Below are 62,346 nucleotides of genomic sequence, written 5' to 3' on the forward strand. Positions count from 1 at the left end.
TTGCAAATGTACATGGAAGACTACAAAGAATTATACTGTTTTATTTGTGACTGGTGAAATAAGTTTGAGATAAATTTGTTTCTATTGTATGATGTTGCCTGTATGTGAACATTACTTACAGTTTTGGAGATGGTTTATATGTGTATACCTGTCTATCTAAATAATCAATATTTGTTCATAAAGGTAGTTTTTTTAGTGGTTCTCTATTTGAAGAGGGTTTTTTAAAATAGTTTTTTGAATTTTTTTTTTTTTTGAGAGCAAGGGTAGCTCATATGTATCCTATGGCACTTTTCACTTAAGACAGTGTATTTTAAATAATCCATAATGAATTATTCATATTGGAAGATACTTATGATAGCACTATATTAGACCATATTTAAATTTTCATTATACCTATGTTTTGTATTGAGATCATAACTTTTAAAAGAGAAACTACAAATTTTTTTATAAGAGAATTTTTTTTTTTTTTTTTTTGTGGTACGCGGGCCTGTCACTGTTGTGGCCTCTCCCGTTGTGGAGCACAGGCTCCGGACGCGCAGGCTCAGCGGCCATGGCTCACGGGCCCAGCCGCTCCGCGGCATGTGGGATCCTCCCGGACCGGGGCACGAACCCGTGTCCCCTGCATCGGCAGGCAGACTCTCAACCACTGCGCCACCAGGGAAGCCCGAAAAGAGAACTTTTAATATAACTTTTAAAAGAGAAACTTAATGACAACTTTGGGGTTTTTGGTGAAATAAGAATAACAAAAGTAGTATATATTCAACCATACATTGTAGAACTGTTTGTTTGTGTGTGTTTAAAATATTTTTCAGATGATCTAGAGTTCTACTCTAGAGTTCTGTTTTAGAGACTGCCATCTGGTTGGAATATAACCATATCAGTTCATCAGAAGTGATCTAAATACCTCATTATATTTGAAATTGGAATGATAGCTTATTCTTTTTATAAATTTCCAGTTTTTATTAAATTTTTTACATGGAAATAATTTTAAAATTTTAAACAAAGCAAAAATCACTTAAGTATATGACCTGGTTTAATTTATAATAGGATACTAGGTTGTTATTCCATGTGTGTTTGGCAGTTTTTTATAGAGCATTCCTGACAGTATGTGCTATTGGGGATGAAGAAGAGAAAGGTATCATGTCTTCAGGGAGCTTTGATGACAAAGGAGCTACTTTCTTGGGATAGTAAAATATATTCACTAAACTACTGTCTCAAGATAACTATGTTCTAAAGCTGTATTACGTTAGTACTACTTAAAGGACTTTGTTTCTGGATAAATATTGCTGTAAACGTGATTGTTTACCTTGCATTCTTTTCTTTTGCTGCAGTATGAATTTGAGTGAAAGGCCAAAAGAAATCAAAATCTTCAGAATGGAACAAAAATTCAGAATACCTTTACAAGAAACATCCACTGTGAAGGAACCTCACAAAGTAAACTCTAATAATAATAATATAGTATCAAATACTCTTGTTAGTATGAAAATCCCAAACTATCAGCTTTCACCAACTAAATTCCCAGGTGTAAGTAAAAGTGGAGATCGTGCTTCTCAGCATCAGCAAACCAACTCCATCAAAAACTACTTTCAGCCATCTACCAAAAAAAGGTATAATTTTTAATAATACTGCTCTGTGTGTCTAAAAATATTAATATTTGTTATATGATTGTAGCATGGTACTAAGTCCATGTTCTGCTTAAGTATGCTTCTGTGGAAAGCTGTGGCCCTTTGAGCTTATTCCCTCTCAGAAATGTCCAAGTCTCCTTCTTCACTAAGGTCATTAGATACATTTTCCCTCAACTTTTTCCTTCTGTTGTTTCATTTGCTGTATGTCTCTTGAAGAAGAGGTTTCCCACACCTCAGTTTTTTTGACCTACCTATTTCCCTTGGTCATGTCTCTCATTTCCTCTAGGACCATGCTTCATCAATTATTCTTAATTTCTAGCATGTTTAATATCTTCTTCTAGGTCCTTTTCTTCTGTGTTCAAAGACTCTATCTCATTTTTAGTTTTTAAAACCTTCCCTTGACTTGATTTGTTCCTCTAGCTACTGCCCTTTATCTTTTACAATCACTGTTAAACTTTTCATAAAGAGGAGATTATTGTTATTGTTCCCATTTATGTATGAAATATTTCTTAACTCGCAATATTTCATCTTGACATGACATCCTTGAAAGTAATCATTGACACAAGTTGCAACCTCTTGTGGCCTTTTGGTAACACTCAACTCTTGAACCTTTGTTCTCCTTCTGGTCTCTTCTTGGTTTTTGTGGTAGTGTCCTATCCTGGGTTTTTTTTTTTGCCTCTCTGACTTTCTCCTTTGCTCCCTTTGAGGACTTCTTTTCATCCTGCTATGTATATTGTACTTCAGGTTACAGATGATCAGTATATTTGATCCTGACTTATTCTTTAAGCATCACTTCTACTTCCCACAGAAATCTCCTGCTTTTTCCCCTAATCATAGGCCTAAAACTTTCTCCCCTGTCACTGCCTTGTATATATATTTTTGTTAGTAATTTACTTTGTCAAAATCTTTGTTTCTCCTCTGCCTCCCCAAACCAGTAGTGCTGATTCTTATTTTCCTTGTCTTATAAATTCCTCTGTTTCCATTTGTTTGTGTTGCTAGCTCTCTGGTTCAAACGCTGATCGTTTAAATTATTACAAAAAACTTCTTGATTGGTTTATTTAGGACCCTGACATTAGATTAGTATTATTAAAATATCACTCTAACTGTTCCACTTCAACATGAATCCAGTAAACTAGAGAGCAGAGACCCAAGTTGTTGTGCCCTCTGTGGGCCTCAGTGCAGTTTAAATGAGTCAGGTATTCAGTACTCATTGAATGAATGATACAGTATTGTATAGAATACCCTTAGTCATATATTCACATATTACTTGCAGTATATAGTTTATACTGTATTCTGGATTTAGCCACTTTGACTTACTATCTTGAATCTAGCTCTCATTAACCCATCAGGTTTTAGTCCCAGGTAATTTTTCCATGTCCACAGATTCCCTACATTATAAAGTAAGCTGTTGTTTTCTGACAAGTCTTTTGTATTTTATATTTTTCTACCTTTTCCTCCACACTGATTCATCAACTACTGCAACTTCCAACAAAGAAGATAGACATTTCCCTGTTGTTTAAGCCATGGAATTGACCAGTCCTATCAAAACAGTAGAGTGTGTATGAATTATGTACTGTGTTCAGATGTCTGTTTTTTTATTTCTGGTGAGATTGTTAATCAGTAAAACCAAGAATATTGTCAATTAAATGAAGAAGGGGGTGAATACTGCCAAACTAAAAAATTACTTAGCTGTGTTCATTTTCTGTTTTTGTTTTCTTCTCTCCTTTTTTGAACCTAAGGGAAAGGGATGAAGAAAATCAAGAAATGTCTTTATCTAAATCAGCAAGAATAGAAATGTCTTGTTCTCTTTTAGAACAAACACAACCTACTACATCCTCAGTATGGAACAATAAGGAGCAGCAGAATGAGCCTGTGGAAAAAAAACCAGATAACTCATATGCAGATATAGATTTAAAATCCACTGTGAAAAATTCTGCCAATAAATGTCTCTCTACAGAAAAACTAAGATCAGAAAAAAGAAGAGAAATTGATGATTTAGGCATAGAAAATGAAGTATTGGAACAGTTATTCACGACCACAAAATCAGAGTTAGAAACTGAAGTGAAAGTTCAAAAACAAGAGGAAGATGTCAATATTAGAAAAAGGCCAAGATTGGATATAGAAACAAATGGCACTTGTAAGGATGAAGCAATACCAGAAAGCAACAAAACCTCTGTAAGTAACATTTTTTAATAGAAGTATTGCAAATAGGAACTTAGAATGTTAAAAAGTACTTGAGGTATTTGTATTGACAGTATGATCAGTCATGATGTTTATTTTGGGGGAAAAAATTAGTATCTTCTACACTTAGTGATAAGTATAAGAATTTGTTGGTTGATAGGGTAAATGTTAAAAATACAGTGATTCTTTGACTATATATAATAAATGACAACAAATAAAACATTCATGGGCTTCTCTGGTGGCGCAGTGGTTGAGAATCTGCCTGCCAATGCAGGGGACACGGGTTCGAGCCCTGGTCTGGGAAGATCCCACATGCCGCGGAGCAACTGGGCCTGTGAGCTGCAGCTACTGAGCCTGCACGTCTGGAGCCTGTGCTCCGCAACAAGAGAGGTTGCGACACTGAGAGGCTTGCGCACCGCGATGAAGAGTGGCCCCCACTCGCCGCAACTAGAGAAAGCCCTCGCACAGAAATGAAGACCCAACACAGCCAATAAATAAATAAATAAATTTTTAAAAAATTCATGATTTTTTTTTTTTTTTTAAAGAATCCATTTTATTTATTTATTTATTTTTGGTTGCACTGTGTCTTCATTGCTGCACGCAAGCTTTCTCTAGTTGCAGCAAGCAGGGGCTACTCTTCATTGTGGTTGTGGTACGTGGGGGCTACTCTTCATTGCAGTGCGCGGGCTTCTCACTCCGGTGGCTTCTCTTGTTGCAGAGCATGGGCTCTAGGCAGGCGTACTTCAGTAGTTGTGGCATGCAGGCTCAGTAGTTGTGGCTCGTGGGCTCTAGAGCGTAGGCTCAGTAGTTGTAGTGCATGGGCTTAGTTGCTGCACGGCATGTGAGATCTTCCCGGAGCAGGGCTCGAACCCATGTCCCCTGCATTGGCAGATGGATTCTTAACCACTGCGCCACCAGGGAAGTCCCCATGATAGTTTTAATAGATTTCCAGGCTGTACTATTTTATTATATCAGACATTTGGCCATGATGGTAAGTATAGGAGGAGCTTTAATAGAGTAAACAGGCACAGAGAGATGAAGAAAGTTAGTAAAAACAAAGTATCTACTAAATAAATTTTTAGGATAGAACATGTATAACATCACTCGGGATTTAAAATTTTCATTTTTATCTTTAATTTTCTGTCCTCTTTTCATGAATGTTGGTAATTTGTCTTACCCACTTTGGTCTAAGAAAACTCTTTAGATTATTTTGTGTTTTATGCATCATTAAGTTGCCTACTCTTGGTAGACTGGTTACCTCATTAGGTGAGAGCACAGGCACAATGATTTGATAAGCATTTGTTGAGAACCTAGTGTGTATCAAGCATGATATAAATCTATAACTACTACTGAAAAATCAAAATATATGTCCTGTTTAGCCTATATACTGGCATCTTCATATGAGGTAGAAAATCCTCATTGCTTGTTATTCCTTATGAGTGAATACTTAATGCCGTTTTGTTGACCAGCTGCATCAGAATCACCTATTGCGCTTTTTAAAAATAGGGATTCCCAGACCGAAGCCCCAGATATCCTGATTCAGCACATCCAGTTTTCTTCCCAGAATAAGTTCCCTCACTGTATTAGTTAAGAACTCCTTTTGCTGTCTTTAAAAAATTCTAAAATCAGTGGCTTAAATAAGATAGGGCCAAGATTTACATGCTGTATAATGATATCAGGGAATATAATGATTTCATTGTGCTCTACGGTTCTGCAGCATAATTTCCTTTGTCCTTATTTTACTATTTTAGAATTCATGACATTCTGAATAAAAATATGGTACAACATAAATATGTTGTAGCAGATGTTTGGAGAGTGAATAGCAACTCAATTGTGACACACTTATGGATATACTAAAGTTAAATCACTGTATTTTAGCACTGTACTTTTTTTTAGTAAGAACCTTGTTAACAAAAGTAATTTTGCTTTCAATGTAAGATAATTTTTTAAAACTTTTATTTTGAAATAATTGCTGATTCACATGCAGTTGTAAGAAATTATATAGAAAGATTCCATATACCTTTCACCCTGTTTCCCCTAATTGTAACATCTTGCAGAACTTAAGTATAATCAAAACGAGGAAATTGACATTGATATAATTCATCAACCTTACTCAGACAGTGTGAAATTATTTTTAATTCTTTCATTTTTAGTGTTTTAAGAATTTGTTGTCTGAAGGTCCTTGTGGATACTCGTGAATTGAAAGAATTACACTTAATTTTTCTAGCTACAGAAGTGATTATCAGAAAAAATATTTCTTAATCCTTTCATTTACAAAACTTTTTGCACTTTTAAGAAGGCAAAAATGTCATACTTCTCTCTGGCATTGGATTCCTTAGCTGTATATCAGAAGGGCATTTTCTAAAATATATTGATGATAGAACTACCATTTTTCTATTTTGGGATTAAATATGGATTCTAGCATGTCTGTAAGATTTACTATAAGCTGAAATAGAAAGCTATTGGCTAGATACCCCTGCTAGGCATTTATTCTTGTGTAAATGACAACTGTGTCAGGGTCTTGGCCTTACTTTCAATTTCCCAGTCTCCATAAAATGCAAACATGTCTCCATATCCTTGTTAACATTCCTCCTCTTAACAGCACCCCCTGTCTACAGAATATCTCTTCTTCATCTCCTTCCACCCTTCTATTCTAAATTAAGGTTTCCTCTTCTCTTACCATATAGCATCTTTGAAAGCCTGACAATTATACCTACCACTTAACTGGATACCATCATGCTATTTATAGCAACCTGCAGTGAAGTAGTACTATACACATTGAACAGATGTGGAAACTGCAGTGGGAGTTAAGTAACTTGCCAAAATGACTTAGCTAGGTTTTGACAACTGAGACAAAAATGCAAGGTCCACTCTGTTCTTTTGGCTGTCTTTTGTCAGGTTTCTCAGAATGTCATTCATTCACTTATTTATTCTAGGCATTGGGCATGCTAACATGAAAGGCAGTCTGAGAGAATAAGTTTGATAGGCCTTTAGGAGGTAGAATCTCTAAGACTTGGTGATTGACTCAATATGAGAAATGAGGAAAGAGTGTAGAAGTCCCAAGCTTGCAGCCGAAGGGTCTGGGTAGGCTGTAGTATGATTCTCTGAGATAGGAAATAAAAACTTGCTCAAGAGGTTAAGCAAGTTTGAGGGAGTAGGACAGGATGGGGAAAATGTATGGGGGAGTAAAATGTTCTGATTGTAGTAACAACTTCCAGTGGGTAATGTATGTGAAAATACTCAGTAAAAGGGTACATTGTATAGGCTTGGAATCGAAATTTTTAATCTTAACTGACAAATAGCATTAATTTTCTTTAGTCTCTAAGCAAGCACAGAGTACATCTTGCTTTTTCTTTCCAACTTTCTTTTTATTAAAATTTTTCTGAATTTTTATTACTGAATCATTGAACATTTGATGTAAAATGTTATGCCCCCCTCTTGTATCCAAAGGAATTGTAGTTTTTATTGGAAGTATTAGAAAGCTATCTGTGTAATATACTTTTGTCTAGTATGTGGTCTGGATATATGAATATGAAGGATAGTGTGATTTTATACAAGGCAGTCTTCATTAATATCTTGAACAATTAAAATAACTCTTGTCTTGGATTAAGGATGACTTAACATTCAATTCTAAATAAATTTAGATAGACTTCTTTAAAAATTTGTTTTTATTTTTGACTGTAAAAGTAATACACGATCATGTAGAAATATGAAAAATAAAGAAAAACATTACAGTTTTTTGATAATCTTGCCATCTGCAGATAACCATAATCAATATTTTGGCATTTTCTTTTTTAAATCTTATTTTTCAAATTGGACTCAAATGTTAATGCAATTTTATAGCTATTTTAAATTCATTTGCATTATGATCATTTCTCATATTACATTCTTTAGGTGTATAACTTGTATGAACTTAAATTGCTTCTTGTTCTTTACTCTTATAACTCATACGACTGTCTTTTTCTATGTATATTTCTATTCTCATCTCATAGTTTCTCTAGGAAAGATGCTTGAAAGTGAAATAACTGGGTCAGGAGCATGAGTATCTCTGAGGTTTTCAGAAAGGTACCATCTTATAACTCTTATGAGCAATATTTTTTATTTCTTCAGCAAGAAAATGAAATTGCGAAGAAGTGTGAGCTCAAGAATTACTCTGGTCAACTAAAGAACTATCTGTGAGGGATTTGTATTTTTATAAAGATTTCACTTGTATGGACCATCATTGCATCAATTTCTGTCAGTCTACATTCTTAGGATTAATTGATTCTCTTTCTGTAATTTTGGTCTATTTCATAATTATGCCTCCTCTGGAAATGGATAGATCATATTATAACCATGGTATAGCAAAAAGAGTATGGACAAAGCCTGAGTGTAATTCCCTGCCCTCTACTCCATAGATAGTGACCTTGAAAACGTCATTTTCACATTTATGAATCTCAAGTCTTTTGTTTATAAAATCAGGTTAACACTTTTACAACAGGGTTGTTGTTTATATCCAAAAGAGGAATGAAATATTTGTAAACTCTAAAACAAAATACAAAAGTATTAGGCCATTGTTATTTTGAGTTCCTGATTACATTCTGTCACTGTCTCATGAACCTTTTCTTTTTGACTTTTCCCTTTTTTCTTCTCTCCCTGAGTGTTTTTATCTTAGTCCTGTTAGCAGCTTCCAAATGGATATATAGTAAAGCAGTTTAAAAAAACTAAGATATCCTTGAGCAGCTGTAAGAATATGGATATGTAACTAGCTAGTTAGTTAATAGTAAGTGACCTAAAGACTCTCTTCCAGCAACACGAAGGAATCTTCAGGCTGATTTAATAATTATTAATCTGGAATAAAAAAAGTGGCTTTCAGTTCATGAGGTGGTGTGCCCAGAATTAATGATTGATTTTTTTGAGGTGTCCAGAATAATAAAAAATATAAATTATTGAAAATCCAAGAAACCTTAAACATAGCATAGAGAACTTCTAGAATGGATTGTATAATAATCTTGGTGTATGGTTTTAATGAAAAGAAGCAGACTATTTCTTGCCAAGAAAATGTATACAAGAAGATAAATTGTTTATTGGGATGATATGCTACTAAATTTCAAACACTTTATGGTTTTTTAGGCTTCTCTCATAGATGAGTGTGTTATAAATGTTTCTAAAGTTGTAGAGTACTTGAGTAATTTTCTGGTTTTGAAATAGATATGATTTGATTTCAAGTACAAAGTTCAGGTGCCAGAAATAAACCTTTTTTTATTTTTTTTACTGTTTTTGCGGGTATTTGAACTTTTTTCTGTAAACTCCTAAATGACAAGTAATCTTCCTTTTCCTTCTAATTTCTTCTCTCCATCTTAACACCATTTAAGAACAATGATGAACTTCAGGATGATGGTGAGATGCTTCCAAAGAAGGTGTTACTGACTGAATTTAGGTCACTGGTGGTTCGTAACTCTACTTCCAGAAATGGATCCAGTGTAAATAATGATTATGGTGAACTAAAGAATTTCAAGAAATTCAAAAAGGTATGTATTCCTTTAACTGAAATATCACAAGAGGCCAGTGTTTGAAATGTTTATAGAAATACGCTAACTAGTAATAAAAGCAGTTTATGTTGAAAAGTGATGCTATTTCTTCTGCTTAAAACAGTTAAAAACTACTAAGGACATAAACTGACACTTAAATGAATATATAAAACAAACTTTATTATGGTTGAATTCTTTAAAGGATGCTGTTTACCTGTTTTTTTCTACCTTAAGCAGCCGGCTTTTGGCTGTATTGACAGTGTTCTCCTAGTTCTTTTTTTTTTTAATGTCTTTTGGCCACGCAGCATGGCTTGCGGGATCTTAGTTCCCCGACCTGGAATCAGACCTGTGTCCTCGGCAGTGAACGCGTGGGGTGCTAACCACTGAACCGCCAGGGAATTCCCAGGTCCTCCTATTTTCTAATATCGATCTATGACTACCTGAAGAGGTTCTTTAACTTAGGACTTTGTGACGATAACAGATTTGTTCAAAATAACTGAGCACGTTTAATAATGAAAACTAGGCATTTTATTATTACATGTGTATATTAAACAAAATATAAATATGTATACTGAATATCAGATTTGAGTTCCTCCTCCTTTAGGAACTGACAAGATATTTAAGAGAATATTTTTTTCCTTTTTTTTTTTGAATTTTTGAATTTTATTTATTTTTCATACAGCAGATTCTTATTAGTTATCCATTTTATACATAATAGTGTATATATGTCAGTCAGAATCTCCCAATTCATCCCACCACTACCACCACCCCCTGCCACTTTCCCCCCTTGGTGACCATACGTTTGTTCTCTACATCTGTGTCTCTATTTCTGCCCTGCAAACCGGTTCATCTGTACCATTTTTCTAGGTTCCACATATATGCATTAATATATGATATTTGTTGTTCTAAGAGAATATTTCTGATCCCGTCTGTATTAATGCATGCTTATTTCATCTTCAATATCGTGTTGCAAAATCTCATTGTTAAATCAAAATTCAAAAGGCATACTAATTTTTTAAATTAAGTTACCAAACAAAAATCAATAATACTCAATAAAAAGAAGCTTAACTGGATTGCCTCTAGTGAAAGAATTTGTTTGACTTTTTCTGTATATACTCAAATCAATGAAACAGCTCTATTTCCTCTCACACTCATTTTCATTTATAATATATAAACATCTTTAGTACTTATATGTGATTTACAGTCTTTGTTTTTTTTAAAAAAAGATTGTCAGTTTTTAAGTGCATTTACCAAGGTTTACTATTTAACAGGTCAAATTTCCTGGAGCAGGAAAACTTCCACACATCATTGGAGGATCAGATCTAATAGCTCATCATGCCCGAAAGAATACAGAATTAGAGGAGTGGTTGAGGCAGGAAATGGAGGTTAGTAGGAAGTAAGACCCAGTAACTTGTTTGATTTGTATTTTGATCCCTTGTGATTTTCTTAGAGCAAATTCTTCTTAAAACCAAAGATGAGTGACCTAAGGTTATTCTTTCAGAAAAATTCCTGAGTTACAGAGCATTAAGATTAATTTGTACCTTTCCATAACACTTCATTAAGGGACTTCTAGATTTATTGATCATATCATATCTAATATGCCACCTAAGCCTCAGGAAACCAAACCTCAGTTATAATGCTCTTTTGGGAAAATATGAACTGCTTTACAGCTCTCCATATTAGAATGTGGTTTCCAAAAACTCACTGTTTTACAGCTATTGGCTACAAGTAAATATTTATAAACTACTATAATGAGAACTCACAGGGAAGAATACAAAACTATGCTTCTTTTACTTTCTCCCTGGGTGTTTTGAGTACTAGTGTATGTTATATAACAAGACTGTCCACGTGATCCATAATTCTTTCCACCCCTTACTTTTTTTAAACTGGTGAATTTGATAAAAATTCATTAAAGTTGGGAACTTTTTAATATAGAAGTACTACATGGAAGTTAAGAATTCAGAAACACATGACCATTGAATTGAGAGATAATCAGAGTCCGTATCCAAAGGTAGAAAGTCTTCTTCTTAGTCTTTGTATTGCATGATTATCCAGTGCTACTGAAACCCAAAGGTGGGCTCCATTGGTTATCTCAACAGGCTGTTTGAAGTAGGGCTGTTTGGTAATTAGGGGGTAGGGACAATATCTCTTTCTTGCACTCTGATGTGACATAGGTTAAATCCCACTTTCTTCTCAATGTATCTTAGCTCCTTTCTGTATATTTCACTGCTTTGTTTCTTTGGATTGTACTTTGGTAATTTCTTCAGATTGTCTTCCAGTTTAGTACTTCTCTCTTCAGCTCTGTCTGGTTGGTATTTCATTCATCTATTGAGTTTTCATTCAACCTATTGGATTTTTCATTTCTGGAAATCTTTGTCATTTATTTCTGAATCTTGTTCCCTGCTGACATTTTAAAGTTCCTCTCTTGTATTCTTTTCCTAATGATACCAATACCTAAAGTGTTGATCTGTTTAATCTAGTTCTCTCTTATGGTGCCTTGTTTCCAAGTGTGTATTTTGTGATCTTTGAATGTGAACTCATTTTCCTTGGAACTTTATCTATGGGAATTGCTTAAGTCCTAATTTCAGGTTTATTTCCTCCAGAAAAGATATGTTTGTGTCTGCCAATCTTGTTCTACCAATATGAGACTACTTTAATCTCTGCTTGTGATGTTTTTGGATCATTTAGGTAGTTAATGTATTTGGACCAGAAGCTTGGGTGAAGGCTACCTTGTCATTATAAACTTAGTGAGATGTTTTATTTCTTTCTTTCACCCTGTGTCAGGGTCAAGATAGGCAAGTTTCTTTGCTGTCTCCTTTTGTGTTGTAGAGTTTGTTCCTCTTTCGCCCTTTAGTGCTGGAGTCTTTTATTCTATTTATCTTGGATTTTCTTTAATAATGCTCATTTCCCATACAGACATCAAAGGAGAGCCTGGGTGTTTTTGTGCTTTATAGATCCTCCCAGGGCAGGGCAAAAGCTGGCTTTGGTACTTGGTAACATCTCAGGATTTATATTTTGCTTTATTATGGGTTTAATGTAGTATTCAGAAATTTGTTTTTAAACATGCTTTTTTTAATCAAAAAATTGTTAGGTCACTCAAAAATAGGGTTGTCAGGATTTTTAATGTCAGAAAATGGAAGAATGGAGGTACCATCCTTCACTTCTCTTTTTTGAAAGGATAACTGGCTTTATTATTTTATAAATGTGCCTTCCAAATAATTATGGTAGTACACAAAAGAATGAAGAAGTGAAAATCCTAAGTACCCATTTAGACATTAAATACATAATATTCCAGACATCTCTTTATTGAGGAGGAGTGGAGGCAGGGAGGGATAATGTAGGAAGGGAAGGAGAGAAGTTGATAGAAGGAAGTAAAACTGAAAACATTGCTGAATTTGTATAAATGTTTCTTCCTTCCAGATATTTCCTGAGATCCCTAAATAAGAAAAACACTATCAGGTTAGAATCAGTATTTGTTTCAAACTACATATTTTGATTTTAGATACTGTTTGTTGGCTCCTGCTGTGAAGAGTGAGGAAATTATTTGTGCTTCCTCTACTTCCCCGCCTGCACCTCATGCCAGTGCCCCTTTTCCCCCTTTTTAGGTGACTTGCATGGCTACAGTATTCCTTCTTAGGCTTGAAAATCAGTAACAGTCAGAATATATCTCAGTGTTGATCATTCTCCCTTCATTTTTCCCAGAGTAAAGTATGCTATTTTGATTTGTAGGTGCAGTTCTTTTTTATTTCAAGGAACTTTTCTATTACATCTTTAAAAACATTTTTATATTTGCTGGGTTCTCTACATTTAAGACATAACTCTCCTTTTATTAAATCACCTTTTCCCTTCACATCCATTTCTTCTACGTTCATTGTGGTTTTCTTAAGCTCTTTCACTATATCAGAAATGCAAATTTCAGTTGTGTCTCTTCTGTTCCTCACCAGCTATGTTATGTGACCTTGAGGAAATTACTTCTTTAGCCTTCTGTTTCCTCCTGTGCAGAATGGGAACAATAATAGTACCTCCATTTCACAGGCCTTTTGTGAGAATAACATATGATACTACTTAATAAAGCATTTATAACAGTGGAAACAGTGTTAGCTATTTCTCATTTATTTAATTCTGAAATGGTGTTATTAGAGTTCTCAGTTTGTTTACTTAGCATTCATTCCCATTTCATTTCATTGTGTTTTTTTCTATATTTAACTTTCTTGTTCTTATTTTATTGCTTTCATGTTCTTATTAATTTTATTTTTTATTTATGGGTTATTATCTCTTTCAGACTAGGTTCTTTAACTGTCTTTTGCAGTTATTCCAGTCTATTCCAGTCTTTTGCAGACTATTCCAGTCTCTCTCTCTTTTTTTTCCATCTGGATGTGGAGTGGCTTTCCTGTTTTCTTTCATCTTGCAGCTATTTAAAGTAGAATACCCTGTCCAGATATTGTTTGCTGTGTGAAACATCATATGACATCTTATTGCAGGGATTACATTCTGAAACCAGTTTGTGAGGCAAAAATTGAATGTTGTTGAAATCACTCCTACCCATCTTAGCTTGCTCATAAAGAACAGAATTATCCTGATGCCGCCATACTGTTGGTATGGCAACATGTTCAGTCAAAGGCACATTGCATGTCCCATCTAGTTTCTATTGCCTGAAAACAATTGAGGAAAGGGGAGGGTCAGGTAAAGCTGTGTGCAGCTCTTTCTTGGAACTGGAATTAAATATGTACCAGGGAATATATCTTATCCCAGAAGAGAATAACTTACATTTTAGGTTATTTGCCTAATTTGTCAGGGATGCCTGGAGCCTATGCCTTTGGTCAGTGTCAGTCCCACGTACCTCTCCATGCCATTAGTTCCCTCCCAGCAGTCCACCAGCGGTTGTTTTCTCTTTCCTGCTCAGGCTACTTTTTCCCAAATTTGTATTATTAGTAAGAATTCTCAGGTTTGGACAGTTCTGTAGCACTTTTTAATGAGTTGGGGGAGGGTTAGGAATCAGTTGCATTAATCTTTTGGTTCTTTGCACAGCCAACTTTTTGAAGTCTGTGGCGTGGGGTTATGCGTTTCTTGATTAATTATAGCTGTCGAGTTTTATTTGTTCTTGGATGGGGAGGAGTTGACAGAATGATGGTGCAGCTGCTGACTTTTTCCTATCTTTCATTTATTTCATTAGCATTAGTAGAGAGGCTATGTCCTAGATTTATTCTACCAAATCTCTCATTTTTTTGTTAGAACAATTTTAGGTGCTCTAGGTAGGATTTGCTCTCTAAGATAATAGAGTTGACTTTGTTCTTCTACATGGCTGCAGCTTCTATGTATAAATGTGCTACTGTCTTGATGTTTCCCTAGGCTTGCTCTAGCTACTCTAATGTATTCCCTGCCTTTGTTCTTTTTCAGCCCTCCTTTTTCTTCTTTTGCTGCAGACCAGTCTTAGTTTTCCTAATCACTTAGTTCCCAAACTTTCTTTGAATATAGGATATTTTTATCCTGTGCATTAAACATAATAACTCTTTGACCTCTACCCAACCTGATTTGACTTTTGAAAGACTGTGATTTGTAGTTCTCTGAAGCCACTGAAAAATGCCAGTAATAGGAGGATTTCTGTTTTTTAATGCTTTTTTACTTAATGATTTTACTAAGATATATAAGATAAAGCTGATTTTTCTTTACTATTTAAACTTTAAAATTAGCATCCCTTACTAGGAAGCCTCTAAGAATATTTAGGAGAATGATACCAGCAGCTTTTTAGACAACTGCTTTATGAAAATCATATGCCTTCCCATTTGTGTTCTGCTATACTTATTAGAAAATGTAAAAGATTTAATTTCAGTTTGACATTTCACTGTATGACTAGAAAATCATTCTATAAGTTTGAATCCCTGCAAGTCTTCTTCTAGGCCCTTTCCAAAAACTCGGAAGCAGTGTAACAGCCTGGTTAATAGCTGGTGCTTTTATTCAAGGAGACCTGGTCAATCCCAGTTCTTCCATATGACAGTTTTTTGATTTTCTACAATGTACTTAACCTAAGTCTCTGTTTCCTTATTGGTTAAAATTGGAATAATAGTGTAAAACTAGTAATGAGATTATATGAAGATTAAATGAGTTCTTTTTAGAAACAGTGTTAAGATAGTATCTGGAAATACACAAATGTAAATTACTTACAGTAAACAGTATCTGCATTTAGAGAACTTACAGTTTTTTAGTGGAGATGTGATATAAATAATTATAACAGAATATAGAAATTGATGAACATCTAGGAATCACACAGGTAAAGTTCTGTGGGAGTTCTTCATAGCAGACTTACTTTTAAATGAAGAGGATTAGAAAGCCATTGTTAAAGAGGTGAAGAACATGTTCCTTGATATATAGTAGACACTAAACAATTATTGAGTGAATGCACCTTGAAAGATGGTCAGATGTGGAGAGAGGAGGATACTGTATCACATTTTTTGTCATGAACAAAAGCAGAGAGGGTCCCAGTATATTTGTTCGGAGGTGCGCCTGGTTTTTTGTTTGTTTTGTCTTTTTGTGTGATTCAGTTTAACTGGCATACAGGGTTCATGAAGAGGAGAGTGAGAAGTGATTGAGGAAGTAGAATGGAGCCAGTTTATGAAGAGCCTTTCCCATTTAAGGGTCAGACTCAAGAGTTTGTGTTTTCTTTGGTAGGTGGGAGAAGTCATTGAAGGGTTTTGAATGGCACATGATAGGATCATGGCACATGATAGGATCATACATACTAAAGTCCATCATACTGGACTTTAGGAAGATGCACCCAGCACAGGGTATTTCCAGTCCTAACTGTCAAAGGTGCTTTAGGAATTTGGTGAGTTTGTGTTTTAAATTATTTTGTGGGTGAGGTGATTCAGCAGCGACTTCTGAGTCCTGATTTGGGGCTGTGAGGAAGAGAGCCACTTTACCTGCAAAGCTGCTCTGGTTGAAGGTGGGGTTAATATTGCCCTCTCAGCCCCTCCATCAGTGGTATGATCTCAAAACACTGAAATTTCATTTAGTGAAAGGGTTCTCCTGGAAAAAAAGTGTTTAAAAACAAGCTAGCAATGTACATGTTGGTTGCCTTTGAGAGGAGATTGGCTGGAGAAAGTTGTTTAATTAGAGGACTTTTGCAGTAATCTTGGCATGAAGTGAATACGGAACAGACCTGTTGAATGGGCAAGAAGTCATAGAGGCAAAAACTTACAGACCTGGTGACCTCTGGGATGTGATCACCCCACCCAGCATGGCAATTTCATTAAATGCATTTTCATCACTTAGCAAGTTTTTGAAACTATGTTAATTTTGACAGGTGCAAAATCAACATGCAAAAGAAGAATCTCTTGCCGATGAACTCTTTAGGTAAAGTTTAATTTCAGCTTTCTCCTGAATCTTGTATATAAAATTCAGTTCTATTGATAGAGTTTAAATATTTGTTTTTTCTATCCTTAGAAATAGACACTTTAGTACCTTCACCGAAAGAATATTTTGTCTTGTTTTTAATATAGGTATTTCTTTTTACTACTTGAGCACCTCTTAATTGAGTGTACTGGATATAGCTTCAAGGTTTGAGCTTAATTCACTTATACTGTATCACAAGATATTTAAAATTTATTTGGGGCATTTAGGCAAAAGAAGGTCCCTGAGCTGGGTGAATTTGGCTGATAAATTTGTGAGATTTTTCAGCTCTGAGTAGAATTATGAATGAATGGGGTTTTGAAATAAGACAAGTAAAATACCAGACCATTTGTTAGTTTTATTTGGCACATACATAAAAATAAGAAGCTGGATTAGAGTTTCAAAGCAGGTTTTTATGGGAGGGTTAGAGGAGTTATAATGGATGATTATAATTTAATTCTGATTTAACATTTTCAGCATTCCTGCAGACCCAACAAACATTATAATAATTAGCTCACAAATATTCATAAACAATATTGTAGGTAGATACTGGCTAGGGGAGAATAACGTTTTCCCAAGAAATACTGTATTTTTGAGTCTGTTTTGTAACCAGTTTGATTCTTTAATTTCATTATTGACAGTGTGAATCATTGATGAAAATGTTGACAAATGGTGCTGATTTTTCATAAGTACAGTCAGATGGGAATAGTTTCCCAACTACATTGTTTGTTATAGGAGAAGACTTTATAACATAATTATATTTTAGGTTCATTATGCTCTTGGTGAAAATGATATAATTTAATTTGGGAGTGGAGAGGTCTGTTTGCAGCCATCCTGGAGGAAGTATAAAAACATGTATTAATTTTTAAACTATTGTTTTCATTAATTATTTTAGTGCTTTTACAGGATTTTTTGATGATGTTTTACTTTTACCAAATATTCATCAAAGCAACATCAAAAGGATAAATGACAGTAAAAATGTCAGTGCTTAATATCTGATCCCAAGGATAAAATTAGCATTCTCATTTCTGTTTGCAAAAGTGTGTCTATATTTTGAAAGCTCTTTAACTTGAAAAGTGAAGGGAATGCTGTCATATATCTAGATATCATTTAACTGTTTCTTTCTTTGCAGATACAATCCTAATGTAAAAAGGAGAAGATAACAGGGTTTTATGAAGAAGCCATGGAAAAACATTTCCTATCAAGTATTTACATCGAGTTTCCTCTGGGATACATGCATATAGTTTATAGAAGATTTAAGTTTATGGCCTAAATTTGTTAAATAAAATGAACAAAACTCCATTTCTTTTGTGTGTGACAATTAGTATTGTTTATTCTGTTTTCAGTCTTTGTTATCTAATCTTTTATAATAATTTTTTTTTCATTTTTAAATGTTACTTTAACTTATTGAATAGTTACTGTGGTCACAGTTCAAAATTCTAAAAGTATAAAAAGGGTGAAACATTAAAAGGTCTCCCTTCTACCACTGTCCTAGCTATTCGTTTCCCCTCCTCTGAAAAAATCCATGACACTCATTTCTTATGAGTCTTTACAGAGATTTTTAATATCTATTCAAATTTCTCTGTGTATAATTTTTCAGTAATTTCCTATAAAAACGATAGCATAATATATACAGTGTTCTGTACCTTATTCTTCACTGACTAGATTGGAAGGTTATAGTCATATCAAAACATAATTTTTTCTGTTTATTATTTTTTTCTTTTCCATTATGCCATAGTCTTCCCTGAGCTGAAGTAACCCAAGTGAAATGGATTTCAGTGTTGAAGATGTCACCCACATATTATTCTAGTACTGGAAATGATAGTGGAAGACTTCATCAAGCTTGTGTATCTCACTAGAATGAGATAAGACCTATTTGGTGGTCTTACTGAGCTGGGTGTTTTGAGCCTTTTAGAATCCTAGTTTTTGTATCTATAAAGTAGAAATGGTAAGATCGTCTTCTTTCTACCTTAAAGGGAGATGGTAAGAAAAAAATGTCTTTTTCCAAATTTTGTCATATAGACAGCTTTGGCTGTACATTAGGGTAAAGTCTTTTTATCTGCTCTAAGGACTGATGCATTTTGACTTAGGAGGTAGAACATGCTTTTTATACTGACTGAAAACTTCCTAGTTTCACATAGGTTCTGCCACCCTTTTTCAGGTTGTGAGAGATAGCCTAGCATGAAAAGTTATATCATAAATTAATTTGTACTGTTGCTAAGCCTTCATGGAAGATTTAGTGTTCCTTCATATTCAGTCAAGGGAAGTCACCACATTTAAGTATCTGGCTAATATACTTTGCACCCTTGACCAGCCTTCATTACATGTTTTTTCCTCTCAGGAGATAGTTTTTAAATGTCCTAGCTTTTTCTTGTTTCTTTGTTTCATTATCCCTTCAAATTCTTTGTTTAGGAAACATTAAATGTGTATTTTATATAAAACATTGCCCTCCACTACATTGAAAGAATTCAAAGATAAATGAATAATGGTCTCTCTAACTTTCTAGGAGTAGTCTAAAAGCTCAAACACTCCAGAACTGATTGAGTTTTTAAAATTCCCTTTAAGTTCTGTTTAGCTTAGAAAGTATTGTTAAATAGATGAACGATGTTTGCCATTGCTTTGCATAGATCCTTCAGTGCTGCACAATTTTTATAAAGCTCTTAGCTCTGCCCTGAACAACTTTAGTCACACCCATGTTTGGGTAAGGTGTGTACCTTTTCCCTTGGATTTTTGGGGGACTCTTTTCTAAGGCTTTACATGTTTTAGGAGGAAGAGGGGAGGTGTAACTTGCCACCTTCCTTTCTTAGTCAGATGAATGGGAACTCTGCCCCCATTTTTGATCTGGGCCTTTAGGTGGTGGCAGGGAAGAGGTAGCCTGGCCTCTGGCCATAATCTCACAATTGTCCATTGCCCAGCAGCACTTTTTTTTTTTTAACATCTTTATTGGAGTATAATTGCTTTACAGTGTTGTGTTAGTTTCTGCTGTATAACAAAGTGAATCAGCTATATGCGTATGTATATCCCCATATCCCCTCCCTCTTGTGTCTCCCTTCCACCCTCCCTATCCCACCCCTCTAGGTGGTCACAAAGCACCAAGCTGGTCTCCCTGTGCTATGCGGCTGCTTCCCACTAGCTATCTATTTTACATTTGGTAGTGTATATATGTCAATGCTACTCTCTTACTTCGTCCCAGCTTACCCTTCCCCATCCCTGTGTCCTCAAGTCCATTCTCTACGTCTGTGTCTTTATTCCTATCCTGCCCCGAGGTTCATGAGAACCGTTTTTTTTTTTTTTTTTTTTTTAGATTCCATATGTATGTGTTAGCATACGGTATTTTTCTCTCTCTCTGACTTCACTCTGTACGACAGACTCTAGGTCCATCCACCTCACTGCAAATAAGTCAATTTCGTTTCTTTTTATGGCTGAGTAATATTCCATTGTATATATGTGCCACATCTTCTTTATCCATTCATCTATCAATGGACACTTAGGTTGCTAACATATCCTGGCTATTGTAAATAGTGCTGCAGTGAACATTGTGGTACATGACTTTTTGAATTATGGTTTTCTCAGGGTATATGCCCAGTAGTGGGATTGCTGGGTCATATGGTAGTTCTGTTTTTAGTTTTTAAGGAACCTCCATACTGTTCTCCATAGTGGCTGTACCAGTTTACATTCCCACCAACAGTGTAAGAGGGTTCCCTTTCTTTGATATTGAGTTGCATGAGCTGCTTGTTGGAGATTAATCCTTTGTCAGTTGCTTCGTTTGCAAATATTTTCTCCCATTCTGAGCATTGTCTTTTTGTCTTTTTTATGGTTTCCTTTTCTGTGCAAAAGCTTTTAACTTTCATTAGGTCCCATTTGTTTGTTTTTATTTCTATTTCTCTGGGAGGTGGGTCTAAAAGGATCTCCAGCAGCAGTTTTGAAGTTGCATACCCCTTTCCCTTTCTGTAGGTATAATGCTCTTTCTACCCAGAAGTATCTTCCTTACAGATTTCTTCCTAATTCGATAACTGAAACCTTGTGGTTGGTCACACTAGTGGGAGCCTGTATTTGCCTATTTGAATGATCATGATCCATATTCCTTCCTAAGAGATCAAAGCACATTGAGACTTAGGCAAAGTTTTCTTCTCCCTCAAGTTTAACAAATTTACTGTTGTAGAGTTCATAATATTCCTGTATTAAGCTTTTAATGTCTGTATAATATATAGTGATGTCTCTTTTGTTCTTTTCAGAGATTTGTGAGGTTTTTTTGCTTGATCAATCTAGTTAGAGGTTTATCAATTCTGTTCTAAAAATTTTAAAGAATGTTTAGTTTCATTGATTTTCTCTATTTTTTGTCTTTTTTCTGTTTCATTGATTTTCACTCTTTATTTCCTCCCTTCTACTTACTTTGTGTTTAATTTTGCTCTTATTTTTCTAGGCCCTGTAGATGGAAACTTAGATCATTGATTTTAAACCTGTCTTCTTTTCTAATATTAGAATTTAAAACTATATGTTTCCCTCTGTGCACTGCATTAACTGCATGTGGCAACTTTGGATATTTGTGTTATTATTCAATACAAAATATGTTTTAATCTCCTTGTGCTTTCTTCATTGACATGTGGATTAGCGATTTAATTTCCAAATAAAAGTTCTCTGTCTATGCAAAGATATAATAGCTAGTTAGTTACCAGTTCTTTGTTACTGCTTTCTAAATTAATTGAACTATGGTGAGAGATGTATTTAGTAAGAATTTCAGTCTTTTGAAATTTTTTGCAACTTGTTTTATCACAAGCATATGGTTGGTCTGTTTATGTTCTATATGCACTTAAAAATAAAGTGTATTATGCAGTTTGTGGGTATAGGTGTTCTATAAATGTCAGGTCAGTGGTTAATAATACTATTGAAATCTTTAGTATACTAATTTTTTTTCTCTTTGACCAGTTACTGAAAGATGTATATTAAAATCAACTGTATTTGTGGATCTATTTCTCCCTTTACTTCTGTCCATTTTTACTTCATATATCTTTAAGTTTTATTGAGATGTAAATTGAAGGTATACAACATACTGATTTGATATATGTACATATTGTGAAATGATTACCACAAGTTTAGTTAACCTCGATCACCTCACAGTTACAAATTTTTATTCTCTCTTGTGATGAGAACTTTTAAGATCACATCTTAAAGATTACCAACTTTTAAATATACAATACAGTATTGTTAAAGGTAGTCAAGATGCTGTGCATTCAATACCCAGAACTTGTTTATCTTATAACTGGAAGTTTGTTGTACCTTTTGACCAACCTGATCCATTTTCCCTACCCCCCTGCCTCAGGCAACCACCAAAGTGTTCTCTGTTTCCTGTAAGTTGGGTTTTTTTAGATTCCACATGAGTGAGGTCATACAGTATTTGCCTTTCTCTGCCATTTTAGTATAATGGCCTCAAAGTTCATCCATGTTGTAACAGATAATAGGATTTCCTTCTTTTTTATGGCTGGGTAATATCCCATTGTGTATATATACCACATTTTCTTTATTTGTCCATTGATGGACACCTAAGTTATTTCCATGTCTTGGCTGTTGTAAATAATGCTTCAATGAAACAGACGTGCATATATTTCTCTGAGACAGTGATTTTCTTTCCTTCAGACATATAGCCAGAAGTGGAATTGCTGGGTCATATGATGTATTTTTTAAAAACTTTTTGAGGAACTTTCATACTGTTTTCCATAGTAGCTACACCAATTTACATCCCCACCAACAGTGCACAAGTGTTCCCTTTTCCCCACATCCTAGCCAACACTTGTTATCTCATCTTTTTGATGACAGCCATTCTAATAGCTGTGAGATACTTTTGATTTGATTTCCCTGATGGTTAGTGATGTTGGCCACTTTTTCATGTACTTGTTGGCTATCTGTATGTCATTGGAGGAATGTCTATTTACTTACTCTGTCCGTTTGTTAATTGGATTGTGTGATTTTTGCTATTGAGTTCTTTATATATTTTAGATATTAATCCCTTATCAGATATATGGTTTTCATATATTGCATATATTTTCTCCCATAGGTTGCCATTTCATTTTGTTGATGGTTTCCTTTGACATGCAGAAGCTTTTTAGTTTGATGTAGTCCCACTTGTTTATTTTTCTTTTATTGGCTTTGCCTTTGTTGTCAAATCCCCCCACCAAAAAATCATTGCCAAGACCTATATCAAGGAGTTTACCTCCTATGGTTTTTTCTAGGAATTTTATGCTTTCAGGTCTCACAGTCCAGTTTTTAATATATTTTGCCTTGATTTTTGTATATGGTATAAGATAATGGTCCAGTTTCAGTTTTTTACATTTGGCTGTCCAGTTTTCCTAGCACCATTTATTAAAGAAACTATCGTTTCCCCATTTTATATTCATGGTTCCTTTGTCAAAAATTAATTGACTGTAAATGCATGGCTTTAAATATGGGCTCTCTATTATGTTCGATTGATCTATGTGTATTTTTATGCCAGTACTGTACTGTTTTGATTGATATACCTTTGTAATATAGTTTGAAATCAGGAAGTGTGATGCCTCTGGCTTTGCTCTTCTTTCTAAAAACTCCTTTGGCTTTTTAAGTTTTTTGTGGTTCCATACAAATTTTACAATTATTTGTTCTATTTTTGTGAAAAATGCCACTGGAATTTTGATAAGGATTGCACTGAATCTGTACACTGCTTTGGGTAGGATGGATATTTTAACAATATCAACTATTTCAGTCCCTGAGCTGGCTTCATAAAATGAGGTTGGAAGTGTTCCCTTCTCAGATTTTTGGACTCACTTGAGAAGGATCGGTATTAATTATTCCTTAAATGTTTTGTAGAATTCACCAGTTAAGACATTTAGTCCTGGACTTTTCTTTGTTGGGAGATTTTTGATTATTGATTCAATCTCCTTAGTAGTAATTGTAATTGTTTATCACAGCAGGGTATTGAAATCCCCTATTGTTATTGTATTGCTCTCTCTTTCTTCCTTCAAGTCTGTTAATATTTGCTTACGTGTTTAGGTGCTACTATGTTGGGTGCATAAATATTTATGTTTGCTATAACCTCTTGTTGGATTGACCCTTAATAGTATATAATGACCTTCTTTGTCTTGTATTATACTCTGGATAGAAGTCTATTTTGTCTGATAAAAGCATAGCTACTTCTGCTTTCTTTTCATTTTCATTTACATGGAATATCTTTTTCCATCTCTTCACTTTCAGTCTGTGCGTATCCTTAAAGCTAAAGTGAGTCTCTTGTAGCAGCATATAGTTTGGTTTGTTTGTTTATCCATTTGGCCATTTTACGTCTTTTGATTGGAGAATTTAGTCCATTTACATTTAAAGTAGCTATTGATAGTGTGAACTTACTATTGCCATTTTGTTGTTTTCTGACTAATTAATTTCTGTAAATTGTTTTCCAATTCATTTGTTCCTTATCTTGTTCTCTTCCTTTGTGATTTGATGATTTTCTGTAGTGGTATGTTTAGATTCCTTTATCTTTTGTGTATGTACTGTAGGTTTTTGCTTTCTGGTTTCCATGAGGCTTACATAAAACATCTTACAACAGTCTATTTTAAACTGATAACAACTTTGAATGCATACTAAGCTCTGCATTTTTACTCTTCTCACCCCCATGTTTTATGTTTTTGATGTCACAATTTACATCTTTTTACCTTATGTAACCATTGATAAATTATTGTAGCTATGATTATTTTTTCTACTTTTGTCTTTTAACCTTTATACTAGATTTTTAAGTGACTTACTCATCACCATTACATTATTCTAAATTTATATTTACCTTTACCAGAGATTATATTTTCATATGTTTTTCTGTTACTAATTAGCATCTTTCTTTTCAGCTTGAAGAGGTCCCTTTAACATTTCTTGTAAGGTCAGTTGAGTGATGATGAACTCCTTTAGCTATTGCTGTCTGGAAAATCTCTCCTTTGATTCAGAAGGACAGAACAATTGAGAACATTGTTAGGTGGAGTATTCTTGGTTGGCAAGTTTTGTTTTTTCGTTTTTGTTTTTGTTTTTTTTCCTCAGCAATTTTATTATATCATTACATTCCGTTTTGGCCTGCCATGTTTATGTTGACTAATCTAGTCACTTTGTTCATGCATTGTTCTGACCTCAGTGGTCATCTTTATGTCTATGAATCTGATCTCTTTATTAGCTAACTAAATCACTTATCTCCATCACTCCTCTGCTTCTGGGTTTTTATCTTTTTCTTCTGTTTGGAACATATTCCTATGTTTCTTCATTTGCCTTGACTCTCTGTGTTGGTTTCTGTGTATTAGATAACATAGCCACCTCTCCCAGTATTGACAGAGTGTTCTCATGTAGGAGATAAAGCTTATCATTCAGTCAGGCCCTAGCTCTTAGTTGTCTCTCAAATCTTTGTGATCATCAAAGCCACCAAATTTGTTTAGTGGCTTCCAGTAGTTGAGGATGTGCCAAGTTCTGTAAATGTCCTAAAGGGGAAGAACTCAGCACTTAGATGAAGGCTGATTAAAAGCTGGACCCTCAGCAGCTTTTTAAAGCATTCAAGTAGATCTCTTTCATAGAACTGTGGCTGGGAGTTTCTGTCTCCCTTCTGCACTGGGCCCACGTGGGGATAGCCAGTTAAGAACTATTTCCTTTTTGCTACAATGCTATGTGATCCATAAATACAAACTCCTTCCAGTGAGATATTGGTGATTTGGATTTGGCTACAGGGATAATGCAGATACAGTGTCTGCTGGCTTCCCTGATCCTTGGGTAGGATTGAAACTGAGTGGGGCCTGGACACAGAGGCGTCCTTTGGTCCACCATTTCTTATAGGCAAGACTCTAGCCTCCATGACCTTCCCTGAGTTCCAAAGAGTGGATTTGAACAGTTGCTAATCAAGGGAGGAGCAGCCAAGAAACCACCTGAGGCAAGATTAAAGGGACCAGAAAAGCTCATCAAGATTAAGAGACCACCTGAGACAAGATTAAGGGAGTGCAAGGCCTGCTCACATCCTAATCTTGTCAGAGAACCCACCTTTGAACCACTGTTATAAAACCTTCACCAAATCCTCTGGGGTTAAGACACATAGTTTTTCGAGGCTGAAGCCCAGTGTGTCTCCCTTTGCCTGGCAAAGCAATAAAGCCATCCTCTTCTACTTCACCCCAAACTCTGTCTCCAGGATTTGGTTCGGCACTGCTGTACAGAGAGGCCAAGCTTTTGGTAACAGGATGTCAGTCTCTACCTAGATATAAGCTAAATTAGAAGTCTGACCCTAAGGCTGCAGCTTTTAAGATATGTGAATAGGCGTCTTTCATGGAAAGACTAGGAAAAGGGAATTTCTGTCTGCTACCTCTGAATTGATCCCTGTGGGGTAACTGGTGAAGAACTGTTTATTTGCTGCATCCCTGTTGAACCTGTGAACCCAAGCTCTGCTGGCCACCAGAGCCAGAATATCAAGGAGTATATCCTCTGAGTGGCAGCCACAAAACCGAGGGCACCAGACATATGCACAAGCTTCTTTTGGGGTGACACCAGAGTAACCTGGAGTGGGGCAGAGGGGTAATACAAAACATGACAGCTACTGGTCTCCAGAGAGCGTAGCAGTCTGTCCCTAGATATGTGCTAAATTAGGAAACTGACCCTCAGGCTGCAGCTTTTAAGTTATGCAAATAAGCCTCTTTTAGGGAAAGACTAGGAGATAGATAGGCGTTTTTGTCTGCGGCCTCTGTGCTGAGCCCTGATGGGATAGCCACAGCAAGTCCAAGCCAGTTAAGAACTGTTTCCTTTTTGCTATAGTCTTGTGGGTCTTGTGTACACAAGTCTCACTGGCTTTCAGACATAGATTGTTTTGGGGGCATATCCCTCAGATGGAAGTCAAAGTTGGGGTGCTTGATGTTGGGTCCAAACCCTTCACTTCTCAGGGAGGAGTTGGGAGTTCTTTCCTAATTATCACTGCCAGAGGTGGGTTTTCTGGCAAGAGAGTTTCTCACCCTCTCCTACCGCTTTTTGATGTTTTTTTTTTTTCTAATTCACTGGATATATAGGTATAATTCAGCTAATTTCTGGATTTCTTTCAGAGGGAAGTGTTCTGTATGTAGCTGCAGATTCAGTGTGTCCACTGAAGGAGGTGAATTCAGGAGCCTCCTCTGTTGCCATCTTGGACCAGAACTTTGCTTTATATATCTTGAAACTCAGAAATTAGATGCATTATTTTAAATTTTGGTATGTCTTCTAGGTTTACTAAATCTTTTTTTAATGAAATCCTTCTTTATCTCTAGTAATAGTTTATCTTGAAGTCTTTCTCTTCAGTGTTTGTATGCTATGTCTTTTTACTTATAATCTATCAGTTTCTATATTTTCATGAGTCTCTTGTAAACAGCACATTACTGAAGTTTTTTTTATCCAGTATGATGATAATTGCATTTAAACTGGTGGTACTTAATCCACTTATGTTATGATTTTTTATATGGTTGGGTTGAAGTCTGTCATCACGATTTTTTCTCCTTGTCACATCTATTCCTTTTTTCTCCGTTTCTGTCTTCCTTTTTAATCAAATATTTAGGGGGAGACAGTGGCCAAGATGGTGGAGTAGGAAGGCCCTGAGCTCACCTTCCATTGGCATACCAAAATTACATCTATTTCCAGAGCACCTATTGGTGAGAATGACCTGAAGGCTAGCAGAAAAGATACTCCACAACTGAACATATAAAGAAGGAACTACAATGAAACAGGTAGGATAGGCAGAGATGTGGTATAATCAAGACCCACATTATTGAGTAGGTGATCCACAAACAGGAGGATAATCACAACTGCAAAGGTTCCCCTTGCACAATGAGGGGTCCAAGACCCACATTGGGGCTCCTCAGCTCAGGGGTCCTGTACCAGGAAGATGAGCCTCCAGAATATCTGACTTTGCAGGCCAGCAGGGCTTGTCTATGGAGGGCTGGAGGACTGTAGGAAACAGAGACTCCTGTCTTAAAGGCCACATGCAAAATATCACACACTCTGACCACTAGCACAGAGGCAGTAATTTGAAAGGAGCCTAGGTCAGACTCACTTGCTGATATTGGAGAGACTCCTAGAGAAGTAGGAAGAAACGACTTCCCCTGAGGACTTAGACACTAGCAGCAGCCATTTTGGGGAGCTCGTTTTACCACAAGGCCACTGGTGCTGCCAAGTGCCATTTTGAAGTCCTCTCTAGCTTATTAGCACTGGAGGCTTACCTGCACACCAGCCAGTTTGTGCCAGTGCCAGGATCCTCCAGGACAAGCAGCCAGCTGTGTAGGGACCCAGACTTGCCTGCTAGCAGGATGGCATCAGCTCTGGGACGTTCCTGGGCTTAGCCAACCAAGCAAGGTGCCAGCTCCACCTACCTGCATGCCCACAGCAGTTGGCCTTGCCACAATAGAAGAGCCCACATGGGTGGCACCCCTAGAGGATATAGCTCTAGTGACCAGAGGGGAATGTGTTGCTGTGCCCCGTAGAATATCTCCTTCATAAGGCCACTTCTCCAAGATCAGGAAATGTAACCAACCTAATACATAGAAATGAAAATAGACAAAACGTGGTGACAGAGGAATATGTTTTAAATGAAGGAATAAGATAAAACCCCAGAGAAAGAACTAAGCAAAATGGAGATAAGCAATCTACCCAATAAAGAGTTCAGGGCAACAATCATAAAGATGCTCAATGAACTCAGGAGAAGAATGGATGAACACAATGAGAAGTTTAACAGAAAAAAGAAGAACCAAACAGTTGGAGAATACAATAACTGAAAAAAAAAATGCACTAGAAGGAATCAACAGAATAGATGATATGGAGGCACAAATCAGGGAACTGGAAGAGTAGTGAGCATCATACAAGCTGAGGAGAAAAATAAAAAAAGAATTAATTAAAAAAAATAAGGACAGTTTAAGACACCTCTGAGACAAAATTAAGCCTACAAATATTCATATTATAGGAGTCCGAGAAGGAGAAGAGTAAGAGAAAGGAGCAGAGAACATATTTGAAGATGTCATAACTGAAAACTTCCCTAACCTGGGAAAAGAAACAGACATCCAGGTCCAGGAAGAACAGAGAGTCCCAAGCAAGATCAATCCAAAGAGGTTAACACCAAGACACATTAAAATAGTAAAAATTAAAGAGAGAGAATCTCAAAACAACAAGGGAAAAGCAACTAATTACTTACAAGGAAATGCCCATAAGATAATCAATCAGCTGACTTTCAGCAGAAACTTTGCAGGCCACAAGGGAGTGTCACAATATGTTTAAAGTGATGAAAAAATCTACAATCAAGAATACTCTATGCAGCAAGGCTATCATTCAGATACATATGACAGAGAAATAGTTTTACAGACAAGCAAAAGCTAAAAGGGTTTAGCGCCACTAAACTGGCTTTACAAGAAATGTTAAAGGAACTCCTCTAAATGGAAAAGAAAAGACCTTAATTAGAAATAGGAAAATTTCTAAAAGTACTAAAATCATCTATATCCATAATAAGTTGTTAAGGGATACATAAAAATATATATAGATGTATAGATATATAGATATATACACACCTCACGGTAAGCACAAACAAAAAACCTATAATAGAGACACAAAAAAGAGAAAGGAATCCAAACATAACACTCAAAATAGTCATCAAATCACAAGGAAAGAGTGCAAATGAAGAAAGGAACAAAAAGGAACTACAAAAACAACCCCAAAATAATTAACAAAATTGTAATATCTACGTACCTATCAATAATGACTTTAAATGTAAATGGACTAAAAGCTCCAGTGAAAAGACATAGAGTGGCTGAATGGCTAAACAAACAAGACCTATATATCCTGCCTACAAGAGACTCACTTCGGCTCTAAAGACACACACAGACTGAAAGTGAGGGAATGGAGAAAGGTATTCCATGCAAATGGGAATGAAAAGAAAACTGGGGTGGCAATACTAATTTCAAACAAAATAGATTTTAAAATAAAGACTGTAACAAGAGACAAAGTAGAATATTACATAATAATAGAGGGATCACTCCAAAAAGGAGATATAACAATTATAAATATATGTGAACACAACATAGGAGCACCTAAATACATAAAGCAAATATTAACAAAGATGATAAATGGATACTGAAGCCCCCGCACCTAGAGCCCATGCTCCGCAGGAAAAACCACAGCAATAAGCCCGCTTGCCACAACTAGAGAAAGCCTGTGTGCAGCAACAAAGACCCAACACAGCCAAAAAAAAAAAAAAAAATCTAAAAAAAGGACTTCCCTGGTGGTGCAGTAGTTAAGAATCTACCTGCCAATGCAGGGGACACGGGTTCGAGCCCTGGTCCAGGATGATCCCACATGCTGCAGAGCAACTAAGTCCATGTGCTACAACTACCGAGCCTGCACTCTAGAGCCCATGAGCCACAACTACTGAGCCCGTGTGCCACAACTACTGAAGTCCGTGCACCTAGAGCCTGTGCTCTGCAACAAAGACAAGCCACCACAATGAGAAGCCCATGCACTGCAATGAAGAGTAGCCCCCACTTGCCGCAACTAGAGAAAGCCTGCATGCAGCAGCGAAGACCCAATGCAGCCATAAATAAATAAATTTATATATTAAAAAAAGATAAATGGAGAACACAATAATAGTAGGGTACTTTAACATCTCACTTACATCAAGGGACATCATCCAAAGAGAAAGTCAATTATGAAACACTGACCTTAAATTACACATTAGTCAGATAGCCTTAATGGATATATTTAGAACATTCCACCCAAAAGCAACAGAGTACATATTCTCTTCCAAGTGCATATGGAACAATCTCTAGGATAGAACACATGTGAGAACAGAAAACAAGTCTTAATAAAATCATAATTAAGGTTTTCTAACGTTAATGGTATGAGACTAGAAATCAACTATAAGGAAAACAAACCAACCCTGCAAAACACACAAACACGTGGAGACTGAACAAGCAATGGGTAAAAAGAAAAGAAAAAAGCAAAGAGGAAATTTAAAAATACCTAGAGACAAATCAAAATGGAAACACAATGATCCAAAATGTATGGGAAAGCAGTTCTATAGCAATACTCACCTTCCTCAAGAAACAAGAAAAATCTCAAATAACCTAATCTTACACCTAAAGAAGTAGAAAAAAAACAATCCTCTCCCCCAAGTTTCATAGAGGTAAAGAAGTAGTAAAGATCAGAGCAGGAATAAATGAAATAGAGACTAAAAAACCAAATAAATATCAATGAAACTAAGAGCTGGTTCTTTAAAAAAAAAAACAAAATTGATAAACCTCTGGCTATATTTATCAAGAAAGAAAAAAGAGGGCTCAAATAAAATCAAAAATGAAAGAGAAGGAGTTAAAACTGGCACTACAGAAATACAAAGGATCATAAGAGATTACTATAAACATTTATGTGCCAATAAAATGGACAACCTAGCAGAAATGGATAAATTCCTAGAAATGTACAATCACCCAAGATTGTATCAGAAAGAAATAGAAAATATGAACAGACCAATTACCAGTAATTAAATTGAATTAGAATAATAATAATAATAATAATAAAGTTCTAACAAAAGTCCAGGACCAGACGGCTTCACAGGTGAATTCTACAAAATATTTAAAGAATATTTAAACTATTCCAAAAAATTGAAGATGGGGACTTCCCTGGTGGTCCAGTGGTTAAGACCACACACTCCCAATGCAGGGCACATGGGTTCGATCCTTGGTCAGGGAACTAAGATCCCACATGCCACACAGTGCAGCCAAAAATAAATAAAACAAAAAGTTGAAGATGAAGGAACACTTCTGAATTCATTCTGAGAGGCCAGCATCATTATGATACTCAAACCAGAGGCTCCACAGAAAAAAAAAATTGAGGACAATATCAGTGACAAACATAAATGCAAAAATCATCAATCAAATATTAGCAAACCAAATTCAACAATACATTGAAAGGATTATACCCCATGATTAAGTGGAATTTATCCCAAGGATGCAGGAATGGTTTGATATCAATCAATGTGATACACCAGGTTAACAAACTGAAGGATAAAAGCCATATGATTATCTCAATAAATGCAGAAAAACTTTTGACAGAATTTAACATCCATTTGTGACAGAAACTCTCCATAAAGCAAGTATAGAAGGAACATACCTCAACATAATAAAGGCCATATATGAGAAGCCAACTGCTAACATCATACTCAAAGGTGAAGAGCTGAAAGCATTCCCTCTAAGTTCAGGAAGAAGACAAAGATGCTCATTCTCACCACTTTTATTCAACATATTATTGGAAGTCTTAGCCACAACAATCAGACAAGAAAAAGAAAAGGAATCCTAGTTGGAAAGGAATAAGTACAACTGTCACTGTAGATGACATGATAGTATATTTAGAAAATCCTTAAGACGCCACCAAAAAAACCTATTAGAACTACTAAATGAATTCTATAATATTGCAGAATACAAAATTAATATATAGAAATCTATTGCATAGATTTTTTAAATTAATTACTGAGGAAAGAAATTGAAGATGATACAAGCAAATGGAATTATATACCATGCTCGTAGATTGGAAAAATTAATATTGTCAAAATAACCATACCACCCAGAGCAATCTACAGATTCAATGCAATCCCTATCAAATACCAATGGTATTTTTCACAGAATTAGACCAATAATTTAAAAATCTGTATGGAAACACAAAAGACCTCATAGCCAAAATAATCTTGAGAAAGAACAAGGCTGGAGGAACTATTATGCTCCCTGATTTCAAACTATTCTACGAAGCTACAGTGATCAAAAATTTTATGGTACTGGAACAAAATAGAGAGCCCAGAAATGAGCTCATATTTCTATGGTCAATTAATCTATAACAAAGGAGTGAAGAATATACAACGGGTAAAAGATAGCCTCTTCAATAAATGGTGTTGGGAAAACTGGACAGCTATATATATGCAAAAGAATCAAATTGGACTATTTTCTCCCACCATATACCAAAATCAACTCAAAATGGATTCAAAACTTAATAACACTTGAAACCATAAAAACCCCAGAAGAAAACACAGGTAATATGCTCTTTAACATTAGTCTTTCCAGTATCTTTTGGTGGAGATATGTATCCTCAGGCAAGAGAAACAAAAGTAAACATAAACAAATGGGACTACATCAAACTAAAAAGCTTTGGCACAGCAAAGGAAACTTAACAAAATGAAAAAGTTCTACTGAATTGGGAGAAGATATATCTGATAAGGGGTTAATATCCAAAATATACAAAGAACTCTTAAAACCCAACTTCAAAAAAACAAACCAATTGAAATAGGGGTAGAGGACCTCAAAAAGACATTTTTCCAAAAAAGACATACAGATGCCCAACAGACACATGAAAAGATGCTCAACATCACTAATCATCAGAGAAATGCAATCAAAACCACAATATCACCTCACATCTGTGTCAGAAGGCTGTCATCAAGACAAGTAACCAGTGTTGGTGAGCATGTAGAGGAAGGGAACCCTCTTGCACTGTTGGTGGGAATGTAAATTGGTACAACCACCATGGAAAACAGCATGGAGTTTCCTCAAAAAATTAAAAATGGAACTACCATACAATCCAGCAATTCCACGTCTGGGTATTTTTCCAACAAGAACACTAATTCAGTTAGATATATGCACCCTTGTGTTCCTTGCAGCATTATTTACAATAGCCAAGATATGGAAGCAATGTGTGTGTGTGTGTGTGTGTGTGTGTATACATATATATATACATATATATATACACATATATATACATATATATATATATATATAACTCAGTCATAAAGAACAATGAAATCTTGCCATCTGTGACAACATGGATGGACCTAGAGGGTATTTTGCTACATGAAATAAGTCAGAGAGAGGAAGAAAAATACTGTATGGTTTCACTTATATGTGAGACCTAAAAAACAAATGAACATACATTATAAAACAGATAGATTCCTAGATGCAGAGAACAAACAGGTCATTCATACAGAGCAGGGGGCTGGGGGATGAGTGAAATAAGTGAGGGAGATTAAGAGGTACAAACTTCCAGTTGCAAAATAGAGTCATGGGGATGAAATGGACAGCACTGGGAATATAATCAATAATATTGTAATATCTTTGTATAATGACAGATGGTAACTAGACTTATCATGCTTATCATTTTGTAATATACAGAAATATCAAATCACTATGTTGTGCACCTAGGAAAAAATAAAAATTTTAAAATGTTTTTTGGTATTCTACTTTACTGCCTCTATTGGCTTTACAGCCACACCTTATAAAATTTTCTAGTTGCTGTAAGAAATACATTTATTGCAGTTTATCTTAAATAACATACCACTTCCAGTGTAATATATACATCTTATAAATGTGTACTTCCATTCATCCCATTACTTATAATTATCACATATTTTACTTCTACGTGTCCTAAGTCTTAGTTCTTAATTTCTGCTTTGAATTTTCTTCTGGTTAAACACTGTCATTTTCCTTTTAATAGTCAATAAGATTTTAAATAATTTAAGGAATTAGAAAAATAATTTAAAATTTTCATTTCTGGAATTTCTTTCCTTCATGTAGATATATGTTTCACCAGATATCACTACCTTCAATGTGAAGAAACTCCTTTAAGATTTCTTGTAGTGCATATCTCCTGGTATCAAATTTTTTCAGTTTTCATTATAGGATATTTTCACTGGATATAGAATTTTAGTTTGACACCCTTTTTTAAACTTCAGCACTTTAAAGACATTGTTCCACTGTCTTCTTGATTACATTTTTCTGGTAAGTTGTTCATTCTTCTTATTGTTCACTGCTATGTGTCAAACTCTTGACTGCTTTTTAAAATCTCATCTTTTTCAGCAATTGACCAGTTTCCTTTTATTTATCCTGTTTGCAGCTTGAGTTTCTTGGATCTGTTTTTATTTTTTAAATCAAATTTGTAAATTTTTTAATCTTTATTTTTCCATATATATTTTTCTGCTCCAGTCACTTTTCCTCTCCTTCTGGATCCAACTATACAGGTTAGACCACTTGTTATTTATCTCATATGTCAGGTTTTTTATTCTGTTTTGAAATCCTTTTGCTATGCTTTAGTTTGAGTAGTTCCAATTAATCTATCAAGTTCATTGATCTTTTCCTCTACAGTGTCTTGTACATTTTTATGCCCATCTAGTGAATTTTTCATTTAAGACTGTATTTTTCAGCTGTAGAATATATGGGTTTGTCTTTGTTTTTGTTGTTCTGAGACTCACCACCTATTCACTCAATGTAAACCTTTTTCTTTAATATTTTAAACATTTATATAGTAGCTTTTAAAGTGCTGTCTGCTATTTGTAACATCTGTGTCAACTCTGGGTCTATTTTGATGGCTTTTTTCTCTGGTTATGTCACATTTTCTTGTCTTCACACCTAATAATTTTTTATTGCATATTGTATATTGTGGATGCTGTGATATTGCTAAGGGTCTGGATTTTGTTGTCTTCCTTTAGAGTATCCAGTTCTGTGGTGGCAGGCAGTTAATTTACTGGCAAATACGTGTGCTCCTGTTGAGGACTGGTTTTAGAGTAGTGCGGATTTATAGTAACTGTATTCCCAAGGGTGTTTGGCCTGTTTGGGGTCTCAACTGAATGCCTAGCTTTTTTTTTCTTTCTTTCACTTTAAAAACAGGTAAAGTTGAACAAAGTTCACAGACTCAGACTGCTTAAAACACAGAGCCATGACTAAATCTTATTTTTATTGTATTATTTTCAAAACCCCAAAGAGGTTCTGCTTTTTAATCATTCTTTCAAGAGCTAGACTTTTGAGGGATGAAGGAGATGCCCACATCATGGTATGACTAGTCAAAATATTTAGTGCTTTCCTCCCTCTCTGAATAGGTAGTTGATACTGACGAATAATGAAAGATTTGGAATTGTGGGACAGAAATTGATCAACTTAAGAGTACAAGAGTATATTACATCAGAGAAAAAGCTTTAATGTTACATGCAACATAGGACAGATAGGTCTGAGGGAGAATTGAGAAACTAAAAATGAAATTATTCACCAGGTTTATTTAGGGCCTTTAGGGCCCTTCTTAAGTTTTATTTTCCTTGAAGTCTTTTTGTGTGTGTATGTGAATATTCTCATTGCAAAAATGCTGTTGGTTGGGTAAAAGCAAACTTTTGAGACAGAAGGGGATGTCAACAGTTTTTATCCTTCCCTAGAAACCATCTTTATAACAATGTCATTTTCAATTTAGAATCGACATTAAGAAAAATAACCAATCCAACTCATTCAGAGCTCAAAAGAACAAACAAGAAAGTGCTCAATCAAGTGCATGAAAGGATGTTATACCATATCAATAGGTGTGAAACTAATTTGAAAAAGTTACCATTATAAAACTGGGTAAGTCATTTCTAAAATCAAGTTAATCATACATGACAGTTATCAAGAGTGTAAGAATTCATCTGAAACAGCTAGTTGTAGATGTCTATTCCAAACAATTCTAAGGTGAATTATGATTCTGTAAGCACATAACATTGCAATAACATGAACAGAAAAATACTGACTTTTAGTCCATTTTTTAATACTTAAAAAAAAAAAAATAGAGGGACTTCCCTGGTGGCACAGTTGTTAAGAATCCACCTGCCAATACTGGGGACACGGGTTTGATTCCTGGTCCGGGAAGATCCCACATGCCACAGAGCAACTAATCCTGTGCGCCACAACTACTTAGCCTGCGCTCTAGAGCCCGCGAGCCGCAACTACTGAAGCCCACGCACCTAGAGCCTGTGCTCTGCAACGAGAAGCCACAGCAATGAGAAGCCCATGCACTGCAATGAAGAGTAGCCCCCACTCACTGCAATTAGAGAAAGCCCAGGCGCAGCAACGAAGACCCAATGCAGCCATAAATAAATAAATAAATAAATAAATAAATAAATAAATAAATAAATAAATAAATAAAAATAGAAATAGACTTTGAATAAACACATTCCAGGTGAAATAAATTTTACCAAAAAAAAAAAACAAAGTAACAGAGAGAAAAAGACTTGAGAAATTCAATTTGCCATGGAGAACTTCACAAGTAACACTTTTCTTGTCTAATATTAAATTTCTGGGCATTTGCATGAAAACACAAGACATTAAGCACACTTAAATATAAATCAAGATAGAACATATAATTCAAAAAATAACCACAGGATTAAATGCTATGTCATCTCCAATGAACAAATTTCAAAGTAATCATCTTGAGAATAGAAAAGACGGTTTTTAACTTTTTCAATTTTAATGTTTAATAATTTGGGTAATACTCAAAAAGTATTGCAATATTATAAGTACTTTTGCCCAAATACCTTAAGTCTCAGTGACAGAAATTAACTCAGTGTTCACAAAGGAATAAATAGTTCCATTCAAAATTTATTGAACTGCAAATTAGTTTAAGTATTATGCTAGTTAACTAGAGAATATATCTCTAAAAAATATCTCAGCAGGTTCCTGGATGTCTCAGTATATGGACTGTTTAAATAGAAGCTGAAACTATGAATTACCTGTCAAGGTTTCAACAATAAAAAATTTTAAAAGCCCATCATATTTGTTAATAAATTAGATTTATACAATTGATAATTTCAAAATAAATAAAACCTGAGTAGTATATGCCCTCTATTTCCACCCACCCTCAGCATCTATACCTTTACATCCCATTTTCTTTTAGACCAGTGTGTCTCAACCTTTAATAAGCATACATATTCCTTGAGGATCTCATTAAGATGTAATTTCTGATTCAGTAAGTCTGTTGTGGGTCCTGAGAGTCTACCTTTCTAACAAGCCACAAATGAAGCTGATGCTATCTTTGAACCACCCTTTGAGCAGCAAGGTGACCCAATATATAAAGTGAGGGAAACCTCTGGCCTAATGACTGTGGTTTTATAGATTCAATGCTGTTATATTTTGTAATCAAACATAAATAACCAACAATGATCACAAAAAATAAGTCTTGGAAGAAAAGAATGTTTTAGTTAAGTGAGAACTTAAAAGTATACCAAATTGGCAGTGTTTCTATTTGTCTGACAATTGACACCTTTGATACATTATAATGTAATCAGGACACCAAATTCTGGTAACTTTAAAAAATAGTTACTATAGCTTGAGGCTCTCCCAGTTAATTCAAGTTCAGAAAATTCAAGCCAGTACACTGTAAAACCACTATTAAAAATCTTTAATGGTAAAGTGTTCATATAAATTACTTGTAAACCTGCTCTAAGCTATCCCATCTCCTCCTCCTCTTTCAACAAATAAATGCTTTTTTTTCTTCTGTCTTGTAGCTAAACAGCGTGTAACACCCAGTGCCCCTCCCTTTAAAAATCGAACAAAATTGTCTCCAACCAAAGGACCCAATGCAAAAAGGTTGGCTTCTTTAACACACTCATATGTATATGCATCTATTTCCACAGGATTACCCTTACATGTGATTGGCTGGCTTGAGTTGTGGCCCAGGTAACACCCTTGCTCCTTCAGAAAAGACAGATTGGGATGAGAACCTATCAACACTACTGCTGCAGAGAGCTTAAATATTTTCTTCAATCCAGAGATATTTTGAAGAATGCATTTCATGTCCGACTTAAAGGAAAGCACATGGTGCTCAGGAAAACTGGTATAATCAGATAAAAGATTTGAGTCTAAAGAATATGACTGAGTACACATCATATGATAGACTTTATGGTATTCTGGATAAAGCTTTTTGGGAAGCTGTTTGAAAATTAAGCTTGGATCAGTTACTCGTCTGCGAAATACATGAATCACAGGGACATTATTGTTGTAAGCACACAGTACTGCATCAGCTGCGGTAAGCCCAGAACCTACAATTAACACTGGATCCACTTTGCCACACAACTTTCCTTTGCTTATAGCGGCTCCAAATTCAGGCATTGAATGAAACACAAAAGGAAAATCTTCCCCATCAATTTCCAAACGGCCAGGAGAATCCAATGTTCCAGTTGCCAGAGCTACATTTTCAGCAAAGAGACAGAAGGGAATATGGGAACCATCTCCTATTCGCTGATAACCCCTGATTTCCCAGTTTCTCTTGGTAAATTTTGACTTCTCTATCTGTAAATGCTGTGTTGAAATATCTCTGTCTTGACCATCATTATCAACTTGATCTCTGTAGCGTCTTGATACAGAGGTAATGTAAGTATTCTCTCTGAAATTCTTCTGAAGACCCATGACTTTTACATAATGTTTATAGTAGCGAGCTATTTCCTCTGGCATAACTCGATCCCCTTTTAGGTTCCTATAAAATGAAAAGAAAAAATATTCTATGAGGATAATACTTTTAGTTTCCATGATTAGTACTTCTCCATCTAGTAAACTAGCATATCTTTTTAATTCCTCTGGACTGTCCAAGCTAAAGCTAACACTTACCATAACACTTTATAAAGAAAGAAAGCCTTTCCTTTTCTTTAAAAATGTTAATAAATTAGTTTATCAATGGAGGAAGTCCCATGAGGGTAGAGACTGTATTTAATGCATCTTTGTTTCCCCAATGCCTTGTATAAGTATCTGTTCAGATTAGCTGCCTTTATCAATAAACTTTTATTAAATAAATGGATTAAAATGTGGATATCTGAAAATTAGACTATTTTAGTCTATCTCACAATTGTAATCTAAATAATTCAGTCTATAGCTATACTATTCAGTCTGTATTCTATTTAACTGTAGATTGAATTGTTTAGATTACAACCATTGAGATATTACAGGTCTGACTGCAATACATATACTTCTCAAAGATAATATCTAGACATGATTTTTAATAAGTTGCTTTCTGTTTTCCTAATGACCAAAAATAATTCAGATCAGTCTTTTGCTGAACAAAATCATATTTAAGTAGATAACATTTCTCTCTCTGTGTTTTCCTACTCATAAAGAGATCTATAAATGTAAGCTGCTCTTTATGAAAAAAGCACGTTAATACATCTTTTATTTTCCGCTTGAAATTTAAAGCAATGGGCGTTAGTATCCTTAAACAATGCCCCAATTAGAAGTAAGTAGAAATAAAAACACCAAATCAGGGAATTCCCTGGTGGTCCAGTGGTAAGGACTCCGTGCTTTCACTGCCGAGGGCCCGGGTTCGATCCCTGGTTGGGGAACTAAGATCCCATAAGCCATGCAGTGGGGCCAAGAAAACCCAGAAAAAACACCAAATAATTTCACATAATTCAGTGTAACTTGTAACTGGAAGAAGTTCAAAGTTTAATGACTATAATAATTAAGATTTAGAATGTATTAACTCTCAATTTGTACAGAAACCCTATGTAATAGTTACTATTATTATTATCTTCATTTTGCAAACTAGGAAATTGATAGCTAGTTTAAGTTATTTGACCAAGGTCATAACATTAGAAGTTACAAAGTCAGGATTTAAACCCTGCCAATCTCTAGAGGTCTAAGAGTCTTAACACTATGCAAGGGCAGGAATTAAAGCTAATATTTATCACAAGATTCATTTTCACATATTATTTAAACACACAATATGCTCAATTTAGAAGGATGAACACTCTGGTATGTAAATCATAAAGCTTTCTTTCCCTTTCTTACCCACATCATAAAGGGAAAAATATGTTGAGCAGTTTCACTTTCTTACTTATAAAAATCAAGAACTTGTACAATTTGCCTGATTTTGCAACTTAACATTTCAAACCCATATAAAATTCCTTTTTAAAAACCCAAAAGTCATATTTGAAAGGTTTAAATTTACTCTGGTCTAAATTTACTTTCCTTAAATCTTCTTAAATTAAGGATAATTACTGTAGATTAACATGGTTTCTATCTAGCAGAAAGTCAAGCATTCAAACATTACAGTTCTGTTCTAACAAAGGTTGAGTAACTTCCTGCTTTAATTTATTGTTTCTGGTAGCAGTCAAATTAGAGTAGATTCTGTGTATTAGTAGTTCCTATCTATAGGAATGAAAATGGCTTGAAAATGATAGGGCTTTTCCTATTTCTCTTTTTAAGTTTTGGGTTCTTCCAAATAAATACAAAATAAACTTTTATTCTTTCAAGTTAGGATTTTCATATTTTCTTTTTTTTTAAATTAATTTTCATTGAAGTATAGTTATTTTACAATGTTGTGTTGGGGATTTTCATATTTTCTATTCTCATATTTTAGTATTCTTATTAAATATTTACCTCTACAGCCAAGTAGGCAATCACATCACGGATTCTATTTTATTCTATCATTCTAAATTATTCATTATATATATTCTGGTTTCTCTTCAGATCATATAAATCTTAAGCTTTTTAAAATTATTCATTATATATACTCTTCTACTCTGAAAAGTCAAATACTTTAGGTATGTATACATGAGATATGCATACATGAAGTTATATATCCATTCATAAAAATAAGTTATATATATCCACTCATAAAAATAAGTAAATAAGGAAAGGATATGTAGGTGGACAAGAAAGTAACAAAACAGAGTGGTTTAACAGGATAGTGGGATAAAACTATGATTAACAATCTGTAGACAAGCCCTTACTTCTGTGTGCTTAGTTTTATAAAATCTCTAAATAGAAACTAGCTCATAACCACTGCTGCAAAGAGGTTTTATTTGAAAGACACATACATCAATATTATTCATCTAAGACAGGATCACAACTAGTTTGAGATTTGCTAACAGACTCCCATTGTACACCAAAATTTTAATAGTTTGATCTTTACCTTCGTTTGCTAGATACCCAATCTTTAAATTTAAGTCCAGGTAGCTCCATCCAATTTCCAAAGCTGATTGTCAACATAGAGCCTTCCATATTCTATTTGAATTAAAAATGTACAATCAAAAAACAAATTTTATCAGTAACAAGGTTTTTTTTTTTTTTTTTTTTCTTTTAACCAAATCCATCTCATTTACTATAATTAAGACTGGATAAACAGAGCTCAAAGAAGTCCTAAATGGTTGTGTAACTCACCTCTGGAAATTTATTCCAATTAACTTTCAAATATTTTCAACACTTGGTAGTATCTATACTCCTTCTTTCATGTAATTATACATTTATAAATCAGATTTACAATATTACCCAATGCCTATAATCAACATAATTAGATGCAGAATATCGTGTTAGAGGAGCAAATCAGTATTTTCATTTTAAACAAAAGGGGAAAAGTTCATTCATTTCTAACACTTTAAATGTCTTTGCATTTTAATATTATTAACAAATTTTTTTAAATGGGCAGCAAAATAGCTTCCCCCCAAAATCAATTATGATTGTGAAGTCTAAGCTGGTTTCAATACAGCAGGCATCGCTTTCTAAAACTAGAGAAATAAGTAAGTGGTTGCCTGATTAAGAACAGAGTCACTGCTGAGGCCAATGCTGCCTTTAAGGAACTGAGCACCTTCAAGCTTGCTCTACTTTGCTCAGTACAAAGCAAGAAAAGCCCAAGGGCCAAAAGCACCTTTCCCAGTGACCTCAACGATCTCCTTAAACCAACTCTTTTAGGCTATGCCTTCTTTTATCTGAACCCTTCTTGCCCCGTTTCTACACAGCCCAGTATGGGGAATGGGACTTGTTATTATTATTATTATTATTGGCTAACATTTACAGAGCACTTATTATGTGCTATGGCTTATAAAGTCATATTATTTGTGACAGTACAAGATCACCACAGGAGGAGAATGCAGCAACTTGCCACTGCTTTGAAGCAGGCTGGGCCTGATACTAGGATTAGAACCAAGTTTCGGGTATATATCACTTTAGCACTGATTCAAATATGTTTTTAGTAATCAAGGCTTATCCATACTTTAACTTTCCTAAATGTAAGTGGGAGAAATGAAGTAACAGAGATCAAATATTGCCTGCACATTTTTCTAAGCAGAAAATATATATGTACAATAAAACCTCAGGAATTTATAGAAGGTTCTCTAAAAACTTAAAAAATGTATTATGGCTTTTTCAATAAATGCAGTTTTATTAAGAATGCTACTTATTAACAAAGCAAATATAAACATGTAAGCTAAAAGGCACAGATATTTTGATAGTTGCTATCCATTACCATAAAGGTAATTAAGATGAAAAAGTCAGTGATATAGTTAATCTATAAAGTCCCCAAATACTCTGAAACAATCGTTTGATAAATGTAAACAACTTTTAGCCATATAACGTTGCACTAATATAGGGATATCCAACTGAAGTTTATACTAAAGATTTGATATTTAAAGTTAAAATTCCTATGAAGTCTTTATTTCATAACATAGCAAAAATTATTTAACATTTATTTGTACAACAAGTGAGCACTCACCACACACTAGACACTGTACTAACTGCTAAGGACATAGGAATGAAGAATAATTATTAGTTGCTGCCTGCTAATGAAATATGCTGGATCTTTATGTTGACAGTCCTCTGGTTTAACCTCTGCTATGGACTGAATTGTATCACCCCCCAAATCCACATGCTGAAACCCTAACCCCCCAACGTTATGGTATTTGGAGATGGGGCCTTTGGAAGGTAATTAGGGCTAGATGAGGTCATGAGGCTGATGCCCTCATAACAGGATTAGTGGCTTTACAAGAAGAGAGTTCACACTCTCTTTGCTACATAAGGATATGCAAGAAAGCAGCTGTCTGCAAGCCAGAAAAAGAGCCCTCACCATAAACTGAATCATCTGGCACCTTGATCTTGGATTTTCCAGCCTTCAAAGTGTGAATCTGTTGTTTAAGACACTCAGTCTATGGTATTTTATTTTAGCAGCCCAAGCAGACTAATACAATTTTTTTCTTTTACATTTTTCATTTAAGATCTTGAAAATGTAGGGAAATAATACATATTAGAATGAAATACTGTGTGAGATTTTGTAAACTCTACAATGAATAAATGAATTAAAAATGTTTTACTATGCAAAACATCTTGAAATATTTTCTGTATAATTCTTAGAGAAACACTTATTCTAAGACACTATCACTAATCAAATTTGGCTTAATTTCTACTAGTAATTAATTCATATTTATCCGAACACATTAAAATTCTCAGATAAAGATGTGGTAATCATCATATATAACATTATATCATAATGTTTAAGAATCAAAATGGTCTTATCAAGATGACGTATAACAATTCACATTCACTAAAATGCTAAGGAAAATATACTCACATGCCAAGCTCCACCAGGTGGACCTTTACCAAGAACTAAGTGAGGGATATAATGATGCTGTTCTAATTTCCAATGCAAAATGGATGGATAATCATACCCAAAGTCAGCATCTGGATGAAGAAGTGCGTCGAAAAGTACTGCAACAGGATTGGATGATCGACCCTCAAGGCCCTCAGACAAGTACTCTAAGTCCTGAATTTTTTTTTTTTAAAGAAAGAAAAAAGGCAGATAGAGTTTGGAAAAACAAACAAAAAAAAAAACTCCAGCTAACATAATAATAGTGAAGACCATTATTGTAATCCAGCATTTCCCATAGAGTGTGCTACAAAACACTGATGTTCCTTGAGATCTTAATAGATTCTCTGGTCAAATAAGTATGGGAAAAGGTTGGGTTTCAAAAAGCTAATCAGATCGTTTTACTACAAAACTTGAAGATGCCTTTAATATGCTAGTATGCCTTACTATGTCTACCATGACACTCTAATAATAAAAAGCAGCATTTCCCAAACTTACTAGAGCATAGAGCACCTATTAAACTCCATCAGGAAATAATTTGGGAAATTCTGCTCTAATGAATTCAGGAAAATAAATGGAAGCAACTCAGCAGAATATATTTACAAATCTAAAATTAAAATGTTAGAAGGTGTTATTTAGAAGAAAAGGTTTTCAGCTAAGAAATACAATGTTTATATTGTAGCAAATTAACTTTGTCTCAGCATTAAAAAATTTAAAAGCATCAACATGTGAAAAATAATACCTGATCAACAATGGAAAGATGTCTCGCTTCTTCTAATTTGCTATGTAAGATTGTGTTTGGATGTATTGCTCCTGATGATAAATATGGTCTGTAGCCTGACAGCATATAAGAAAGGCAGATTCCTGAGGGTCCATTTCCTATTAAAAAAAAAAAAGGTGGAGAGGGGTGTATCTTGCATCTTAATACTCATGTTCTTTGGCTTTTCTGTTTCACAGATGGTTTTTCTCCTTCACCAATTCTTCTTTCTCTAAACTCTCAAAGCCAAGTATTCACAAGAGAAGATTTTTGTCTTCTCTCCTGTTTTCTTTTGGGAGTCTCACCTACTCAAAGCTTCAACTCTCTATGCTACTAACCCTCAAAATTAGATATCTAGGCTGACCTCTTACCCCCAAAATATATCCCAAATTTCCATATGCCACTTCTTCACCTGACTGAACCACTAATAACTTAATCACAATGTGCTCAAAAGCAAATTCATGAGTTCTTCCATTTTGGTGCCCTCTCCTTTAAACCTCATTGCTTTGCTGGTATGATACTTACCAGCAAAATCCTAAGTTAATCAGGTTCTGGTTTAAACGTATTTTGTCACCTATATCCTTTCAGTTGTCTTTGTTATTCTCACTCATATATTCTCACTCAGAAGACAAAAATCTCTTCTTGTTCCTCTTCAAGATTCACCTACTTCAAATCATTTCACATTCTACATTCAAATGAGTTTTCATAACAGAGTTCTCATTATGTTACCCACGCTATGTTACCCACTCTACCCAAAGCCCTTCATTGCTTGTTTCTTCTATCCAGTGTTCTCCATGTTCTGGTCTCAACCATCTTTCAAGTCCCACCTCCTAATAACTTCCCTCCTGTATTTTTATATCCTTTACCCAAAACCAAACTGGATTTTTTGTTGTTGTTGAGCTCCAACAACTACTTTGATTTCTGTAGTTCTTTTAGTCTGGGTTGCCACTTCTCTATTATATCCATCTACCAAAAATTTAATCTATCTGGGACAACTGTAAGCCATCAGAAAAATATCCTGTTCCTTGTCTAATATTTTGCCCCAAATAAAATAAGCTCAAAGATGTAAACATGAAAAGTAACATCATAATATTAGGAAAGAGGTTAATATTTCTACTTATAATGCTGTAGTAAGAAGCCTTTAAGTATGACACAAAACTCAGAAGACAGAAAGGAAAATAAACCATTTGACTTCATAAAATTTTTTTTTAAATGGCAAATACTGGGAGTTAAGATCTGAAGCAAAGAGCTAATTTCCTTTAATCAAAAAGAAAGAGACAAAACTAAAGAAAAATCATAATACCAACAGAAACAGAAAAAAACATTTGAGAAAAATCCAACACCTATTCATGTAAAAACTCTCAACAAACAACAGAGGGGAAATTCCTTAACTTGATAAAGAGTATCTACAAAAATCCTACAGCTAACATCATAATTAATGGTGAGAAATTAAGGGGTTTTTTTCCCTATAAGATCAAGAAAAGGATGTCTTTTCTCACCATTCCTACTCATCACACACCTTAATGGAAATCCTAGCTAATGCACTAAGACCAGAAAAGGAAATTAAAGGTATACAGATTGGAAAAGAAGAAACAAAACTGTTTGTAAATGCCATGATTATCTATGTCAAAAGTCCCAAAGAATTGACAAAAAAAACTCCTGGAAGTAACAAGCAATTATGTTGCATGATACAAGGTTAATATATACAAGTCAACTGCTTTCCTACAGACCAGTAATGAACATGTGGAATGTGAAATTAAATACAAAACACCACTTATAATTGCAAGAAATACTTGGGTTTTAGTCTAACCAAATTCACATAAGATCTAAATGAGAAAAACCACAAAACTCTGATGAAAGAGATCAAAGAATATCTAACTGATGGAAAGCTATTCCATGTTCATGGATAGAATGATTCAATATTGTTAAGATGTCAGTTCTTCCCAACTTGATCTACAGATTTGATGCAATCAAAATCAAAATCCCAGCAAGTTACTTTGTGGATATTGGCAAACTGATTCTAAAGTTTAAATGGAAAGGCAAAAGACCCAGAACTGCCAATATAATACTGAAGAACAACGTTAGGACTAATACCATCCAATTTCATCTTACTGTAAAACTACAGTCAACAAGACAGTGTGGAAATGAAAGAATATACAAATGAATGGAACAGAATAGACAGCCAAGAGATGGATCCTCACAAATACAGTCAACTTATTTTTGACAAAAGAGCGAAGGCAATGCAATGGAGAAAGGATAATCTTTTCAACAAATGGTACTAGAACAACTGGACATCCACATGTAAAAAATATGAATCTAGATACTAATTTTATATCTTTACAAAAATGAATTAAAACAGATTACAGACCTAAATATAAAACACAAAATTATAAAACATCTAGAAAATAACTATGAGAAAATCTAGGTGACGTTGGGTTTGGTAATGAGTTTTTAGATATAACACCAAAAGCAAGATCTATGAAAGAAAAAAATTGATATGCAGGACTTCTTACAATTTATGCTCTGCCAAGTCACTGTTAAGAGAATGAAAAGACAAGTCACAGACTAGGAGCAAATATTTGCAAAACATGTATTTGATAAAGTACTTGTTTCTAACATATACGAAGAACTCTTAAATCTCAACCATAAGAAAACCACCAACACAATCAATTAAAAAGTAGGGAAAAGCTCTGTACCTCAAGGTATAGAGATGGAATATAAGCATGAGAAATTACTCAACATTGTATATCATTACAGAACTGCAAATTAAAACAATGAGATACCACACACCTATCAGAATGGCTAAACCCCAAAACACAGACAGTATCAAATGTTTCCAAGGATGTGGAACAACAGGAACTCTCATTCATAGTTGCTGGGAATGCAAAATGATACAATCACTTTGGAAGAGACAATTTGACATTTTCTTAAAAAGCTAAACATAGTCTTACTGTATGACCCAGCATTCACACTCCTAGGTGAGTTGAAAACTTAATGGCCATGCAAAAATCTGCACATAAATGCTTGCAGCACTTTACTCATAAATGTCAAACATTGGAAGCAACTAAGATGTGCTTCAATAAGCAAATGGGTAAACTGAAACATCCATACAATGCAACAGTATCCAGTGATAAAAAGAAATGAGTATCAAGCCATGAAAAGACAGAGAGAGGGAACTTAAATGCATATTTCTAAGTCAAAGAAGACAGTCTGAAAAGGCTACATACAGTGATTCCATATATATGACATTCTGGAAAAGGCAAAACTATAGAGATAGTAAAATAAAAGATCAGTGGTTACCAAGGGTTGATAGTCGAAGGAAAGGATGAATGGGTGGAACACAGGAGGTTTCTAGGGCAGTGAAACTATTCTATATGATGTTATAATACATGACATTATACACCCAGCAAAACCCATAGAACTGTACAACCCAAAGAGTGAACCTTAATGCACAATATAGATTTTAGTTAATAATAATGTATAAAAACAGTGGTTCATCAATTGTGACAAATGTACACCAAAGCAAGATGTTAATAAAAGGTATAAAAGGGGGTTGGGAGAGTATTTACAGAAATATTCTCTGTAATTTCTGTTTCATTTTCCTATAGACTTAAACTGCGCTAAATAAAGCCTATTAAAATAAATACTGACTATACGAAAAATAGTGGGAGTTAATATCTCAAAGAATCAAAAAGAAATAACACTCAAAAGACAATACAAAAAGAATACAAATAAGCAGTTCATAGAGAAATATATACACGGGCAGAATGTGCCCCAACTCCCAAAGATTTCCCATTCCTAACCCCAAGAACCTGAGAGTGTTGCCTTACAAAGAAAAAGGACTTTGTAGATGTGATTAAATTAAGGACCATGAGCTGGAGAGAGTAGCCTGGATTATCCAGGTGGGCCCAATCTAATCACACAAGTCCTTAAAAACAGATACCCTTTCCCACCTGTGGTAAGGAGGAACCATAACTATGAAAGGTTAAAAGAGAAACAACATTGCTGGCTTTGAAGATGCAGAAGGGGTCCAGGAGCCAAGGAATACTAGTAGCCTCTAGAAACTGGGAAAGCAAAGAAACATTCTATCTACCCTAGAGCCTCCAAAAGGAATGCAGCCCTGCTGATACCTTGATTTTAGCCCAGTGAGACCAGTGTTGGACTTCTGTTCTATAGAACAGTTAAATAAATTTATGTTGTTAAAGCCACCAGGTTTGTGGTAATTTGTTATGACAGCAACAGAAAACCAATTACATACATTAAGGAAATTAGCCCTTTATGATGGTCACCTGGAGGTGCTACTGCCAGCAATAATGGCCCTATATACATGAGGTTAAGCTACACTTCAGCTAGCTGAGGCAAAATAGGAACAGACTGCTTTGGGGGAAGTAAGGTGCAGATGAAAGTAGTTTTTCCTTTTCTGACCCTGCCACAGCCCAACTAGGACAAGAAGACATAGGTTCCTTTGCCTATGGCATGACATCCAGGATGGAAAACCAGGGTTGGATATAAGTGGGAAATAACTGGGAATGTGAGATTTAGTTTCCAAGATATCTTGGATGAGAAATACTGCAAACACTGTCAGCTCCCCTAGAGGGGAATCTAGTGTAGACCTATCCTTCCTTCCGTCCTTCCTTCCTTCCTTCCTCCCTCCCTCCTTCCTTCCTTCCTCCCTCCCTCCCTTCCTTCCTTTATTGAATCTCCTATGGAGAGATGTCAATATGCCAGACAGAGCACAGGAATTTCCTCTCCATTAACTTGAAACAAGTCAAAGAAACTAAGGAAGTTGTATGTCATCAATTATGTCCCATAATTCCTTCCTTTGGCTTGGTTTCACACTATAATACTTGTCCAACTTCATGAGTTTGAATATTAAAGATACATATGACAGGTAATTAAATACATGCAATAAAACAAAATCATAAAATTTTATAATTTTGAATTAGGTTTTATTAATAACTTAATTTTTAATATCTTATATACCTATCTATTAAGGTGGTACAATGGATATATAATAGTAACATATGGTTAAAATATTACAAACCTAAATGTAGAGTACTATAATGTTCTTTACTAACTGAGCACTGACTACTAACTTGCACAGGTTACTCAACTACTGAGTTTCCCTGTCTGTCCATACCCTACAACCTCAGAGGGCTATAGGGTTGTAAGGCATAATCCAATAAAGTACACAGAATGCTCTATACAGGGCTCTAATAACATTGGTTATCATCATTATCATGACACTGTCATATAAGTAACACAACTGATAGACTACTGATATTTTAAAATAATAGAGTAATATCAACCCTTCAATGAAAAAATGTTCCATTCTAACACAGAATCTAATATCAGATAAACCAATTCCTCTCTCCAAAGATTTGGTTATTGGTTATTTAAAAATATTAAGCAACCTAAGAATACTTTTCAATACAATCCTAAGAACTTGTGCTACGTAACTGTGCATTTATAAAAGTAGTAAGGATCAGAACTGTAATTTTAAGAGATAAAATGCAATAAAACTTACCTATTACTACCACAGGCAAAGTCACTGATGAATCTTCAAGTAAAGAAGTTTCTTCAACTAATGGCATAGCTTTAACTTTTCTCCCCAAATTATCACCAAAATATTGCACTAAGGAATTAAAAATCTCTCCTTCAGTTTCAGGGTCACTATAGTTTCTTTTAAAAGGAAAATATGGAACAAAAACAAAACAACAGATATATAGTCAATATAGCCTTTATAAAAATCTCTTTATTCAGATTTTATTTAGGCCATAAAATATTCAATAGTTCCATAAAAGGAGAAAAGGAAATCCTTTCGATTAATGCTTTCAAACTAGTACCTTAGCCACGTTAACGTACACTACTTTGTCAGAAATCCTAAATACAGTGGTCCCTCGGTATCCAAAGGGGGTTGGTTCCAGAACCCCACCCTCACTCCCCAAATACCAAAATCCATGGATCCTCAAGTCCCTTATATAAAATGGCATACTATTTGCATATAACCTACCTACATCCTCCCACATAGTTTAAACCATCTCTAGATTACTTATATCACCTAATACAATGTAAATGCTATGTATGTAGTTGCCTGCATGCAGCCAATTCAAGTTTAGCTTTTTGGAACTTTCTGGAACTTTTTCTTTCCCAAATATTTTCCATCTGCAGTTGGTTGAATCCGTGGACGCAGAACATGTGGATATGGAGGGCTGAATGTAGCTGCTCATGTCTCTTTAATGCCTTGAAGGCAAGTCTTAAATAAGAAGCTATTTTTAATGACCAAAGACACAACATTGTATTAGGGATTTTTATAATTCTGAGATCTCCTAGGACTGGAAAGTTTCTCCACTTTTTTCTCATTAATAAAAAGATGAGTGCAATAGAGGCAGTATATTTGGAAAAAAAGTCACATAATATTTTAAGGAAAAGTTACTGAACTTATATATTACAAATGGTGCATTTTGGTAAAAAAGTAAGGTTTATACATCTTACTCTCAAAGAGATACTGAAAAATGCAAAGATCTTAACGTTGATTTCCAATCTACCTTCTTTCCCAACTGCCTTCCTAGAAACTAGTTTTGGCATTCTGACAAGCTCATGCAATAAATGGAGTATCCTTTGAACACAGTTAATGTTCTGCATTATACTAGAGACTACTTCAGAACAGAATTCCTGAATTATTTTTCATTTTCATATAGTCAGAACAGGCCAATGTCTGAAAATATTAAACTGAGTACTGACCAGTGGGTGAGTGTGCTTATTACTATTCCTAAAATGATAAACATGGGAATGGATCAGTTATTTCACAGGACTCACTGATCCTTGGGGGAGGATGACAAATGGAAAGAATTAGGCAGACACCAAAATTTCTCCTTCCCTATAACCTTCCAAGTTCCCAAACTACCCCAGGATAGGGCAGAGTTCCCCAGGATACACTGACAGCTTTCCCACCCCCAGTAATTGGGCTCCCCTAACGATACATGGCCACTTTTGGCCAGAACTGATACCCTTTGGATATGGCTACTTAGGAAAGCCCCTCCTCACACTGCAAGCCTGACCCTGAAAGAAGTGTCTTATGCTCAATCCATCCCTTTCAGAGTATTCCAACTCCCACCACTGATCAGATCCAGATGTACTAGCTGTCTTGCCTTCTGCTTCTTGACAACTGAACTCAACATGAGTATATTATACTTGGGCCTGTCCCTGATATTTCTCCAAAGTGTGTGCCCAGGACAGGTTCCCCAGCTTCCTTTGGATGCTTCTGATTAGTCCTTTTAGGTATCCAGGCCTCATTAATATTATGGTGGTTGTAAAGGCCACAGTTCTTTTTCAGGAGATGCAGACATCATGGCCAGTCTCCTCCTGACATCCCTATCTCAAACACTGTTGCTTCCATATATATAACCTGGAATTTAATTAATAAAAATGATCATCACTCTAAGATTCTGGTAATTAAAAAGATGTCTCCTTCTTCAAACACTAACAAATATTTCACATTAATAAGAGGGCAGATATGCTGGGGGTTAGAGTCAACTTGAGACTATATAAATATTAAACTAGATACTTGAATATTATCTGATATCCTGTACACTGATAATCCTCTGAATGACTGAATGAAGGTACTTTAGCAGTTACTACCATATTTGATTTTATAAGCAAAACTCAATGATCTAAAATGCCTTGGCCAGTTTCTTAAGTCTACATATAAACGCTGTGAAACAAATATTTAACATTTAAATTCCTTAAGAACAAAAAAAATCATGGCTAGAAGTGTTGGCTTAAACTCCAAATCACTTTTACTTAAAGGTATAGTATTCATTTTTTAAATAACTTATTAAGAGGCATTTAATATTCTAAGTCAAGATGTCTCAAGAAACCTTTTTTTTTTTTTTTCTGGCAGGCCTCAGAATTTTAATATAGCTATCAATTCTATAAATTGACTATACATTTTGTTTTGAATTTTATTTATTTTTGTACAGCAGGTTCTTATTATTTATCTATTTTATACATATTAGTCAATCCCAATCTCCCAATCATATATGTCAATCCCAATCTCCCAATTCATCCCACCACCACCAACCCCCTGACTATACATTTTACAAGGATCTTTCATTACACTGGACTAGTCTTCTCAAATAATTGGTTTATACTTAAGAAAAAAGAGGTTAAGACAATTAGAAATAAAATGCCTCCTCTGTTAGGCTTCTATTAATCAAGAAAGACAAAGTTTTCAAGAGCTCAAAAACATCAGAAAAACAACAGATCATCTGATCAGGCCTTAGACCAAGGTAAATAAATAGAGGGAATTTGGTAATGCTTTAAAAAAAAAAAAGACAGATCATCTGATCAGGGCCCTTACCCAAGGAAAAAAAAAGAGGGGAATTTGGAAAGCTTTAAAAAAAAAAAAAAGACCTTTAATGAGATATAATTCACATATAAAATTCACCCTTTTATTTATTTTTTTTGGCGGCACCACTTGGTATGTGGGATCTTAGTTTCCTGACAGGGATTGAACCCATGGCCCCTGTAGTGGAAGCACGGAGTCTTAACCACTGGACTGCCAGGGAAGTCCAAAATTCACCCTTTTAAAGTGTACAATTCAGGGCTCTAAGTAGTCACAAGGTTTTGCAATCACTACCAATAACTTCAGAGAAATTTTATCACCCCAAAAGTATATGCTGCACCCATTAGCACTCATTCCTCATTCTTCCCTTCCCGCAGCCATTGGCAGCCACTAATCTGTCTTATTGGTGTGCCTATTCTGGAAATTTCAAATACATGGAACCCCTCATACATTATGTAGCCTTTTGTGTCTGGCTTCTTCCACTTAGCATGTTTTCAAGGTTCACCCAGGTGGTAGGATGTATTGGTGCTTCATTCCTTTTTATGCCTGAATAATATTCCATTGTATATTACCCACTCATGAGCTGATAAACATTTGGATGGTTTCCAGTTTTTGGCTATTACAAATACGCTATGAACATTCATATATAAATTTTTGTGTGGACAAATGTTTTCATTTCTCTTAGGAGTGCATGAAGTGGCTGGGCCGTAAACTCTATGTTTAACATCTTGAGGAATTAGCAAACTATTTTCCCAAGTGTGCATCATCTTACATTCCCACCAGTGATATGAGGGTTCCAATGTCTCCACATCCTCACCAGCATGTTGTTATGTTTTGTGTTTTTTATTTTAGCCACTCTAGTAGGTGTAAAGTAGCATCTCATTGCAGTTTTGATTAGCATTTCCCTAATGACTAATAATGTTAAGCATCTTTTCAGGTGCTTATTGGCCATCTGTATATCTTCTTCGGAGAATAATTCAAATCATTTGCCCACTTTCCAACTGGTTTATCTTTTTTATTGTTGAGTTTAAAAAATTCTTTATATGTCCTGGATACAAGTCCCTTTTTGGATATATGATTTGTAAATATTTTCTCCCATTTTGTGGGTTGTCTTTTCACCTTCTTTATATTGTCTTTTAAATCACAAAAGTTTTAATTTTTGATCAAGACCAATTTATTTTTTTCTTTTGTTGCTGTACTTTTGGTGTCATATCTAAGAAAGCACTGCCTAATCTAAGATTACAAACCTGTTTTCTTCTATGAGTTTTACAGTTCTAGTTCTTAAATTTAGGTCTTTCATCCATTTTGAGTTAACTTTTATATATAGTATGAGGTAGCAGTCCAACTTCATTCTTCTGCTTGTGAATATCCATCTGTCCTGGCATCATTTGTTGAAAAGACTGATATTTCCCTTTTGTCTTGGGATCCCACAGAAATCAACTGACAACAAATGAAGGGAATTATTTCTGGACTCTCAATTCTATTCCATTGATCTATGTTTATCTTTATGCCAACGTCACACTGTCTTGATTACAGTTTCTTTGTAGTAAGTTGTAAAATTAGGAAGTGTGAATCCTCCAACTTTGTTCTTTTTTCAAGATTGTCTTGGCTATTCTGGGTTCCTTGTAATTCCATGTGACTTTTAGGATCTGCTCATCAATTTCTGAAAAAAAAAAGGCAGCTAGGATTTTGATAGGATTACACTGAATTTGTAGATAAATTCAAGGAATATTGCCATTATTGCCATCTTAAGAATACTAAGCTTTTCAATCTATGAACATGGGATTCCTTACCATTTATTTAGGCCTCCTTTCATTCTTTTCAATGTTTTCTAGTTTTCAATGTACAGGTTTCACATTTCTTCTGTTAAATTTATTCCTAAATAGTTCATTCTCTTTGATGCTAGTATAAATTGAATTGTTTTATCAATTTCATTGTCAGATTGTTCATTGTAAGTGTACAGAAATACAACTGATTTTCGTATGTTGATCTTGTATTCTGCAATATCGCTGAATTCATTTATTAGATCTAGTAGGTTTTTTGTGTGTGTGTGGGCCTCAAGCAGTTTGACACTAGTCTCTCCCAAGACTCAAGTAGAGTATATAGAGCCAAAGTTTTAGCTTATCTTAATTCTCCAGAGTATACGTAATTTGTTCTGATTTTCTACTAACTGGTCATAGGTATAATATTTGTGTATATGATCCATAATATTGGTATAAACTATTTGTACTAAACTTGCATGGTACTTGATAAATACTGGTTTAACACAGGCATGAAAAACTGAATCAAGAAATGAAAAGAAGGTTCACTGAATTTACATAAAGCAACAATGAAACAAAGACCTATTAGTAAGTATTCTTTCTAAAAAATTCAGAGTGTAAACTATAAATTTAGTATTGCTGTACATATTTTACAGTATATGCATACTATATGCACACTGTGTTCACAGGTCTATGAACAGTGAAAATTTCCACTGCAGATATCCAATTTGCTGAATGTTTGTTCTACTTAAAACAAGTATTTGAGTAATAAAAAAATCTCCTTTAAAAATATCTACTTTTCCTTTATTTGAGGCAATAAATTGGAAAATATAATTAAATTTTAGGAAATAGTAAAGAATAGCACTTTACACATATGTAAAAATAGTTACCTTATTCTTAGGCATCAAATTAGAAGACTATTTGGAATTTCAGATCATTTTAGATGCCTTCCATGTTTTGTTTTTGAAACATTACGGTCCAAAGACTCAAAACAAATTTAAAAGGATGGCACAGACATAATATTTGAATAACAAAACACTTTTCTCACACCTAGCAATACTTTTCTAAATGATCCTTCAAAATGAAATGCTTTACTACCTGAGTTTAGTCTTTGGAAGCATGAGCTTAGATTTTTACCAAATTGATACTACCATAAGAAAAGAAGGTTCTAAAGTCACAAAGGAAGTCAGTCACACTCTTTATCTTCTAGAACAGGAAGTATGGAAGTTTTCTTCCTTGGCAAGTTAGGAGACAGTTCTCTCACAATATTTATTCTTTCAGATATAAGGCAAGATCCAAAATGTAGACACTGTCACAATTGGTTTTAAAATGTGTTCCTAATGAAATTACTCAAAAAGAAAAATTGTGCTAGTAAATTATAAACCTTCTCCTAAGGAAATGTTTTAATTATTAAATAAACGTTTTCTTTTTAAAATTTTAGATAAGATAGAGCTGTTTATACAATGGAAATATGGTTTATCAATCACAATTTTTATTCTTTGGCTAGCAGGCTTGTTTTCCCTTATCCCTCAAGATCAAAATAGAGCAAATACCTTGTTTTCACCTCCTCCTCCACATTTCTGTACAAGGACGTAAGCACATGCTATTCACTACCTAGCGTTAGTTGAACACGTATGAATCCCAAGCTGTGTCCTTAGAATTCAACTCTACCAAAAGGTGTCAAAAGGCTTTTGGACAGTACTTTCTAAAAGGCATATTATTTTCTCAGGGGCTTCAGTTTAACAAGTTTTCACTAGGGGAACTTGTTTTCTAAAGTTCTCCAAAGTGGATCTGATACTCTCAAATCACTGTCTGTCAAGTAGGTAACACACAAATTTGCCTAGAATTTAAGATCCAGCAGTTTATTACATAAAATAATTTTTAATATCCAGAATTTAGAGACTCCTACAAAACTCACTGAGAAGGAAGGCAAGCCTGGATTGCTGCTCTAGTTCAACAGGAATTCTGAGTCTTTTCTGTGCCTTACACCGCTTTTGCAGTTTGGTGAAGCCTCTGGACCTCTTCTTTGAATAATATTAAACACATAACAGGATTTACAAGGAAACTAAAAGGTAAACTTGGAATATGTTTTTACGTATTCCTCTATTGTATTAAATAACAAGTTCAGTGATGTAAAATAATTACTGTAATCTTGAAGAAATAAATAAACAGTATTTCTAGGTATCTGCAACAATTAATGTGGTATGAAAATATTTGTGATTTCTATTGATGACAAAGTCACAAATACTAGTGTGATTTACTGCTTATATTCACAGTTGAAGAAAATAGATTTTGGTTAAAGTTGAGTGGAAATCCCTGGTACCTTTCTTTACATCCAAGTTCACTGGCCACCTAAAGTCTATATATGCAGCCCAATTTAAGAACTCTGATCAGAATTTCATATTTTACAAAAGAAGTTTTGCATATCATTATTCTAGCACACGTGTATATATAAGGCAAGGCACTTTACTAAAGTCTTCGTTAAGCTTATCTTTTCTTCACAAGGTTAAAACTAGTTTCAAGTTGCTTTTGGTCTTTCTCTCCATAACTGAATGAAATGTTGGCCAACTGTGCTAGATCTAGTACATAAACTTTTATTTTAAAACGTATTATCCGTATCGCCCCTAAAAACGTTCCTCATAATGTTTGTCTAGAATCGCCACATTTTTCAAATTTCTACAATATATATGACTTACAATGACTGACATCTTAAAAGTCAGAAACATATTTGTAGCTAGAACATCACATTTTAAACATAGCTGCCTGCCTCCCTTCAAGCCAGTAACTTAGGTTATTAGATTTTTTTTTTAAAGAAAACAAATGTTCAAGGTGTGTGTGGGGCTGGGAGAACCTCACAACCCTTCACTAAAACTTTGCACTACTTTTAAGTCTCAGTTCGCCGTAACTGACTAGATCCGGGCCTAGCCGGTCCCGCAGTCCCGTGACTGGCACGGTCCAGGGAGACGAAAAGGGGACAACAGAGGAGAGTCCCCCAGAGCCAGGAGCCAAGGCGGGGAACCTCGACTAGCCAGGAACCAAGAGGAAGCAGCAGCCGAGGCGGGAGGCCTCTGCAGTTCAGGCGCTTGCCTTCCACCCCCGACCCGTCCCCGACTCCCTAACCCGCGCGGCCTCTACCCATTTCGGCCCCTGCCCTGCCGCAGGGCCCCGCAGCACTCTAACCTCCGCCTGCCCCCTTTTCTTCCACGGTGGGGAAGTCACCTGAAATGACCGGCCAGGGAGCAGCGGCAGCACCACACGGGCATGGAGCGCGGCGCACGGGGCGCCCGAGCGCGACCGCCACGGCCACCTCCCTCGGCTGGGTTGCCCGTTCGGGGCGCCCGCCCGGTTACGGGGTCCTCGGGGCGCCCGCGCCCCGCGCCTAGCCGTTGCCGCGGCTGCCGGAAGCTGCGGCTCAGCAGCCGGCCGGGCTCTGGAGCACCCAAGCCCGCTTCAGGAAAGCGGCTTCCGCTCCTCGACTACTGGCAGCAGGACGCCGGCGGCCGACGATCTCTGGGCGCCGCGATGGGGGCGGAACGGGGCGGGGACGCTGCGACGGCTGCGGCGGAGGCGGGCGGGCTCCTCCTCGCAGGTGCGGAGGCGGCGGCAGCGGGCGAGGCCCGGGATTGGTGGAGCCGCGGCCAGAGCGAGGGGCCAGGCATGAAGAAGTGTTGGTTGAGAGGGCGGGGGCCTGAGGTAGTCCTCCCACCAGACGGCTGGCGGTGGCTACTGGGACCCGGGCCTCTGCCCGCGCCCTGCGGCCCCTCCGCGTGCTCCCGACCTGCGGCGTGGGAGGTTGGCGAGTCTGGGAGGATGAGCGTCCTGAGTGCCGGATGACAAGGGGAAGAGGAAGAGCTGCTAACCTCGGTAGCGGGACGGTTAGGGGGAAATCCCTGCGTGCTGCGCGGCCTCTGCGACCCGAGCACCTCAGTGTTTCCAGAGTCGGTCCACGCGGGCCTCTCACCGAGGACTCCCGGCAAGACGGAGATTCCCGCTCGACGAAAACCACTTTAGCGCCTTACCTCGCTCTGGCCTGGGCGCAGACGCCCGGAGCTTCCGCGCGCTTTTCGTTCTTGACCCTGCCTCACAATTGCCTGGGAGAACTCACCAAACCATGGGTGCCCGGGCCCCACCCCAAGGGTTCTGATGGGGGAAGTCTGGCTTTCCGACTGAGGTCCCCATTCCTTAAGTAAGTGGCATCGCTGGTTAAAAATACAGGTGCTCAGCCCCGCCCCAGATTCACTGAGTACCTTTCATGGAGGGGGAAAGGGCAGGAACGTGTATTTTTTAAGTCCCTCCAGGTGGTTATAATGCAAGAAAAGTTAGAAAGTACCGAGTAATGAGTGTCCCTATTCGGTATTTTCAAGAAATGAAGGGGGGAAAAAACCTGGGAGAAGTGATTAATTGCATATACTGTTATATAGAGATGTCTTTCTATCCTTCTTTCCAAAGAGCACTTATTATTTTTGCAGTTAAAATCTGAGATACGTTTCTGTTTTTAAATAATTTTTTAAGTTCTCAATTTTTGCTGAATGTTGTCATTGAACAAACTTGGACTTAGCAGGTATTTTAGAGTCTGTGGAGCTTAAAATGAAGTTTTAGGACTCAGCCTGACTCCAGGATTATACAATCTAAGATAATATATTCATTCATACATATACAGTTATATTCATGTTACTCTAATGTTTATTTTACTTTAATGTTTCAGAAAGTGAAGCATAATTTTCTGTTGATATTCATAACATTATCCTTTTAAAGGAACTAAATTCGTAATAGCTATGCCAATCCAGAGAACTGAAATATTTAAAACTGTAAGGTTTATGAGTACTTTGTATAACTTTTTCTTTGCTTTATGGCTTTGTTTTCACTTTGAGTTTCTTGTGGTATTTTCAGATGAATTAATAAAGTGAGCATATCAAATTTTAGCCTTAAGCAGTCTTGTATTTAAACCTCGGGAACTTGCTATCATGGTTTACCCTTGATAAGGGCTAATGATTAAACCAGGTCACAATAACTACATAGAGGATTTTTCTTATAGCAAATGGGGCACATCAGAATTTTTGTTTCTGTTTTTTGAAATTGTAGGGTGAGGTGCTATTTAAATATAAAATATGGGTTTGATGAGGTCGTGGGGCAACAGACTCAGATACTGCTGGTGAGAGTGTAAATTAGTATGTAATCCAAACTCCCCCATCTGCATAATAGACTCTCATTCCTCCTTTCAGCACGTGCGGTAGCACATTTAGGGTGGAGCTTATCTCACACTAGCAACCATTCCAAAACAACCCTTCTTACTGGTGTATAATATACCAGGACTGTCTATTGGAATCTTCACCGTGCTAGCAGTGTGATCTTGGACAAGTTACTTAGCATCTCTGGGCTTTGATTCCTCATCTGTAAAATGAGATAGTAATAATTAGTTCATTGGTTATAAGAATTAAATTAAAAAATACTTATAAAGCACTTACCACAGTACCTGGCTCATGTTAATAAAAATATTAAAATAAATAAATATTAAATATTAAATAAATATGAAAATACTTTTCATTATTATCAATAATATTATAAAATATTTTCACATTTTCTAAAATCAGGAAGTATGTGTATGGATTGAAATGTGCTCTCTCCCACTCCACCCCAATTCATATATTAAAGCCCTAACCCTAATGTGACTGTATTTGGAGACAGGGCCTGTAAAGAGGTAATTGAGGTTAAACGAGGTCATGAGTGTGGAACTCTAACCCAGTAGGTTTGGTACCTTAGAAGAAGAGGAGCGGTCTCTTTTTGCCAGATGAGGACACAGGAGAGGTTGGCAAGCCAGGAAGAGAGCTCTCACCAAGAACCAAATCAGCAGCCTCCTTGGTCTCAGACCTTTCAGCCTCCAGAATTGTGAGAAAATAAATGTCTGTTTAAGCCACCTACTGCATGGCGTTTTGTTTTGGAGCCTGAGCTGACAAAGATAGTATGTTTTTGCATTTTCTAGAGGCAAACAAAAAATTTTAATGGAAATTATTCAAAATAAACTTGCATTTTATATACTAGGTAAACCTGTCAATGGACCATTTCATATGCTTGGTAGTATAAGACTAAGTTTTAGAGGGGTTTAGAAAACATTCTAGAAAAACAGTTCCTCCTTTATTGAAACTCTGGGAAGTTCAGATACCATTCAGATTTCTTTATCCTCAGGCCCACTGACACTTTTTGATACAGAGAATTACCTCTGTTGAGCTGCCAATTTGGAATTCTCATCAGCTCTATTCTCTATCTAGATGGCAAATTAAAAAAAAAAAAATGCTTCCCTGACTACACAGGAAATTGGGGACTTACTGGTGCTGGGGACTTAAGATAAAGTTTGTTCCTGCAATTTGAACTCAGGGGATTAGAAAATTCTATACCAAGAAGGTTGCTTGCTAAAAATACAATTTATTTTTGTGGCTATTGTAGCAGTCAGGTTCAGTTGCAGAGAACAGAACTCATAAAATTCACTCTACCTCTTAAGAATCACTCTTAAGAGTTGCTTTTGGAGAGGAACCAAGATGGCAGAGTAGGAGGACATGCTCTCACTCCCTCTTGCGAGAACACCAGAATCACAACTAGCTGCTAGACAATCATCGACAGGAAGACACTGGAACTCACCAAAAAAGATACCCCACATCCAAAGACAAAGGAGAAGCCACAATGAGATGGTAGGAGGGGCGCAATCACAGTAAAATCAAGTCCCATAACTGGTGGGTGGGTGACTCACAGACTGGCAAATACTTATACCACAGAAGTCCACCCACTGGAGTGAAGGTTCTGAGCCCCATGCCAGGCTTCCCAACCTGGGGGTCCGGCAACGGGAGGAGGAATTCCTAGAGAATCAGATTTTGAAGCCTAGTGGGAATTGATTGCAGGACTTCAACAGGACTGGGGGAAACAGAGACTCCACTCTTGGAGGGCACACACAAAGTAGTGTGCGTGCCGGGACACAGGGGAAGGAGAAGTGACCCCAGGAGAGACTGAACCAGACATACCTGCTAGCACTGGAGGGTCTCCTGCGGGAGAGAGGGAGAGGGCTGTGGCTCACCGTGGGGACAAGGACACTGGCAGCAGAAGTTCTGGGAAGTACTCCTTGGCGTGAGCCCTCCCAGAGTCTGATATTAGCCCCACCAAAGAGCCCAGGTGGGCTCCAGTGTTGGGTTGCCTCAGGCCAAACAACCAAAAGGGAGGGAACGCAGCCCCACCCATCAACAGTCAAGTGGATTAAAGTTTTACTGAGCTCTGCTCACCAGAGCAACAGTCAGCTCTACCCACCACAGTCCCTCCCATCAAGCATCTTAGATAGCCTCATCCACCACAGGGCAGACAGCAGAAGCAAGAAGAACTACAATCCTGCAGCCTGTGGAACAAAAACCACATTCACAGAAAGACAGACAAGACGAAAAGGCAGAGGGCTATATACCAGATGAACGAACAAGATAAAACCCCAGAAAAACAACTAAGTGAAGTGGAGATAGGCAACCTTCTAGAAAAAGAATTCAGAATAATGATAGTGAAGATGATCTAGGACCTCGGAAAGAGAATGGAGGCAAAGATCGAGAAGATGCAAGAAATGTTTAACAAAGACCTAGAAGAATTAAAGAACAAACAAACAGAGATGAAC

At 35.8% G+C, this 62,346-nt stretch overlaps 3 protein-coding genes across 7 annotated transcripts in view; 2 read left to right on the plus strand and 1 right to left on the minus strand.

The window, feature by feature from the left end:
- Positions 1–18,004, plus strand: part of NBN (nibrin) — a 45,689-nt gene extending 27,685 nt beyond the window's left edge. For 2 of the 3 annotated variants that reach the window (XM_007116260.3, XM_007116262.4), the window contains exons 10-15: positions 1,332–1,607; positions 3,365–3,800; positions 9,161–9,316; positions 10,588–10,701; positions 16,617–16,666; positions 17,835–18,004. In XM_007116260.3, coding sequence (XP_007116322.2) covers positions 1,332–1,607; positions 3,365–3,800; positions 9,161–9,316; positions 10,588–10,701; positions 16,617–16,666; positions 17,835–17,865 — 1,063 coding nt within the window. In that variant the 3' untranslated portion in view covers positions 17,866–18,004. The remainder of the gene's footprint in view (positions 1–1,331; positions 1,608–3,364; positions 3,801–9,160; positions 9,317–10,587; positions 10,702–16,616; positions 16,667–17,834) is intronic. The other variant, XM_028500445.2, reaches the window with a different exon arrangement.
- An 18,705-nt stretch (positions 18,005–36,709) lies between these two features.
- On the minus strand, positions 36,710–58,211 carry OSGIN2 (oxidative stress induced growth inhibitor family member 2). 3 transcript variants are annotated; one of them, XM_024127075.3, is made up of 7 exons: positions 57,927–58,211; positions 54,195–54,610; positions 50,128–50,282; positions 44,586–44,722; positions 43,829–44,020; positions 41,402–41,493; positions 36,710–38,971 (listed from the first exon to the last, which is right to left on the minus strand). In XM_024127075.3, exons 2-7 carry the CDS (start codon positions 54,296–54,298, stop codon positions 37,939–37,941), a joined length of 1,713 nt encoding a protein of 570 aa, XP_023982843.1. In that variant the 5' UTR covers positions 54,299–54,610; positions 57,927–58,211; the 3' UTR covers positions 36,710–37,938. The 3 variants fall into 3 exon arrangements, with proteins under 3 accessions (XP_023982843.1, XP_007116317.2, XP_007116321.2); XM_007116255.4 differs by lacking the exon at positions 54,195–54,610; XM_007116259.4 differs by lacking the exons at positions 50,128–50,282; positions 54,195–54,610.
- LOC114487853 (uncharacterized) lies at positions 57,969–60,537 on the plus strand. The gene is made up of 3 exons (XM_028500320.1): positions 57,969–58,372; positions 58,417–58,893; positions 60,451–60,537. The coding sequence occupies exons 1-3, from the start codon at positions 57,969–57,971 to the stop codon at positions 60,497–60,499; spliced, it is 930 nt and encodes a 309-aa protein (XP_028356121.1). The 3' UTR covers positions 60,500–60,537.
- The last annotated feature ends 1,809 nt before the right edge of the window (positions 60,538–62,346 follow it).

This window comes from Physeter macrocephalus, chromosome 15 (assembly GCF_002837175.3).
Source record: "Physeter macrocephalus isolate SW-GA chromosome 15, ASM283717v5, whole genome shotgun sequence".
Taxonomy (NCBI): domain Eukaryota; kingdom Metazoa; phylum Chordata; class Mammalia; order Artiodactyla; family Physeteridae; genus Physeter; species Physeter macrocephalus.

Excerpts from the sequence above, each read along its gene's own strand:
- LOC114487853 (XM_028500320.1), top strand. The coding sequence starts at position 57,969 with ATGGAGCGCGGCGCACGGGGCGCCCGAGCGCGACCGCCACGGCCACCT. Across the intron at positions 58,373-58,416 it reads GAGGGGCCAGGCATGAAGAA|ACGGCTGGCGGTGGCTACTG; the intron begins GTGTTGGTTGAG and ends TCCTCCCACCAG. Across the intron at positions 58,894-60,450 it reads CTGAGGTCCCCATTCCTTAA|TAGGTTTGGTACCTTAGAAG; the intron begins GTAAGTGGCATC and ends ACTCTAACCCAG.
- OSGIN2 (XM_024127075.3), bottom strand. The coding sequence starts at position 54,298 with ATGAAGTTGGACTGCTACCTCATACTATATATAAAAGTTAACTCAAAA. Across the intron at positions 44,021-44,585 it reads ATCTTTCCATTGTTGATCAG|GACTTAGAGTACTTGTCTGA; the intron begins GTATTATTTTTC and ends AAAAAAATTCAG. Across the intron at positions 41,494-43,828 it reads CACCTGGTGGAGCTTGGCAT|AATATGGAAGGCTCTATGTT; the intron begins GTGAGTATATTT and ends TAATTCAAATAG.